Raw genomic sequence first — 72,089 nt, forward strand, 5'->3', positions numbered from 1 at the left:
CTGCCAATCGATCTGATGATGTCAGCTATCGGCAAAATGCTGCCATGTGCGATAATTTTCTTTTGATTGTGGCACCAGCCTTTTGTCTCCTGTCAAAGATGGGCCTCCAACTGTGGATAGGCACTTATTAAAGTGACATATATGAAATTCCAAAAACACTGGTTGCAGGAAATCAGTATTTAAAGTGACTATTCTTAAACCATGTTAAGTAAATCACTCATAAACATAGGAAAGGTGTATCACTGTTAATAACGAGGCCTTTGTGTGGTCGTGGGGAAAGAACCACTGAGTCACTGTTATGCTGGCTTTTCAATTCAACTGTGTTGAAAGAAGCAACGCAATAGCTGGGTAACAGGCACAAGGTTCCAGCGGACTGTTGCCTGACTTCAGTGGAGAGGACGTTACAGCTGCAGCCGAGGAACTGCACTTTGTACAGTATGGACGTTCACCCCGAGAGCCCAACGTCTACCTCAGCTCTGGTCACCATAATTCATTAATTAATCATTCATTTACTATGTATACAGGGTTCTGCCTGCACGCCAGAAGAGGGCACCAGATCTCATTGTAGATGGTTGGGAGCTGCCATGTGGCTGCTGGGAATTGAACTCAGGACCTCTGGAAGAGGAGCCAGTGCTCTTAACCTCTGAGCCATCTCCCCAGACCCTAGTCATTATACTTTATAATTCCCAGAATGCCTTTTAAAACCAGAAATTTGGGATATAAGACCCAGAAGAAAGGTGTCTAGTTTTGAAGAGCTGGTGGATAGAATGCTTTCAGTAGAAGATGAAGCTGTCTGCATGAGGGGAACATGACGGTCGACATAAATCCCTCTGTTTCCGTGATGTTGACTTTGCAGTATTCACAATGGAGTAGAATAGGATTTCAAGACTGTTATGATGAACATAGAGAACAGATCTTAGAAATTCGACTTTAGCTCACTATTAGTGCTCCTATTTTTATTTTCAGTCTCTCAAGGATGAGGGTGTGGGCTGTGTGTGTAGCTTGCATAGTCGGTCTGAAGAGTTATAGATACTGATTTTGAACAGTGGTTCTAAGCTTGTCGAATAACTCTTCTGGGAAATGGGGAGCATGTGTTGTCTAAAAGGTGGAGGTAGAAATGCTGTGTGCCGGAGACGACCCCTCCACAGGAGATGCAGCCAAAACTCCTGAAAAGCCAGCAGGGTACACGGCAAGAAACTCCGTCAGACAGATTTTCTGTGGCCCTTGTCTCCATCAGAAACACTTGGAACCAATAAGATAATGATAATGAACCTCGGCAGATAGGGCTGTGGGGGAGCCTTAGCAAAGACCATTAAATTAATTCTTACCTTGTCACAACTCTGATTAGCTAAACTTCACTTAGAGGAGTAGCAAAAACCAAAAACCTACATGACCGAACACTGTGCAGCCGTAAAACACCAAACCTTAGAATCTTTTGAGAGGGTGTGAACAAATGTCCATGACCTGGTAACTGGGAACCACCAGTGTTTGAGTATGTTAGCGCGCCCTGACACCTGTTTGGTGATTTAAGCGAGTGCAGAAATATATACACACATCCACACACATCCACAGAAATATATTTTTGTGTCAATATAGGGTCTTGCTATGACTTCTCTTCTTGCCTCAAAATAGTGAGTTCAAGTGATCATCCAGACACAGGCTCCTGACTCCTGCAGCTAAAGAGCAAACCCAAATGCCAAGCCCCAATACATTCTTAAATTATGGCGAGAATGTAGTTCTGAGTGATTTTGGTTTGGTTATTTATATATCCCAGTTCTTGGTTTTTGTTGGCTCATTTGCCTGTGTCTATACTGAACTATTGGTGTCACCGTTAACTAAATTCATTCTTATGCACACACTAGAGTTTTGCAGAATCTGTTCTTTATCAAAACCCCTTCCTCCTTCAGAGCATCATAGAATCGATTCTTGTTGATTAGGCTTCAGCTTGAAAAACACCTCTACAAGCCTGAATTCCTCACTCAGTGACCTAGTCTCTTCTTAAGGATACTTATTGTTGCTTCTTTTTAATACTATAAATAATGCGTTTGTGTCTGAATATGTTAGCTGTGTAAAATAAGTCAGGAAAATTCTAAAGACTTTTCAGGAGTTTTAAGCAGTTTAAAAATATTAGAATTCCAGAATCCTTATAAACTGTAAGTCAGCAGTAAGTCAAACACACACCAGCTGTCAACAGAGTTGGCTTATTCGGGATGTTTAGGCTTTTAAATGTCTTGTTAGTTTCTAGTCTGCTAACACAGAACTGATGACTCCTGGCTTCCAAGTCTGTTGTCATAGGTTACTCTGCCATATTGTCTTCAGTCCCTTTAATTACTCCAGTTTTTTTTTTTTTGGCTTTGTATTTTTTCCATTTGTTTAGTCCTACTTCTCTTTCAAGTTTCTAAGAGGGCTATCTAATTTGTTGGCTTCCTAAGATGATAAACTATTGGATTGATTCCTATTCTGTGCTTTATTTTCTTTGCTCTTTATTTCATTAATTTCCGCTGCTTTGCTTCATTAACTGTTTCCTGCTACTGTTCTCTTCTTTATTGACTATTTTCTCCTACGTCATCCCTAGACGCATGTGTTTCTAATTTGTAGTTGTTAAATAAGCCTTCCTAGGCTTTAAAGGACAAGATATTTTTTCTTCTCTTGCATATTTGCAACTTTATGATTTCTTAACAAAAGTTCCTTCATATCCAAGGATTAAGAAAGTAGTATTTCCGTAATATCTTAGTATTTGTAATTTCCTATGCACGTGATGAGAGTACCCTGTGAAATCCCTATGCTTTAAAATGATAATTTTAACTAGTTCCTGGAAGTATAAAATATGTAATATTTAGACTCAGATCTTGTATATGTTTTGTAGAAGTATGTAAATCCCCTGACTTACAGTTGTCCACAATCCTATCAAACTTTAGACAAGTAATAACATTCTGGTATCGGGTATTTTTCTGGTAAACAAGATTTGTTTGTTTGTTTGTGTTAAATCTTTATTTTCTCTGTATTCTATCCCGACCACAGTTTCCCCTTCTTTCTGTAGGCGCTGCTTTTAACTATTTTATTTATGTTTCTTAATCCTCTTCCTCCCTTCTTCACCCCAATCCCTTCCAACACCCCAGTACTGGGTAGGAGAGAAGGAACGTTAGTGGGGAGAGGGTTGTAGGTATCTTAGGCATTTCCTGCTGGTTAGGGTCGTCGGGTGCCTTGGGCAAGTCCAAGCCTCCTTTCAGGCTAGCTCCAGCTTCTCATCACTGCACCAACCATCACCAGGAGCAGCAGCGGGGAGCTTGGAGCGCCCCCTCCCTTTTCTCTCCGGGCTCTGGCCTTTGTTCCCTCTCCAGAGTTCTTAGACTTAAACTAACTGCAGCTGGGAAAGAGCCCCTCTCAGAGCCCAAGTGAGGCAAACAGTTTGCTGCTGTGGACTATCTGAACCAATCCCATATCCTACAGCTGGGATTAAAACAAAAACAAGTTTACATCCACAACACCTTCCGCTACCCCAAGCCTCCTTTCCTCACCCCCTTCTGCCCTTTCTCCCAGATCTACCCCCATTCCCCTAAGAAAAGAGCAGGCTTCCCAGGGACAACAACCAAACAGGGCATAACAAGCTAAACTGAGGCCAGGCAGGACAAGGCAACTCAGCAGGGGAAAAGGGTCCCACAAGTAGAAGAGGGACGCCTCATGCTCACTGTTCGTGTTTCCCAAAAACACCAAGCTGGCTCTTCAGCAGTGGTACACACCTTTAGCCTAGCACTTGGAAGGCAGACCAAGGTGGATCTCTGTAAATTCAAGGCCAGCCTGGTCTACAAAGTTCCAGGACAGCCAAGGCTGCACAGAGAAACCCTGACTCTCAACAACAAAACAAAAACCAACAAACAAAAACAAAAACCTACCAAGCTACTCAGCTCTAACATATGTGCAGGTGAACTAGGTCAAACCCCTTACAGGCTCCCTGATCTCCCTATGAGTCCCTGTCATTGGATTCTGTGGGCCAAGTTTTCTTGGTACATCCCTGACCCCTCTGGTTCCAGTATTCTTAAATGAACCTAGTTTTATCTTCTGCTGCCATTTTTGGTGTCTGCTTTCATAAACTGTGCCTTTAATTTTGCCAAACTGTTTGCCTTTACCCTTTCTGATTGTCTTTGCTGGTTATGGCCTTTTTTATTGATACAGTTATTCCTATTCGCTTTAATTTGTGAGTGCCAATCACTCCTTTGCCTGTCTCCTTCCTTTTAATTAATCTGAACTCTCTTAATTACTTACTTCGTTTTCTTGGAGAGAGCATATAAGTCAATTTTCTTGAGTTAATTATCTTTCGTTGCTGCTGCTCTTTGAGATGGGAATGTTACTGTGTAGTCCCGACTGACCTTGAACTCCTGTCTCCCTTCCTGCCTCCCAGATGCAGGGTTGCAGGCCCAGCTCAGCCTCCGCAGCTCGCAGGCCATGGTTCTGTCTGTTCCGTCAGCTTGTTGTGTATTTTTTTCATTGTCTATTTTTTCATCTAGCAAACTCTGTCTATATTCTTCCCTTCCTGTATGATGTCAGCACCTCAAATGCTGCCTTTTCCCGCCTGTGATGTTATTAGAACTGCATACTAGTTTTCCTCTCAGGCTCCTTATTTATCTTCACACTAAGTTCCCAACCAGAACATGCAGACGTAATTATATTATAACTACATTTTAAAATCCATCACTGCAAGTTGTCTGCTCTATTCATCTCCTTCACTGGTAACTAGGAAATTATTTTTGATTTGTTGTTTATTAGTTTTTAATAGTTTGGTCCACATGGACAGTGCGGGCACTTGCTGAGCACCCTCCATGCTCAAACAGCTTTTCCTTGTCCTGGCACGTAAGTGTCACCTGGGATGACTTCTTCACTCAAGTCTCTGATTCCAGGACGTGTTCCGACGGCTGGAGTTCCAGACAAGCTGCCGTTTCTGAGTTATTTTTTCCTTCTTTATTAATAAAAGTTGAAACGCTAAATGAAAATACTAAATGGATAAACTCACAGGGGGGGGGAATAAAAGTATTTGTCTTTCATTTAGTCAAATCATAACCGTAACAAGTCTTAACAAATTTCCCTCTCATTTTTTTCAGTTCACACTTGGTCTAGTGTCCCAGACTTGCTCTTCAGTACTAGATAGAGATGAGATTTAACTAAGGCTCCTCCTGGATCCAACTCCTAAGTGTTGTATTACTAGTGAGTGCTTCCAAGCCCTGTTTATGCCGTTGAGGGGAGCAAACCCAGGCCCTCACACGTTTGTTGCACAGACTTTTCCTAAATTGAAACGTTTCATATTGGAGGCACAGGATGCACGTGAAAGGGAGGCAAAGTAATAGGATGTTTTGAGACAGGGTTTTTCCAGAGGTGAAATGCCAGGATGCTCTGAGGGGCCTTGAACACTCCAACCTTCCGAGAAGCTCTTAAGACAGGGAGTAAGCAAATCAGAACATCTTCCCTAGGCTCCTCCCCCCTCAAACGTACAGAAGTTATCAGTACTGCAAAGAGCGACTGTTACACAAGCCAAGCAGCAAGGAAGACTGTGAACAAGCCTGGGAGAAGCAAAGACTCACTAACCTCTGCAGAAGAGGCCCAGAGCAGCTGGGCCGCCTGGAAAGGATGCCCTCCAACCTGCTGAGCTGCCCACAGGCTCCAGGCTTCCAGCCTGGAATTTCCCTCTCATTTAAACGCTGAGTTTAAATCGTCTATAAATATATAATTACACTATTATAATTATAAATTTAATTGTGAGAAGTATAATAAATCTCCCTCACTTTCAATTTTCTTGGATATATTCATATTTATATTGATAATTACTATAAATAGATATTTTAAAAATCCATCTTAATAAATATTAATTAAAATAAAAATATTTCTATTTATTAATAAATTGTTCTTAATTAATTTATTAATTTCATTAACACTGAAACTTACGAGGTCTTATTTGTTACTCTGAAAGGAAAACAATTCTTCCTTTTAGGAAAAATTCTTAAATTCTTAAAAAGTATTTTTCTGCTAATGGGAACCCAAAACTACCAAAGTGAGCAGAAAGGCAAATAGATTTTTTTTCATCCCACAATTATTTAAAAAAAAAAAATTTATTTCTGAAACCTAATGAGAACTTTGCAGAAGTAAAATGACACAAAATGTTACTCTAGCTATAAAAACATTAGAATGGTTTTATCTGTGCGGTAATAAGCAGAAAACTGGGAACAACCCTTTGTCACCGCTCGTACCAAGCAGTCCCCGAGAGCACGGACGAGCGGGCCGCGCTCTGGATGTGAACCTGTTCGCCAGGCGGTCGGCCCTCCCGTGCCAGCCTCACCTGCGTGGCCAGGGAAGGGACGCACACTGCCTCACCAAGACAGGGAGCGGGGCTCAGCGACAGCTGAACAACCGAAGCAGAGGCAGAACGGGAGGTTTCTGTTCTGAGAAGGGCGGACTGTTCTCCGGCAGTAGAACAAGTGACCATTGATGTGAGTGATCAATGATGCCTCACAGCAGCACGCAGCCCTCTGTCTCTGCGCGGGGACCCTGGAGTCAGCGCAGGCTCCTTCCCTGCCGTTGGCACACAGCAAAATCAACGTCCTGTTTGGGATGCGGAATGCGGTCTCGCCTTTGAGCAGGTGGCCTGTGTTAGAACCAAGGAAAGAAGAGTCTAGTTTGTTTTGTTTTGTTCTTAAACACAAGAAACCTTGAGAAATGTGCCTTACAGAGTGAAAGGGACTTTCTGGAATGAGAATTATGGGTCTGTTTTTAATTTTGAGTCAACATAGTGAGTAGAAAAGAGAATGAAGGCAATGTAAAGCCCACTTTATGGTTCAACTAGATGAAACACAGAAGCAAGTTACACAATTAAAGAACTATACAATAGGCTAAATTAGTGTCTAGCCAGCCAAAACCTCTGGATATCACATGGTGAACCTTTTTCTTTTCTTGACAGTATTTTTTTCTCAGCCACATATCCGGATTATGGTTCCCCCCCTCCCCTTCCATCTCTGTCCATCTCTCTCTGTCTCTTACTAGTAAACAAACAAGAAAAAAAGTCCAAGAAAAAGGTACAAGAAACAGATATGGATAAGAGAGACCCACATGTTTGCTCACTCAGGAAACCTATAAAAACACTAAGCTGAAAGGCAATAAATACGCAAAGGACATATGGAGCAAGATATATATAAAGATTTAAAAATCCAGATGCGGTGGTACACATCTGTAATCCCTGTAACCCCAGTGCTCAGGGAGGCAGAGGTATAGTGCGCCTGAAGCAAGGCTGTCGACAGTGTCAGACTGCAGTCCACCCCCTTCTCTCAGGTCCCCGACCTAGCAGACAAGATGGGCACAGGTCAGCTGAGAAGTCAACCTAAGTGTCAAATCCGCCAGTGTAGAAGCCCTCAGAGACCACGAGATAACCCTCTTCCTATTGGTCTTGGCAGTGACTTCTTGGAAACACTACCAAAAGCACTGGCAATAAAAACAAAAATAAGCAAGGCCATGTCAAACCAAGTAAAATGAAGAGAAAATCTATAGAAAGACCAAATATTGTAAATACCTGATAAAATAATAGCTAAAATAAGTAACACACGTTTGTGCATGTGCATACAAACAAACAACAAACAATTTATAAAAAATGGACAAAATGGTACTGGCAAGAGGGCTCAGTGGGCAAGAGCAGTTGTGTCCAGTCCTGACCACAGAACCCACATGACCTCTGCAAGTTGTCTTCTGACTTTCACATGTACAAATGCATGCAAAACACACGTGTGCGCGCGCACACACACACACACTCACACACAGCTTAAAGAAATCCAAAAGTACATACAAATATACAAACACCTAGCATCAATAACCATCACAGAACAGCAAGCGAAGCCGTAGTGATGCCCCACCATTCCAGCAATGTCGACTAGAGTAGAGACGTGTGTCAGCATGAGGGTGTTGAAAAGGGAATCCTTCCTCCCTTACAGCTGCTATGGAAATTACTACAGCCGTTGTGGAAGAGAATACAGAGGTTCCTCAAGAAGTTAAAAGTAAAATCAACACCTAAAAATCGCACTACTGGATATATCCAAAGAAAAGAAAGCAAATATTTCGAAGCATTATCTGTATCTTCCATGTTTATTACATCATTATTTATAAAAGATAAAATACTGAAACAATATTAATGTCTGTTGATAAAGAACTAGAGTGTGAAATATTAGGAAGACAACAAAGAGGAGGAAGGGGTGATGAGGAAGAGATCCGGACATTTTTATAGCACCGATAATTCTGGAGAGTGTTATGCTGAGAGGAATAAAGTAAATGCAGAGTGACCAGAGTAAGATCAGTTTTTATGCATCTGATAGCCAAGCACAGCATGCATCTCTGGGAGCTGAGCACTTCAAAATCTGAAGGTGTTCATTAATTTAAGTTTATCAACATTGCAGTTTGAGATGAACGAGAATTCATCCGATAGACAGTTGTGATGGTTTTCTATTTATATCAATATATCTAAAGCCACTGGTTGTGCACTTAAGAGCCAATTTTATGTATGATTTAGCATGACTGTTGTTGGAAGTAAAAGGTATCAGGCTAAATATTATTTATTATTAGCCCTATGATTACCATGGCTGTACTATCTAACCCACTATCATAATCAATAAGACACAGACACTTGTTAGACTTTATAATTGCCTTGTTTACCTTGGGCTGGGAAAATATTCACCTAAGCTGTTTCACCTCCTGCCATCTGCCTTATCCATTCCTATCTGGGCTACCTTCCATCCGGAACTCCAAGGCACTTGCTTGTGTTCTTCATCTAGGTCTTTCCACATCACTCTCAGAGTCCTTCCTCCTCACCCATGTGGCTCCTCCTCCTTTCCTCTCTTCCTGACTGTCTATCTCCTTCCAGTGATTCCCCAGAGCCTGGGAACCACAGCCACGCCTAACTTCTTCTGCCCTGCCCCGGTACAGGTTTTTTATTAACCAAGCAGGAATAAGGTCTTAGGCAGGTTTACACAACAAGGTTGGGCAGTAACCAGATCTTGAGGGCTAGTAGTTAGCATCAAAAAGCATCAGACCAACCCCCAACACATGACAGAAAATATCTTTGAGAGTTCTGTCAGCCGCAGAGGAGGACATTGCAGCCAGTCCTGAAGAGACCTGATAGGCTAGGGTCAGATGGAAGGGGAGGAGGACCTCCCCTATCAGTGGACTTGAAGAGGGGCCTGGGAGGAGATGAGGGAGGGAGGGGCTACAGCTGGGATACAAAGTGAATAAACTGTCATTAATATAAAAAATAAAAACTTAATTTTAAAAAAAGAGTTCTGTCAGCATGTATTAAGAAATGAACAAGACTCATTTCACTACTAGCTGGTTCATCACTAGCGGTAGAGCCAGAGTTCCTTGTTAGGATAAGGAGAGTGAACAAAGGAAGCCAGGAGGAGAGGTCACCCTAGGTCCCTGCAGTAGCCACTGGTGCCACAATGTGTTGGCTAGTTGTTTGCTTGACTGGTTTTCCTGAACGTCTGAACCTCCTGTGGCCTCCTTCTTTAAGGCGAATTTACTTCTGGCTAATGGACTCCTTCAGATCTTCAAGGACGTTTTAATGTTTCACATCATTTGTTCCTACAAGGAAATAAAAGGGTAAGGAGGAGGCAAGGACCAACTAAGGAATAAGTAGACAAGCCAGAGAACAGACAATGGTTTCTTTGATCTAAGGCATGTGTTACCCAGCGATAAAAATCAGAAACAGAAGACAGAGAATTCTGATCTTATTAGGAAAGGGCTGAGAGGGTGCACACTAGAGCAAAGGTCCCCGACCCTGCTCAGCTCATTAGTAACAGAGAAAGGGCTGCATGCATGCAGTCAGGATGTAGTCATTAGTAACAGAGAAAAGGCCACATGCCTGCAGTCAGGATGTAGTCATTAGTAACAGAGAAAAGGCTGCATGCATGCAGTCAGGATGTAGTCATTAGTAACAGAGAAAAGGCCGCATGCATGCAGTCAGGATGTAGTCATTAGTAACAGAGAAAAGGCTGCATGCATGCAGTCAGGATGTAAACCGGGACTTTCTCTTCACCTTCATCCTGCTTTTAAAAGTCTTCTCTTTTCAAGTTGTTGTGTTTTTTCCCTAGGGAGAGATCTATTCACCACAGATAGAGAACCAATCACAGATGGCAGAAATGACTACTGAAGTCCATCCAGGTGAAGCAATGGGGCTTACTTCTAACACCATGCGTGAGGAATTGTTTACAGGAGAACAGGTGACCCATAGCGTTTCCTTTACCAAACAGTCCTACTCATCATGGATGACAATTCCCCAGAAGCTGCACTGACAGAGGCCATCTTCAGTTAACTTTCTACATTCTATAGATTTTGTGCGATCCTTCAAGGGTATGTGAAATGGGACCACATAAAGGCAGATAGAGGCTACCGTGTTAGGTAGCTAACACTGTCTGTGGCTCTTTCCCTTTCCTCTATTAGTGTTTTAATGTCCCCATTATCACTACAGTATACCTGCTGTGTATTTTGCTTATTTCATTGCTATGACTACAGGACCACAATATTCTGTAAGTCAACATAGAATTCTCTGTTTCATCATGACAGAGGTCATATTGTTTCCACAGAAAATAATTATTCCCCAGCACATATCTGTGTTCTCACTGAGTTGATCTTAAAGATGACACTCAATGAGAGTATTCAGTTATGCTCCTGAACTCACATGGGTGAACTCTCTCTGTGTATTCACCTGGCCCATCTCCTTTGCTCAAACTGTGCATTTTATTAATATACTCCAAACTATGGTAGTGTTTTGTTATTCTCTTCTACAATTCTTTAGAAATTTTTTGTTTAATTCTAAATTTTGCTTATTTAGTTTACAAAGATAAGCTACTGATTTTTCATTTTCTAAGAAAGATAAAAACTAGAACTTTTGAAAGTGAGATGTCTATATTTATTGAGTGAAAAATTATATATATAGAAACTGAAGACCCAGTATTAGTACTAACATGGATGGATCATCTCTTACCAGTAGGAACTCCTTATCTCCTTCTTTTTTTCATTTTTATTTAATATTTTTCAAGCCCAATTTTATCTACAAAATGGAAGGGTTTCATCTACCCCACTGGTTATTGACAGGTTAAATGGAATTTTTTCAACTATTTAATGCAATGGCATATCATACTATTAGCTACCGTAAACTGAAGTTCACAGAGGTGGGGGCGGAAAACTCGCCATTATGCTGGAGATTCTACAATGTTGATTGATTGATTACAACTTGGTGACTTTGAGAACTGGAATGTTGTCCACCCATAGTTAAAATTGTCCTAGGGTATCCTTCGTCTCCCCAGGAACACTCATTGCTACTGCTACATCTAACTGACAGAGGATTCTCTGCTCTAGCTCATCTACCCAGTATCCCCAAATATCGTTGGAAAATGGTTTGGTTTATGAGTTTTTCTTCTACAACTGTAAAAATCTGGATAGCCACTTCCACGGTAGAAACTGTCATTCTGGAAACCTGGGCTCCAGCCCCCAGGCCATGGTTACACATAGCTGGCCTAGAATCAAGCATCAGATATTCCCCTAGAGGTCAGAGCTGTGTTTTGTGTCAGTACTAATGATTTTCACTACTGACTGTGTAGTTTCTTTTACCTTCTTTGCACACTAAGCTAATTATCTCAATCATATAGTCACACTGATATGAAAATATATTCAGAATGAAGAGTTACTAACGAAGGAAGAGCTGATGTACCAAAGACGAACATAAATACAAGTTTACCCCAAGAGACCTGTGTCCTCGGTTTCCTAGCACTTAAACTGAGAAACATTTCTGTTTGGCAGCATGGCCTCATATAATTCTTGTGAACAAAACACAACTATGTTTCTTCAGAGAAATTGACATTAAAAGTAATAAGGATGGACTCACCTAAAAATGATTTGACAAAATCCGACCTGCTCATGGCTGTGGGTGTTATGCATTGCATCAGTAATGTTAAGATGTGTTCCTTCAGGAAAATAATGAATTTTTATTTAAAAAGTACAACTGTATCTATAGTTATGACTGATAAGTAATAACCATACAGATAAAAATGAGTTTTCACCTTATTTATAGTAAACTTTAGAGGAATTTCAAAATGAAATCTAAGTGCAGGTTTTATAGAAATTTGAACTTAACTTTCCCAATTGAAAAATCTCTCAAGTAAGAATCTGTATACAGTTTTACAATTTCTTGTTATTAAAAATCCCAAATCAACAGCCACCAAATCACCCATGGGACCATTATTAAGGACAAGCAAGTAGCAATTAGTTTATTGTCAAACTCTGAATGATGGTTATAGATTTTCAAGTGTCAAATATTTGTAGTTTTAAATGCTATCCTAAAACTTCATACACTGCGTTGCATCTCACCCCTCCCATTCCATTCTGTTCTTTTCTCTCTCCCCTTTCCATCTCCCCTCTCTGCTCTCCTCCCTCCCTTATCCCTTGAAAGTCAACTGTTGAAGTAATCACGTGGCCTTGCTATAAACTGTCACCACTGGAGTTTCCATGTCGCTTTCCTCTAAGTTCCTCATACTAAGACATTAGGAAGCATCTTCACCATTCTCTCCCTAAAAGCCACCACTAAATGAAGATGAAATTCTATTTCAGTCGAGCCTGTGACTATAAGTCTGCATGTTACGCAATTCTTAATGGTTATATACAACAGATCCTTAAGCTTACTGGCCAGGGCGTTTATAAAAATGCCATATTCTGCTAATGCTCCAGCTACGGTACTGTGGGTTGCACATAATCCAAATGCAAAAAAAATCTATTCCTCTTACAATGCCTACCAGATGTTTAAAAGAGTCACTGAAATCCTTTCCCCTGCACTTAAAAAGTGGAGCCACTCAACCTCATTTGTTCCAGATTTTTCTTAAGACGTGAGTAGAGCCATTGTCCCATGTTTACAGCAGCTGTGGCTCCTGGCCTCCCTCAGATGCTCCTGTTCCCCCACAGTGCTCTCCAAATGTTTGCAGGGGCTGTGAGGAAAGGAGGGGGAGTCATCTCTAGCTTAGAGACCAAGCAATGCATTTAATAGGATGTCATTGAATATGCCACCGTAAAATAAGCCTGAACCATATGAGAAAATAAGTTTTTGCCACATACGCTTGCTCCTACAGCTTATAGGTTGAGTGTTAGGTTTAGTCTTCTTGAAAGTTATCACTTCTTTGCCGGTCAGTCTCCCACCTCACACACAGAGAAGGTAAGTTGGTATAAGTCAACCAGATAAACCTGAAGCTGAAATCATGATGATCACTAAGGTAATCAACAGTGACCTTTGTCAGAATGGAATATGCAAAGACTTCTCAAAGAATGATGCTAACAACAACAACAAAAAACAAAAACAAAAAAAAACACAAACAAACAAACAAAAAAAAACACTGTTGAATACAGAGAGAAATAGGATTTTACCAAAATAAAAATCTTTGTGCACAACAGGAAAATTCTATTAAGAAAATAAAAGGAGAAGGTGGGGAAGAGAATGCCCAGAATATGGAGTGTACATACACATGAAATTGTGAAAGAACAAATTTTGCTAATTAAAAAAAATCTTGACTTTCTACTATTAAAGAATTTTTTTTTAAATTAAACATTCATTATGATTGAAAGCTAGCTATAATTTTATCAATGAAATTGGGTTTAATCTGTTACTGATTGAGTGCAGCTACCTGGAAGGGCTTAATCGTATAATTGTATAAGCTTGCACTTAGGTTGAATGTTTAAAAGAACTTTGCTTCACTCCCCCAAATGATGGAATCAGCTTGTTTATCTGTTATTAGCAATCCCATGCCAAGCAGTAACAAAGTAAAATAGAAATCTTTTTTTTCACCTTTGGGAAGGAAAAAAGAAAAGAAAAAAAGACTTGTCTTGTACAGAGGGCGTGAGCAATATAGAAACGGGACAAAGGAATTAGTCTAAACTTACATAAGTAATCCTGTAATTCAATAATATAATTCATTTGAAAATGAGAAAGCCCAGTGAAGCTTTGGACCAGCAAGCTGCATGAATGAACAGTTGTGTGAAAACTTTTCACTTGTGTGAAAAGTTGCCCAAGCCCTTTCCATGTTAACTTAATATTAACTAAAATCAGAGCTAAATAACTCACTTCTTTAAGAATGCCTGGAAGCCCATTGGCTGCTCAGTGTCCAAGTGAGTTCCCTAGTAATGGGTACAGGGGTTGTCTCTGACATGAACTCCCTGGCTGGCAATTTGATCACCTCCCCGAGGGGGGAGCAGCCTTACCAGGCCACTGAGGAAGACAAGGCAGCCACTCCTGATGAGACCTGATAGGCGAGGGTCAGATGGAAGGGGAGGAGGACCTTCCCCTTCAGTGGACTAGGTTAAGGGCATGGGAGGAGAAGAGGGAAGGAGGGTCGGATTGGGAGGGGAAGAGGAAAGGGGCTACAGCTGGGATACAAAGTGAATAAATTGTAATAAATAAATATGTAAATAAAAATAAATTAAAGAAAAAAAAGAATGCCTTGAATTCGGCCACTGGCCCCATAGGCAGGGGTCCAGAGCTCAGATCCAATAGGGCCATAAGAGCAAGGTAAATGTGGCAGTCTTTCCGTGACCCCAGCGCTCGGGAGACTGAGCTAGGAGGAGCCCCAGGAAAAGGAGGCCAGCTAAAGCAGCCCAGGGAGCAGCTTCTGCATTCAGCAAGAGGCTCCACCGGGGGAGGAAACCGGAGGGTGAGAAGGAACACAGCTGTAGTCAGTCCCCGGAAGGATGTGTCACACTCACCTGTACACGCACAAGCCTACACACCTGTCACCATGCATGTGTGTAAACAAACTCCTGAAAAGGGCATACACCGCTCCCAGTGATGGTGCGACATTGCCACTATTTCTGAGAGAAATATCTGGAGGTTCGTTACGAAGTTAGACGTGTATTACCCAAACTATCTAGCAGTTTCACTCCTAGACATCTAAGAAAAACAAACACATGCTCAACAGCAAACCACATGCCACAGCGTCTGTATTCACTGCAGACTTCCGCAGGATTACAGCCACGTCTCAAGGTGAACGGATTTTTTTTTAACGTGGATTCATGCCCGAGAACAAAGAGACACACAGTGATGCCCTCCCAACAAGGAACACGAGCTTTCAAACATTCTGCGTTTTAAACAGTCAGTAGGGACTAGGCCGTTCCTGCAGGCAACGCCGTCCCGGGGGAGGAAATCAGGAGCAGCGTTGCTGGGGTGCCATGACCGGACACACACCTTCCACATCAGAGCTCATCCTCACAGCCCAAGCCTTTTGTTATAATAAAGAGAGATTTGAGGAAAGTATACTACAGGAGTTAACACAACCAACAGACGCCTAAAACAGATGCGATTCCCACGCACATCCCTAGCTGAAGCCCACAACTGGGAGGTTAAAGAACATGACTATGACCTTGGAAAAGTTCCTGGGGACAGCAGCACGGACAGAGCTAAAGAACCGTAAAGTCTGGGGTTTCTCTCATTCTTCATTTTCCTGACTGGAGCGAGCAACCTCGCGTGGTGCTTACCATTGGCCTATTCTGCCTTCCCTAAACCGAGCCCCGGGGTAGCGCCTAAGCCTGACTGCTGCTCATCTTCCTGTTCACTGTCCTCAGCTTAAAGAGAAAACGCTTGTTGGGAGTTTGGAGTTTTTCATTTGTTTTTTTGGCCTGTTTCTTGTTTTTATTTGCTTTCTTGTGGGCTTTTAGTTTCACCTCATCAATGTTTGGCAGAAAATAAAATAGGAAACAATGAATACCACATTTTTTGCTAGTGGACCCAGTTGCAGGAAAAAGTAAATTCTCTTGAAGAACGTGGGAGTTCTGCTAGGGGCCTTCTGGCTAACAGGAATCTCATCTTAAGTTTTAAAATCAAAACTTGACATCAGCTGACAAAACACAGACAGGGAACAAAGGCCACCTCTGCTGTTTGTTTTGGTTCTTTACTTTTTTTTTTAAGCAAAGAACTTCCAGTTTTTTATTTTTTAAAATTATTTAAAAAGGAAAACAGTCAATCAAGTTTTTAAAGGTTAGAATGGATTTACAATAAAATTTACAATAAAACAGTCAGCCTAAAATGTCAGCCTTTTCACGTGGGGGCACCGAGGCCGACGGTTCTCGTTTAAACAGCAGGATTGCACAGCTGACATTCTGACCTACATTTGACAGCATGGAAATACAGAGTCATGCAACTTCTCCCTTCTTTCCAGAGTTCAAATACTTGCAGTACTCAGACTTTCAGAAACCAGTAGTATTTTTAAAATATATATATAACTAATCTCATGAGAACACGCCATTTTGCTGATTGGTTGATTTGTAATGTGATCAGCTGTATTCTTTACTCTTTTTAAACAAATGGCAACTTTTGGTATATGAGAGAGTGAGAGAGCGTTCCCTTGTCCTAACACTGCCTATGGGGAGGCAGGATGGTGGCCAGAGAAAACAGGGAGGAGAATTCAATCAAGCCATGACTCCCCCATCTCAACCATATACCACTGTCCCGTTCTGTTGTCCTGTCGTTTTTCTTGACTGCTGCTCTCCTGCTTGTAAACTGAGGTAATTACTATACTGACTAAGCTGCTCTGATAAGAAAACCAAGCTTCTGATGGGAGCTAGCTTTCTAGCAACAGACTGTTTGCTCCTGGTCCTCCTATTACTTAATTTTTAACTTTTAACATTTTGTAATTTTTAGTTTCACTTCTAAAAGTTACAAATCATTGTGAAAATCAGCATTTCTATCATCCAGCTTAGGACTCCATGGTTTTATTTGGATAAATGCCAAGCAAAACCTGGACTCATTCATATTTGCCTAGAAAGAAAAACACTTTTATTTAAAACATTCAACTCAGGCATGGTAGCTCACGCCTATAATCCCAACACTGTAAGTCAAGGTGAGCAAGTCACCATTAGTTCAAAGCCATGCTGAGCTACAGAGTGAGTTCTGGGCCAGCCTGGGCTATGGATCAAACTCTAACTAGAACTTTATTTATTACTGTTTATTTGTTTCATGTACAAAAGTTTACATTCTGCAATGAAAACTAGGCTTCAGCTTCTGACTATTACAAATAAAGCTGCTACAAACATGGTTGAGCAAATGTCCTTGTTGTGTACTTGAGCATCTTTTGGATATATGTGTAGGAGTGCTATAGTTGGATCTTGAGGAAGAGCTATTCTTAATTGTCTGTGAAAGCACCAGATTGATTTGCAAAGTGGTTGTGCAAGTTTACATTCCCACCAGCAGTGGAGGAGGGTTCCCCTTTCTGCACATCCTCTCCAGCATGTGTTGTCACTTGAGTTTTTCATCTTAGCCATTCTGATGGGTGTAAGGTGAAATCTCAGGGTCATTTTGATTTGCATTTCTCTGATGACTAAGGACGATGAACATTTCTTAAGTGTTTCTCTATCATTCAATATTCCTCTATTGAGAATTCTCTGTTTAGCTCTGTACCCCATTTTTTAGTTGGATTACTTGATTTGTTGCTGTTTAACTTCTTGAGTTCTTTATATATACTGGATATTAGCCCTCTGTCAGATATAGGGTTGGTGAAGATCCTCTTCCAATGTGTAAGCAGTCGTTTTGATGACAGTGTTCTTTGCTTTACAGAAGCTTTTCAGTTTCATGAGGTCCCACTTATTGATTGTTGCTCTACAGCCCAGATGCACCTCAGTTGAGGAATAGATACAGAAATTGTGGTACATCTACACAATGGAACATTACTCAGCTATAAAAAAATAAGGAAATCATGAAATCTGCAGGTAAATGGTGGGAACTGGAAAAGATCATCCTGAGTGAGGTATCCCAGAAGCAGAAAGACACACAGGATATATATTCACTCATAAGTGGATATTAGACATATAACATAAGATAAACTTACTAGAATCTGTACACCTAAGGGAGCTAATCAAGAAGGAGGACTCTGGCTAAGATGCTCAATCCCCATTCAGAAAGGCAAAGAGGATGGATATCAGAAGAGGGAGAAAACAGGGAACATGACAGGAGCCTACCACAGAGGGCCTCTGAAAGGTTCTACCCTGCAGGGTATTGAGGCAGATGCAGAGACTCAGAGCCAAATTTTGGGCAGAGTGCAGGGAATCTTATGAAAGAAGTGGGAGATAGTAAGACCCGGAGAGGACAGGAGTTCCACAAGGAGAGCAACAGATCCAAAAAGTCTGGGCACAGGGGTCTTTTTCTGAGACTGATACTCCAGCCAAGGACCACTCATAGAGATGGCCTGGAACCCCTGCACAGAGGTAGCCCTTGGCAGTTCAGTGTCGAAATAGGATCCATAGTAATGGGGACAGGGACTGTCTCTGACAGGAACTGATTGGCCTGCTCTTTGATCACCTCCCCCTAAGGGGCAGTGGACTGGGAGAGGGACATGGGTGGGGAAGAGGAAGGGTGGGATTGGGAGGCAAGGAAAGAGGGAGGTACAGGGGGGATACAAAATGAATAAACTGTAATTAATAAAAAATAATTTAAAAAAAGGAACAACAATAACAGCAACAAAATTAGGCTTCAAAATATTTAATAAATATAATAAATAAGAGCCCTACAATACAAAATAAACAGCTCCTGTTTGGTGTCTAGAGAACAGAAATGATACAGGTTCAGTCCTGGGATGATTGTATTGTTTTGTTTTACTTCTGCTTTTTATTTTGCTTTACATTGCTGTGCAGTGAATAAAGACTTAAGGTAGACTCTGGGAACTTTGGAAACTGGTGTGCTTCCTGGAATGAGTGCTACAGAGCAGACTGAGTGCACAAAGCTTGCTGAGATCACAACACACACATTTCCTGGACATTTTACACAGTGAATTTCTCCAACTAAAACATAACTAGATTAGAAGGTAAGGAAACATCACAACAATATGAAAGAAACTAATATTCTCTTACAACCAATGATAATATTTCTTATATCACATAATAAAAAAGCCAGTGTGACCATGAAAAAAATAATACTGCTTAAAAAAAAATAAAACAAGAAAGCAAACTTTACAAAAATCTGAATGAAAAAGCAAAACAAAACACCTCCCTTTCCATAGAAGTCCTGCGAGCTTACCTGTAGCCATTTTCATTGAGTTTCTGTCTAAACAAATATTCAAATGACATGCTTCTAATCCAGAGCCACTCTGCCCTGGATTTCTGAGGGCTTCCTTCTGGGGCACAGAGCTCCCCAGCCATAGCTCACAGGCCTTTCTCTATTTTTGTAGTTGCTATAATATAAATTCTGACATATGGAAACTTTTAGAGTGCTTCCTATCAACAAGCCAAAGTGGTATATATTTCCCCGGATCCCTTTCTGTGATTATTCCCCTCAAGTAACACAGAGACCTCTTCATTTTCCAGTCACTCTTAAGTAAACTTTTAAAAAATAAAAATGTGCCTCTACTACCACAACAATCTAGCCAGCAATGTAAACAAAAGCCAACTCCTTCACCCTGGAGGACACATGAAGAGAATGCTAAAAAGGCTGTGCTGCTCTCCGTGAGCACGCGTGTACCAAGAACAATGAAAGCAAATCTATCTTCTCATTTATCTTCAATAGTAATGCTTTACAGTCTATGATACCAAATTTGAAAATGTTCAATAGGTACACTTAATGTAAATTTATTATATCGAATGATAGCATTTAATTTTCTTTTGATATTGCAAAAAGAAGGTTAAAGGAAATGAGGTCTGCTTTTGCTCCTGATAGTATGAGACTTTTGTGATGAGGGATAAGATCATACACAATTTAAATGAATACTTCAAGAAGGAATAAATGAAGAGATTAGGGACCAAGTTATAGTACTCCTGACACACTACAAAAACAATCACAAATGTAGTGGATGAAATATATGCATAAAAGTACTAACAATGCAAGTCTAAGAGCAAACCGAGGCATATTTTTAAAATAAAATTAGTTGGTTTATTTAGGACAACTATTTACAGAAGATTACATAGCATGCATTAAAGTTATTAAAGAAGAAAATATAACCTTTGGAACCCTAACGTTTGTGGAGTTCTTGTACAGATATCAGGGAAACTGTTACCGGTTCTACAGTATAAACTCTCCCAATAGCAACTCTTTGTAATTTGGTGACAATTTAAGCTGCTCCCTTTTACTATGATAATAAGGAAAAAGTCTATCTTTGACCAGACTCCACTGTGAAAATGAGCTACTTCAACCTAGTTTAGTTTCTTTTGGCTTTTTCCCCACCAGGTTTAGTCATAAAATGAAAAAGAAAAAAAATCCACTGTATTATTTTTTTTCTTACTGCTATAACATAATGCTGAAAAAAGCAACTTAAAAGAAAAAATGGTTTATTCCGATTTTTATGTTGAGGAAGACGCTGGGGTCTTGCCCTCGGGAAAATGTTCTTCACGTCCCAGGACAGAGCTAAAAAAGCTTTTCTCTGACGGTGTTGATCTGCTTAATAGTTACAGCTGCAATCCCTCCTGTTGTCAGAAATCTCACGCTCACAAACAAGCGGTGCAGCTCCTCACCGAACTGCACATTTTTGTCACCTTCCTGCCCCATTTGCTGCTCACTCACCATGACAGGGATGCAATAGTCCTCCTGGAAATTCTCTCCTGTCAACAAATTAGTCCACGTCTTTTTAATTCAGCCTCGCTCATGCTCTCAGGGCATGGGCGAAATATTGCCAGGTGCTGTGCCAGAGCATGACATAAAGAGTCTCTAGCCTGTGCCCCAGAGTCCTTATTCCCCTGGGAACCCCTAAGCTGACTCTCAACTCTCCCTGTTTCTCTCAGCATTCTGTTCTAGCTCCTTAAAGGTCCCATTGAGCTCTGCTTACAGCGTTCAGTATCTTTTTTGTCCCGTGCCTGCCATGTTCCTCCCACAAACCAATTCCAATGACATAAAATCACACTGTCAGATTTATCACTAAATTTCCCATTTCTTATTGCAAATCCTCTGTTTTGGTTATTTTTCTTATGGATGTGAGAAAAGCCCTAGTAAAAAGAGCTTAGAGGAGGAAGGGTTTATCTGGACTTACAGTTGAAGGACACATCACCATGAGAAGGAAGGCCTGGTGGGGGTGTGAAGCCACTGGTTAGATCACGTCTGGAGTCCAGGAGGAAAAAGATGAACGCTGGTCTCACTTTTGCCTTTTGTATTCAGTCTTCGGCTCCAGCCTACGGAATGAATAGCGGTGTCCACATTCAGAGCTGGTCAGTTGACTCTTTCTGCTAACACCCTTATAGACTTGCCCAAACGCCTCTCTGCTAGATCATTCTAAATCTAGTCAAGATGACATGACAGTGAACCATCATATCCTAACTCAGATTTTTTTCTAGAATTTGCTATGCATTCAAAGTATAAATATTTTATAGGGACAAAGCAAATGCATGTAAGAGCTACTGTTGTGACATTTAGTATAATATGATTTCCTTGGTGAAGAATCCCAGTTTAGATTATGATATCTGAAAATACTGCCACATACAAGCAAAACTTAAAATTCTCTACATTTTAATTTATTTTTTATTAAAAAATTTTCACTTAACTTTTTTTTGATCCTCCATTTCAACATAATTTAAAAATAAATCTACTTCTAAAAGTGAATATTGTGAGATTGTTTTGAAATTAAATGTAGCTGATCTTCATCACTTCAAATTTCTGATCAGTCACCCAAAATGTATATGTTGAAATCCATATTGCTAGTACATCAGAATGTAGTCATATTTGGAAACAGGATCTATGCAAGGATGCAGTTAGTTAAATGAGGTCATGCTGGAGAAGAATGGGTCTCTTAAGCCAGAGAAATTGATGTCTTGGTAGAAAGGTGAAATAAATGCAAGCATGCATGCAAAAATAATGCCAGATGAAGATGAAGGCAGAGATAACCAGAGCATGTCAGGCCAGAGAGATGCCGAAGCACATAAAGGCACTTGCTGCAAAGCCTGACGACCTATACTTAATTCTTCAGGACCTACATGGTGGAGAGAGTCAACCAAGTCCTGAAAATTGTCCTCTGACCTAGACACACACACACACACACACACACACACACACACACACACATGCACTCACGCACGCATGCACGCACGCACCAATGTGTCTGGTTTTGTAGGAGTGTGCGTATGAACGCAGGTGCCTGTGAAGGCCAGAGGTGTTGGCTCTCCTGGAGTTACAGGTGGTTGTGAGCCTCCTGAGCTGGGTGCTGAGAACAGAGCTTGGGTCTTTTGCAAGGGCAGGACGCCTGCTTATCCACTGAGACATCTCTCCAGACTCATACTGTAAAGTATAATGTTATTTTAGGTGTCTGTGTCCTTTGCCTGTGTGTTGCTCCTGGTCTGCTTGTCCCCTTGGGGTATCCAGGCAGCACTGCACACCTAGCTGCGCTGAAGCTTAGCCGGGTGAGTGCAGGAGAAACAGCCTTCTCCAGAGACAGTTTTCAGCTTTTTGTTTGTGTGTTTGTTTGGTGGGGCAAGGGTTATGCAAACCGTGGAAAATGGATAGGGGGTTTTGAGGTGAGTATATATTATTGGCTCGGACAGCGGTACTGGTGAGAGAGTCTGGTCAAACAAGCCTGACCTACCTGACAGGCTTCATTTTCTTGCTGAGCTAGAACAGGTCTGACTTTTCTATTCCTCAGAAAAAGAAATTTCAGTTGCAGGAAAGCCCACAGACATGGGCTCAGCGAGGACACGTGGCCTGGGGAGAGACAGTTGTTCGCCTACCAGGATGAGAAGCGGATAAGCCTTTTTCAGAGTCACGTGGCCTCCAGGGGCATGGGTCAAGCCCTGATCAAAGTCACTTAGCCTAAATAGGCTCCTAGCAGTTAGGGCTGATTTGATCCAGTTTACCAGCCCCTAATCAAGCCCTAACCAGTGCAAGCCAATCCTCAATGCACTCGTACCCTTGCCTTTGACCTGCAACAGTGAAAACACAGATGACCTAACTATCCCTAAAATTCCCGTAGTCGACTTTAAATAGAGCCTGTGTGCTCATTTGGGGTTGCAGGTCTGCCTGGATAGCGACCCCTGCATGCTGGACTTCTGCTTGCATGCTGCTGGAGTTTGGCCTCATTCTTTCAGCATATTCTGGACACTAACACTGGGAATGCTTGGTTTGCATAAAGAGGAATTCCAGGTGTTCTCTGAAAATGTCCTTATAAGGAGAAAGAAGGTTCAATCTGAAACCTGGCCACCAGGCTACACGACAGCTTTAAGGATAGCAGAACTTGGGGTCATAAGGCTTGTGTGCTCGGGACATGCTGGCCCAGAGCAGGGAGGAAGCGGTCCTATTCCTGCTGGTCTCAGGATGAAATTTCCAAGTTTGGACATGTCTGGACCAGTTGTTCCAAACTGGCTCCCCTGGTCACATGGCTTTCCTGGCCTCACATATGTATATATGTATGTGTGTGTGTGTGTGTGTGTGTGTGTGTGTGTGTATGTATGTATTATGTATGTACGGTGCCAGCTGAAGTCAGAGGAAGGTGTCAGATTGCTAGAACTGAAGTCTTAGCTTGTTGTGAGCCACCATATTGAGGCTGTGGTTTTTTAACATAATTTTTTATTGATTCTTTGTGAATTTCCCATCATGCACCCTAATCCCACTCATCTTTTGGTCTTTCCATACCTGCCCTCCACCCTTGTAACCTCCCCTTGAAAAGAAAATTTAAAAATAAACACAACAAACAAACAAAACACAAAAACCACCTCGCTGTTAAAGCTGTAGTGTGTCTCAGAGGACACCTTTTGCCCCACAGTTTTACTTGCAAATGTTCATTGCAGAGTCCTTGGTGTGGTTCTCGGCCTCTGGCTTCTGCTAAACCACCAATACTGGACCCTCACCAAGACTCCTCTCTGAAATCCTGGTGTTTCCCTGTGTCCTGTGGGAGAGGTCCCTTCACACGCTCCCGCAGCTCACAGACAGGTTACCTGTTGGCTGGGCCAACTCAAAGCCCTGCCTCTGGACCTGGTGGTAGCTGAGTTGTTCAGCCCACCAGCTGAACAGAGCCCAAGCCTCTGGGGCCAACTCCTGCACTGCCTGGGTGAGGGGTAAGGCCAGCTCAGTGACCTGTAATATTCTTGACTGGTGTATTCATCAAATGTTTTACATGTCTCTCTGACCAATGGCAAGTGCACTGACACTGAAGAGAAGAAAGCCCTCTGCACCAAGAATTCACTAAAAAATTGGCATGTTGCCCATGCCATGAAAGATTTACTCCTACACGTTTAGCAGGAAATGTTAACCTAGTATCTGGATATTCGTGAGCTGGAGGGAGGCAATGTCATGCGCCATCACCTACTTTGCAGCCGAAATAACCCGAGAACACACGGCTATACCTTGGTAGTTTCATCTCCTGATGGCCAAGATGCCCTACTGCAGATCAGTATCTCTGAAGCTGCAATTAGGTTCTCACCACTACATCCGAAATTAAACCATCGTGATCCTTTCCCAAATATTGTATATGCTCACCAACAAACGTCACGATAAATGGAAAAAGAAAGCCATAGGATGCCTTGACCCTGGAACATGCACAGCCTCGTGGGATGACATCAGTTGTGACCAAAACTGGGAACTCCTCCATGTGCTCATGAGAGGAACCAGAAGAAGCTTAACAACCAGTGTGCTGCCGTCTGCCTCCATCAGCCTGCCCCAGTTCTTTTCTGGGTTACACTTTGCTTTGCTAAATAAACATTCATTTAAACTATGTCTCTTGTTTAATACTTTTTCTTTGGCAAAGAGAGAGATAGAGAGAGAGAGAGAAGAAAACTTTATCTGATAACATCTTTCTCAATCCTATAATACAAATGACTAGCAAATTGCTTCTAAGTATTGAAACAACTCTTGCAAACCTAATATCCCAAACACAAATATTATTATAATTTTAACATTTTAAATATAAAATTATTACTTTTAATGAGATTATTGTATTTTTCAAATCATACACACACACCTATTTACTTTTTCTAAGTTGAAGTCTTTAAGCTTACTTGACCAAGAGACGTTTCTTGCTCAGTTTGAGATGTCATAGAAAAATATCTGAAAATAGGTATTTCACAGATAGATTTACTACAGTTCTGGGGAACAGCAGTTCAAGATCGAGGTACTAACAGTTTCAGTGTCTGATGAAGACGTCTCTGCTTCCCAGATAAACCTTCTAAAGTTATATTTTTATAGAGTAAAGGGACTTGAGGGGGAAAAAATGAAACCTAGCCAGTTCCCTATTTCGATAAAAGTAATAATGTATTTATAAGGACAGATAGCTCATTCCTAACAGCCTCTGGAACACCACATTATTGGTGAACACCACATTGTTACTGTGTTTTCTGGCTATGAAAATGTGTGCTCTTAATGGTTATTTGAAGCCAGCAATGCGTGACAAGCAGGATATGTAAATGTCACTTCCTCACCTGTCTTTAAAAATGAAGCCTGCTAACTGAGTGAGGAATGTGGCTTTTGTACAATAAAGAGCTTGCTGCTGGGAGCTGGGGCAGGAAGTACTTTTGGGATTTGCAGGCAGGCAGAGATGCAGGCAGATGCAGAAAGATGCTAAAGGAAGATGGAATGGAGACAGTGAGAACCACATGGAAAGACAATTACTGGAGAAGTCATGTTAAGTCAGTAGCTAGCCGAGAGACAGCTCCAGCAAAAGGCTAACAGCTTTATACAGATGTCTCTATGTCTTTATTAATATAACTCAAGTGAGAGCCATGTAAACCCAGCAATACCACATCATCTCTTGGACCACAGCACTACCTGAATTCCCAGAGGCCCATGACCATCAGCAAAAACCAGGTAAGACCCACCCCCCACCAACCCAGCCCACTGGTCCCCCTAAAACACTACCAACTGAGGTAAACCACACCTGCTCCCCAGTGCTTCATTTTCTAGACCTCAAATGGGCCTGCATTACCAGAAGCCTGCCAATACCAGAGACAACCAGACAGCTCAAGGCCAGCGTGAAAACACAATCAACAATAGATACAGAAACATGGCCCCACCAGAACCCAGCGATCCTTCCACGGCAAGCTCAGCACATCCAAACACTGCAGAAGCACAAGAAAACTACCTGAAATCTAACCTTACGAAGAGGATAGAGGCCTTTAAAGAAAAAATGAATAAATTCTTTAAAGAAACACAGAAAAATACAATTAGGCAGGTAAATGAAATGAATAAAATGGTTCAAGACATGAAAATGAAAATAGAAGCAATAAAGAAAACACAATCTGAAGGAAACAGAAACTACAGATGCCAGAACCACGGACAGGACACAAGAGATAGAAAAGAGACTCGGAGGCATAGAAGACACAATAGAAGAAATTGATACATTGGTCAAAGAAAATGTCAAGTCTAAAAAGCTTCTGACATAAAACATCCAGGAAATTTGTTACATTGTGAAAATACCAAACCTAAGAATAATAGAAATAAAAGAAGAATATTCCCAGCTCAAAGGCTCAGAAAATGTTTGCAACAAAATCATTGAAGAAAACTTCCCTGATCTAAAGAGAGGCCTATAAACATACAAGAAGCTTCCAGAACACCAAATAGATTAGACCAAAAAAGAAAATCCTCCCACTACATAAAAATCAAAACACTAAATGTAGAGAACCAAAAAGGAATACTAAAAGCTGCAAGGGGAAAAGGCCAAGTAAGATGTAAAGGTAGAGCTATCGGAATTACACTGACTTCTCAGCAGAGGCTCTAAAAGCGATAGGGGCCTAGCCATATGTCCCGCAGTCTCTAAGAGACCACAGATGCCAACCTAGACTATGATACCCAGAAAACTCTCAATCACCACAAAGGGAGAGAAAGATTTTCCATGATAGAACCAAGCTTAAACAATATTTTTCCACAAATTCAGCCCTATCGATGATACTAGAAGGAAAACTCCAACACAAGGAGATTAAATATACCCCAAAAAACACAGGAAATAAATAATTTCACACAAGTAAAACCAAAAGAAGGAAACTACACACATATATATGCCCACACTCACATGCGTGCCTGCATGCACACACACACACACACACACACACACACACATTAACAACATCAAAATAACCAGGAATTCACAATTATTGGTCATTAATATTCCTCAACATCTATTGTTGTATTAACGTTAATATTTACTATTGATATATCTTCTGGTAAAGCTGTTGTTAATCCTAAACAGCTGTATAACCAAATCACCACACAGAGACTATGATTTATTTAGTTAACCAAGATCACAATGCTGGGCAATAGTTACTCCATCTTAAACCTCCAAGCCCTCATAGTTTCCTAACATTTAGTTTCACCTGTTGTACTTGTTTTTTGTGAACTCAGGTCTGGTTCATTCTCCACGTCATTCCAAGACCTCGTCTCCAGCCTCTGCTCTCCCATTTCTCCTCCTCTTCCTCCCACTCCTCCTTCTTCCCTGGCTCCTTCCCTCCCCCTCCTACTCCCTCCTCTCCGTTGCTCAACGTTGTGTCTGGTTGTTTTATTTTGGCCTGTTTACACAAAGTTGCGACAGGTGATACTTAGAATAAGTATCACAATGTAATGTCTGGATTGAAACCAGAAAGTGGGGGAGAGAAATCAGCATTTGAATAAACAAGGGTAAGGTGTATACATTCCAAAACAACATTATACCAACAATATATGGACTCAAATCCCCAATAAAAAGACATAAGCTAACAGAATGGATGTGAAAACAGGATAAAACATTCTTCTACATATAAGAAATACACATTACACATCAGCAACAAAGATAGATATTACCTCAGAGTAAAGTATTATAAAAATATTTTCCAAGCAAATGAACCCAAGAAGCAAACTGGAGTAGCCATTCTAGTATCGAACAAAATAGATTTTTAGCCAAAAGTAACTAAGAGATGGGGAAAACATTTCATACTCATCAAGTGAAAGCACCACCAAGATGATGTGTCAGTGCTGAATATCTAGGCCCTAAACGCAAGGGTATGCACATTTGTAGCAGAAATAGTACTAAAGCTTATAATACACATTCGACAACACATGATAATAGTTGGAGACTTCAACACCTCACTCTCACCAAGGACAGGTCGGTGAGAGAGAAGGTAAATAGAGAAATAATGAAACTAACAGACATTAGGAATCAAGTGGACCTAACAGATATTTACAGAACATTTCACCCAAACACAAAATAACATACCTTCTCAACACATCACAGAACCCTCTCCAAAACTGACCATATAGTAAGACACAAAGCAAGCCTCAACAGATACAAGACAATCAAAATAACCCCCTGTATTTTATCAGAGCACCATTGATTAAAGCTGAACTTCAAAAACAACAGAAACCCTACAAACTGGTGGAACCTGAACAACTCTCTACTCCACGACCAATGGGTCAGGGAAGAAATAAAGAAAGAAATTGAAGACTTCCTAGAATTCAATAGAAATGAATGCACAACATCCAAACTATGGGACACAATGAAAACAGTGCTAAGAGAAAAGTTCATAGCACTAAGTGCCTTCATAAAGAACTTGGAGTGATCTCCTACTAGCAGTTTAAAAGCACACCTGCTCTAAAACAAAGGGAAGCAAACACACCCAAGAGGAGCAGACCAAAGGAAATAATCAAACTCAGGGCTGAAATCTATAAATTAGAAAGAAAGGGAACAATACAAATAACAAATAAAACCAAGAGCTCATTCTTTGAGAAAACCAACAAGACAGACAAATCCCTAGCCAAACTAATGAAAAGGCACAGAGACAGTATCCAAATTAACAAAATCAGAAAGGAAAAGGGGGAGATAACAGTGAGAAACTCTAAAGAATCATTATATCTTACTTCAAAAGCCTACACTTCACAAAATTGGAAAATCTAACTGAAATGAATTGTTTTCTTGAAGGATACCTCTTACCCAAGTTAAATCAAGATCAGATAAATAATTTAAATAGATCTATAACCCCGAAGTCAAGAGAATAAAAAGACAAAAGAAAGAAAGAAAGAAAAAAGAAAGAACTAATACCAATATTCCTCAAACTATTCCACAAAATAGAAACAGAAGAAACATTGCCAAACTTCTTCTGTAAGGCCACAGTCACCCTGATACCTAAACATCACAAAGATTCAACAAAGAAAGAGAATTTCATACCAATTTCACTCATGAACATCAATGTAAAATTACTCTAAAATACTCACAAACCAAATCCAAGAACACATGAAAAACATCATCCATAATGATCAAATAGGCTTCATCCCAGGGATACAGGAATGGTTTAATATACAAAAATAATCCATCAATGTAGCCCACTATACTAAAAAAGGAAAGGAAAAAACAAAACAAAACAAAACAAAACAAAATAAAACACATGATCGTCTCATTAGATGCTGAAAAAGCCTTTGACAAAATCCAACACCTCTTCATGTTAAAAGTTTTGGAGAGACTGGGGATACAAGGCACATACCTAAACACAATAAAAGCAATATACAAGAAATCAATAGCCAACATCAAATTAAATGGAGAAAAAGTTAAAGCAATTACACTAAAATCAGGGCAAGCAAGGCTGTCTGTTCTCTTTGTATCTATTCAGTATAGTATTTGAAGTTCTAGTTAGAGCAGTAAGACTGATAAAGAAGATCAAGGGGATACAAATTGGAAAGGAAGAAGTGAAAGTATTGCTCTTCACAGATGATATGATAGTGACACCCAAAAATCCTACCAGAGAACTCCTACAGCTGATAAAACACCTTCAGCAAAGTGTCTAGGTACAAAATTAACTCAAAAAAATCAGTAGCCCTGACTTTCTGTATGCAAGTGATAAACGGGGCTGAGAAAAAAAAATTAGATAAATGGCACTCTTCACAATGGCCATAAATAATATAAACTATCTTGGAGTAACTCTAACCAAGCAAGTGAAAGACCTGTATGACAAGAACTTCAAGACTCTGAAGAAAGAAATTGAAGATATATCAGAAGATGGAAAGATCTCCCATGTTCATGGATCAGTAGGATTAACATAGTAAAAATGGCTATCTTACTGAAAGCAATCTTCAGATTCAATTAAATTCCCATCAAAATTCCAACACAATTCTTTACAGATCTTAAAAGAGCCATTCTCAACTTCATATAGAAAAATAAATAAAAAAAACCCTCAGGATAGCTAAAATAATCCTGTATAATTAAAGAACGTTTGAAGGTATAACCATTCCTAACTTCAAGCTGTACTACAGAGTAATAGTAAGAAAAAAAATATATGGTATTGGCATAAAAGCAGACAGGTTGATCAAAGTAATTGAATTGAAAACCCAGAAAAATTAACTTCATACACCCATGGACATTCGATTTTTTACTAAGAAGTCAAAACCATACAATGGAGAAAAGAAAGCATCTTCAATAAATGGGGCTGTTCTAACTGGATATCTACAAGTAGAAAATGCAAATAGATCCATGTTTATCCTGTACAGAGGAAGATGGGTCCAGTCTTACTTGATATGCCAAGGCAGGTTGATGCCCATATCTCCCCTTCTCTGAGGAGAAAAGAAGGTGAGAAGGGGGAGGTGAGGTGAGAGGGAGGGACTGGGGGGAGAGGAGGAATGATAATTTCCTACAGGGATGTAAAGTAAGTAAATAATTCTTAGAAGTTTCAACATAAATTTCAGAGGGAATGTAAATATTCTAATGATATCTGGGAGGATATTTATTACTTCAGAGATGTTTTAAGGTGTAATTGTTTAATTTAAAACATTTGAGGTTACATACTTTGGTCTGGGATTAAGAGCGTTTCACTATCTTTGAGTTGAGGGCCTTATTTTTCCCTTAGCTACTGTTCTGTAACAGCCTTATTAAAGCTGATGACAAGGTAACTGATTTGCAAGAATCAGCTTGCCGGATGGGTAGGCACCCAACAAAATGTCTCAATGGCATCTGCCTTACTTACACACAAATTCTAAGCCTTGGGCAAGCCTAATCTGGTCCAGTGATGAGGAAAAGTCACGGGCATTATGAAATCTCAACCCTTCCTTCCCTTCCCGAGGATTCCTGTATTAATCAGATGGCTCTTGCTCTCAACTCCCAACAACGAGAAAGTACCAGAACAGGAGCAGAATACTGTGATAGACAGGAAAAGGACTTGGAAATGAGAAGTTACAGGGGCTCATAGGCTGGTGGGAAAAGTTGGCCCTGTGGCCTGAAGTCCTAGGGCTGATGTTTTTGCTCTTTTGCATTGGATTAAGCCAGGCATATAGAATGCATATGCTAAGAGATGCGGTAAGGCACGGGAGACTCCAGAACTAAGCGGTGCCGGGAGATGCACTAGGGTCAGGTCTGAGGCTGCGGAAGAGGAGGGGTGGGTTTAGGAAGAGTCCGAGGTTTGTCTGAGCTGTATTTTGTGGCGATTACGCCCTGACTTGTCGCCCTAGAAGTAGCGTTTGTCTGCAGGGTTAACCTGTCAAATCCACTTTCTGAAAGTATTTCAAGCAGCTGCTTAGAGTGTGGAAAAGCTTGATCATGGGGAGACTGGAACGGAGACTGGAACGGCAGGGACCAGGAGACCGAAGGCCAGTGTGAGGAATTCCAAGTTCGCTCTGAAGGTGGCGGCACACAGAAGATGGGCTTTCTCACATGCAGATGTCAGCTTTGATAAGACGGAAAGCAAGCACATGAAGGAGACAGTAAGAATATGCTGGGATGGTGTGCTCAGACAGTTTCTACTGTAACTCACCATAAATGGATCAAGACACCCCGCCCACCTCTGCCTTCTCATACACACATTCCTTAACCATCCCCAAACTTTAAAAGATAAAGGATGCCTTTACTATATGAAATGACCTTATAAGGTCCGGGCATGTCCCTCAAAAGTTCACGGGGGCCTGAAGGACTGGTCTCCAAAGTAACATGTCAAGAAATGAGTCCTTGAGGACATGATTTGTTTTATGGCTCTGATCTCGTCAATAGGTTGATTTATGGGTTCATAGCTCAGTATTTCAGAGAGGGACTGCCACAAAAATTTGTACCTTTCCTCCCTCTCTCTGCCCCCTCCGTGTGTGTGTGTGTGTGTCTGTGTCTGTGTCTGTCTGTCTGTCTCTCTGTGTCTGTGCCAGTGTCTGTGTCTGTGTCTGTGTGTTTATTTATGCAAAGCAGACCTGGTCTCCAGGTACACCGGCATCCTTCAGTCCCAATCTAAATTCTCCCCCCGCCCCCAGGGGCTAAGCTTCCTCTTCTCAGATGCCTTTCACTGTATAATCCAGACATTTTGGTTCTCCTCTCTCTCCCCTCTCTCTGTTTTCTCTTTCCGCTCCCCGCCCCCCATGCTGTCTCTGTCTGCCTGGCTTTTCCCTGGCCCCATTCTTTTGGGACCAGTGAACCCGCCCAAGAGCTGTCCCCAGTAAACCTGTCTTTGTATACGTTAATTTGGCTTGAACTGGCTCATTTCATTGGTGGAGAATACCTATCACCGTGAACCTTGCTGTGAATTATAAAACTAAGAATATGGACGATCTGTGCTTTTAGACATCGAGCCGCACCCACGGTCGCTCAGGACCAAAGCGCTGTTGGTGTAAGTCTTCCTGGTCTTTATTTCTGTAACAACTGCTCCTCTTACAAAGACGATAAACCAAACCATAATTTGGTTTGTTCTCCAGACGAGCCAAGAATGAGGCTCCCGGATTAAGCTTTGTCCTCGTTTTCCTTTCCCGTGGGCCTTGTGAGCTGCAAGGCTGGAGGCAGGTCACCTGGGGGCGGCGTCCAACCCCACCCCGGATCAGAAGGCTGATCCCGCCTGTGCCCGGCAGACTGGGGGCTAGGCACGCTAGTAAATCATGGGTTCTGCCTCCTAAAGTCCCAATTATTATTAAACTACACTCACAGGCCCTTTTGCAAACAGTTCAGTTGTTCTTTCCAGACCTAAAAAAGAACCTAACTATCTCCCAAGTGTCCCCATCACAAAGGGCACACGCAAGAGAGATGCAGGCACCGGAGGAGGAAAGGGTGGGGTGGGCAACATCCTCCTCTAATGCTTCAAAGCGGAGTTTCTCGGCCACTCCTACCTCAACACCCAGACAAGATTATCCTTTCGTGGGGACCACCCTGTGTTATCGCCGCTTCCTGCAGACACTAGATTACTATCTCTCATTTTATGTTTATGGTTATTAGCCAGCATCCCAAAAAAAATGCTTTCTGTTTTACCCTTCCGATTTTCTCTTCCTTTCCCGTCTTATAAAACAGCTGTATATACACTAGGCTCTGGCTCTGTCTCCATCAGGGTGGGGCATCTTGACAGCCCTTGCTTGTGGGGGAGAGAAAAAATTGTATCCTGTACTGGTTTTAATTTAACTTGGTATTTAATATTTGAAGTTCTTTTAATCAAATGTATATAAAGAAACCAAAAATATTAGTAACTCAGATCCACTAATGCTATATTTCCTGGGACAGAGCTTTAAATTATAGCCACACAAACTGATTCCAGAAAGAGAAAATAGACAATCCTATATGACTACAAGTTAACACGTGATTTTCAAGGCAAAAGAAAATGGTCTTTTTCACCTAGCTAAGTTTTCCAAAAGTTCCCCTCTCCATTTCCTAAAGGAGAAAAGTAAATACAAACCGTGGCAAAATGTCTCTGATTGATTTAACAAGCTCATAGTTAGAAAGTTTGTGTGAGGAAGCCCGTAGTTGCTTTTCCTCTTTCATGGCAGCTTTCACTCTTTCTCCATCTCTCCCTTTCTTTGAATCTCAGCTCAGGGTCATGCACTCAGTGAGGAGCAATGGGAAACTTCTGGTTCGAGTTCCAGTGGGTAGAGCTGGGTAGTATTCCCCACAAAATACACAGCTTTGCCTCTCGTTGTAATCATTTTTACACACTCCCCATTGTTACGAAATGTTTCAAAACTTGAAAGAGGCTGCTCAGTGCTGCTCAGGGCCCTGAATCCCTAAGACCTCTCCTTTCAAGTTCTTCAGAGTTTTGTTTAAAGACAGACCAAATCAGAGTAGTGACCTACAGACAGCAAACCTACTTTCAGAAGAACCTGTTTTCTAGCCAGAGGACCTGAAGAACCTCTGCAAACCAGAAAGTGGGGATGGGGAGAGAGCCCAGTATGTTCCGTTTGTGTCTCCTGACTGTGCCAGTGGTGGCAGCAGTACAGTGTAGACTCCTCATGCCCTGAGGTGGGGGATGCATATTTAAAAAGAAACGAGCGTGGTCACGGCGTAGAAGCTGTGTGGCAGGAATCCCCAATTTTATTTTCTGTGGGGTTTTTTTTTTCATTGTTGCACCTCCAGGTTGCTTCCCAAGTATGTGGAAGCCAACACTGTAGAGAAGGCTTTCTTCCTGGTCTGATATATTGTGGGGTAGGGAGGGCAGCCAGAAAGTACAAACAAACAAACAAAAACCTTAAAAGAGGAGCAATAGGCAGTTCTCAGATTCACCCCAAACTCTGCCTGGATAAAAAAAAAAAAAAAAAAAAAAAAAAACTGTGGTAAAGTGTTTGAAAATGGTCCTTAAGTCACATGCAAATCCCAGTTGCCTCCCATATACCATACGCCAAAGGCAAATGGGAATACAAGCGATTAGCCCAGCTTGTCTGGCTGAGTAGCAAACAAACCGCCAGCCTTCAGAGGACTTTCAAAAATGTACAGAGCTATACAACGTATTGCTTAAAGGTGTAAAGGCATAAAAATAACTAGGAAAACTGAACCAACATTCCAAAGAAGAATCAATAGATGTCAAACGGATGATGACACAGATTGTTGTCATAAAAATTTTAAGGTGGCTGTTATAACCATTCTTCATGGAACAAAGGACAACACCACCGAGCTAAACAGAAACAAAGTGCTTAAGAGATAAATGGAACATGCTATCTGAAAGTGAAGGAACAACTGAAAGATACAGTAACCGTAACTTTCTCTAAATAGGCCCAGTAAAATAATGGAGATGACTGGATAGTCACTGTGCTTTAAAGTAGACGGATGACAAATGCCCAGTAAACAAAAGAGGAAAAATAAAAATAAAATAAAATAAAATAAATGACCAGAGCTACTAGAACCTGGGGATAACATAAGAAAACCTTCACTTTGTGCCACTGGAGTCTATAAAACAGAAAAAAAGGAAGATGACATAGAGAACTGTTGGAAGCCTAAGGGATGAGAACCAGCCCCCAGTCTCTGAAAAACACAATTTAATATTTAAAATACAAGCGGCTGAGAAAACCACAAACAGTTTGCCCAGACAAAGGATTCAATGGAAATTATACCAGTGGAAAATTTAGAACTGTAGAACTATGGCAAAGGCATGAATAATAGCATCTGAATAAATACAGTGAGAAATTTTTTGTCTTAGTTTACTAAAATACACATGAATTTTGAACTCAACATTTAGGAGACTTTATGTGAAGACTTCCCTGTATGTACTTGTAATTAACATGAACAGATAGAAAAAGCACAAAGGACACAGAAGACCTGAGCAGCAGCCAGCCAACGTAGCTTGACTGAAATTTAGAGGACATTTCATCCAATAATACAAGAGTATGCACTTCTCCCAAGCACACATGGAACTGTCATCCAAACACGCCACAAAACTAATTTTAATAAAGCTGCAGCAATTTGGACCCTGTAAATTATGTTCTCTAAATATTAGTAGCAGAAAATACCAATAAAATATTTAAATATTAGTAGATTAAACAATACATGAGTCAAACGAGAAGTTACGTGAGGACGTGGAAAACACTTGAATTGAATGGAAATGCGAGTTAACAATAAAAGGAATGAAAGAAGAGGCTGTTCCCATAGACACCACAGAAAGAGAACAATGGGTCCCTTACTTCAACAACTCAGACGAGTATCGCTTCCTTGACAGATAAAAATGAAATATCACTTCCTTGAGAGATGAAAACGATCAAAACTCAGTGGCAACATTCTAGATTTTCATCTACTAGAAAACTGGTTTTGTACTTATAAAATTTTCATAAATGAAATCTTTAATAGAATCTAGCTTGTAGTTGTTCTGCTGTTGAGTTTTGCCAAATATTTAAGAAAAAGGAACAGTGGTAATTACATGTCATCTCTTGTAGAGACCCAAGCAGGGGTATCGCTCAACTCATATTGTGAAGTCGAGATTATGGTGGCATTAAAATCAGCCAAAAGCAGCACATGAAAACTATAGAGTACCATCCTTTATGATATAACAAAAGATTGCCAAAAAGCCTAATCAGGTAGCATTTCTTAAAAGATGTGGGAAATTAAAATCATGAGTTAACACTGCATATCTGCTATGTGTATACAAAATTGGAAAAAAAAAACTTATTTTGGGTTTAAAGTTTATTTTTTTTTTCCTTTATTAACATTGCAAGAATAGATTTGGTTGGGCTCCTACCTGTGTGTGTTTTTCCACTTCGTTGTTTTCCACTTTGCTTCATAATCATGTTTAGGTATATTTTTCATAATCAATATATAACTGGATTTTTTTAAAATCCAATTTAAAGTGACCTCCTGCCTTTTAAGAGGTAAAATTAAGTCATTAGTGTTTATTATTATCACTGTTCCATTTAGACCTGTTTTTAATAACTTATCTTTATTTTACTTCTTCTGCTTTCTTTTCCTTTTCTTACGCTTCCTTGACTTAGAGCTGCAGAGTCTTTAGCTTCTTTGTGTTTGTTTTATATCCTGTCGCTTTCCTTACAATGTTTATCCCTAAATATTTGGCATGGATTCTTGACCTGACTGAGCAAAAGTTGATTCAGAATCACTCCTGCTCCCCTTCAGAAAACGAAGATCTGGAAAAGCTTGAGCTCCGATTTTATTGTTGCTGTTTGTTTTATTAATTTATTCTTCGACGATTTTATTCATGTGTCTCTCAGCCCTTCATTGTCTTTCTCCTCCTCCTACTCTCACCAACCTTTCCTTTCATGAAACCCCCATCCCACTTCTGTGCCTTTTTGTTTTGTTTTTGCTTCATGCCTCACTGGGTATAGCAACGTCCTCACATGGGCATAGGTGTGCCGCTGTCTCCTGGACCATGAGTACCTCGTAGCCGGGTCACTGAAGGCATTGACTTCATCTCCTTCAACACCCCTCCACTGCTCCTCTGAAGGGGGGATCCTGTGAATTGTTCTCACTAGCATCTGCTGGCGCAGGTCTGTGCCGGCCCCATGCGCAGCAGCTGCTGGCTCGTGACTGTGTTCGGTTCACGTGACTGCATTTTGCCTTTCTCCCCATCATCTGGCTCTTACATTCCTTCCATCCCCGAAATACTCCTGACTGTTGGAAGAGGTGTTATGGGTGGCCGGCTGGTGCAGAGCACTCAACATTGACGTGTTTCCGCTTTGAACATTGGCTTCTCTTCGCTGAGTCCTGCCCTTTTAGATTCATTTTTATGTGTGAGAGGGTTTTACCTGTGCGCATGTGCACCATGTGTGTGCCTGGTTCCTGGGAAGGTCGGAACTGAAGCTGCAGACGGGAGTGAGTCTCCCGATGGTGATGAGAGCCAAACCTTCATCCCCTGCAAACAACCCAAGTCCTGATCATTGCTGGGCCACCTCTCTAGTCCCCAGACCCTGTCCTGAAGGCGACTCACCTCTACCGTTACGTTTGTATTGTCTTTTCACATACATTGTTCATATAAATTAGTCCACTAATTCAACATGTTAACCAATATCTTTTGAAGGTCTTTGTTCCTTGACTCTTATTCTGTTATCCATTCCTTCTTTTCTTTCACAGTGTTTTCTCTAATGTTTCCTTCAGTAAAATGTTTTGAGTAATTACCATAGTTACCATTTCAGTCTTGAAGTGTTCTGAATATGTTTTAATTTTTCTTCTCTGACAAGACTGGCCTTGAGTGCAGCACGCAGCTTCTGCACGCCATGGTTGAACTGGGAACACCACAGCTTCTAAACCTGTGTTCGTACTTTCCACTCCGCTCTGAAAAGATTACTAACGACGGTTCCTGTGAAACCAACACTAGCACATGCCTCTTAACCCAGTGAACAAGGGACAGAGAAGGGGAAGGAAGATTTTGTGGAATGTGCAATTCATGGAGAAAGACTCAGTTTCTCCCAACACAGTTCTCCATGTATAAGAAATATAGCATTCCTCCTCCTTGAAGTCAGGAAAACGTAGACACAGAAAATTCCGAAGCAAATTGGAGCTATCCAAACCAGGATTTCTCCATGAGTCAGCTAAGACTTTTTTTTAGTTATACTGAGCCTTGGCATTTATTTTTCAAGATGAACCGGATGTGACAATGAGAGGAGAAATAACTAAGACCAGTGAAACCATTAACACTTCCATGATTTGGTTTCTTTTAAGTTTTAAGCTATAAGGGAGATGAGGTAGAAAAAAAAAGATAAAAATGAATGTTTTAAATAAAGACTTCTAAATAACTGAAGATAATATTTTTGTAATGCAAATTTAGATTTTAAAATAGTTTATTTTTCTAATTGTAAATTACATAAAATTCCTGATCAAAAGATACAGTTAATTTAGTATTTTTCTAGATTTTGACATGTGTTTTAAGAAAAAGCTAGACACCAACAATTTTATGAGGACATAGCTGCAAAAATATTCATGGGTGTTACTAACATATCAAAACAAGACTGGTCCATTATCACATAAAATACACACACTAGTAAGAAGGAACATTTCCTATATATATTTATTTAACCATAATCTAAGGGAGTCCTTGTTTGTGCTGCATTAAAACTGAAACCATCCAGGGAACCTCGGAGTAACAATAGAAAGAATGGGACTCTTCCTCTAAAGATAATCTTCTCCCACCAGGAAATTAAATGTTTCTCCTGGCAGCAAGAAAAGTACACAGAGGAATGTGTGCTCACACGTATACCTCCTCAGAGCTAATCACAAGCTGGGGTTATCCAAGGTTCAGACCACAGGGAGGGGCGGCCTCAGTCGTCCATGTTACTGGAGCATATACTCCAGTTCAGAAGAATTAACTGAAAGGTGATTGTAGCATTAGGAAGGTTTTGTTAACATGCTAAGTCTAGTGAATAAACACAAAAGCGTTTACAACTTAAGAAAGAGGGAGAACAGTGTCATAGTTTAACATTTTAAATTTTTCTTTAATTTTCTTTATTAAATTTATGTATCTATTCATTTTACATCTCGATCACAGCCCCCTCCATCCTCTCCACCCAGTCCCACCCTCTTTCCCCCTTTTCCCTTCTGCTTCTCCTCAGAAAAAGGGAGCTCCTTCCCCACCGTACAAGCCCAACCTGGCACAGAGTCTCATCAGGACTAAGCGCCTCCTCTTACACTGAGGCCAGACAGGGCAGCCCCGCTGGGAAGAGAGATGTAGAGCAGGCAGCAGAGTCCAGTCAGAGACAGCCCCCGGCTCCACCTGCACAGGAGAACCAACCTGCCCACATCCCTACAGATGTGCCAGGGACTAGGTCTGTGTACATGTGGAGAGGTGTATGTGTACTTGAGCACAGGTGCCCACCAAGGCCAGAAGGGGGTGCTGGCTTCTCTGGTGCTAAAATGTTAGGTAGTTTTGAGCTGCCTGATGTGAGTGCTAGGAGCAAAATTGCAGTCCTCTGCAAAAACCGTACATGGTCTCAAATTCTGAGCCACCTTTCCAACCCCCAGAACAGATAAATCTTAAAGGTGAGGCAGAAGGAGGAAATAAGAGACTTTATGGGCCTCCAGCAGAGGTCACTTCAGTTTCCGACTGATGGACAATATTGCTGCAGCCTCCATTTCTCAAACCACAAACATAAAGACACTACATGGTTACAGGATGGCCATGTGGACGGAATGAAATAGTGCGTCATATTGCTCTACACATTTCTACTGTTGTACAAACATCTGCAGTAGAAAACAGGTGTCCTTGCAACTCAGCCACACACGCTGCGAATCTGCAGCTCGGCCATCCATGTGAGCTGAGAATCTGCAGCTCAGCCACGCGAGCTGGGAAGGAACAGGGTTCAGAACCTGTGGCTGGCCTCCGACAGGCCACGGGTAAGTGGATGGCTCCTTGCTGTGGAATCCAGTGTCTGTGAACATAGCTAGAGAGACATCTAGTGTTTGAAGCAAGAAGAGACTTGGGATTTGTTCATTTGTTTTGTTTTATAACAGAATAAATAGTCAATGCTCAAAGAATGAAGAATACAGTACAAAAAAAAAAAAAAAAGCAACAAAAAGTCAGCCCTAAATGTCCCTCTCAGACACAGCAAGTACAAGCCTTTTAACTTAAATTTGAAATCCTAAGCAGATAGTTTAAAGGAGAAGACAGAGACAATGAAGTTGCTTTCTTGTTTGTTTTTTTAAATCCCTGCAATTTCCTCTGTAAGGAATTTATCGCCCAGGAAGGAAGAGTTTGGCCAAAGCTTGGAAGAGAGGGGTCTGGGCACCATCATGGACCGACAAAGGGAAAACTGTGAAGAGAAATCCCTGAAGTGCTTCTGTGGACACCATGGGGAGCCTGGGAGGAGCTGGACAAGAATCCAGGTTCTTGCTAGCGACATATCTGCCGGAAGCTAAGCTGGGTATCCTCCTAACAGGTACTGAAATATCAAGATCAGTGTGGCGTACAGATTTCAATAGCTCGACATCAGCAGAAGCTCTGGAAGTTCTCGGATACACGTACGTTCTTAGGGCAAGCTAGGAATGGCCAAAATACTTGGAAACAAAGGCCTTGCAACTTGGAGTAAGGAAAAGTTTGGGTGTGAAATGTCCCCCGAAAACTCGCCTTTTTGAGCATTTTGGTCCCCAGCTGGGGGGGATGTTTCAGAAGGATAGGAGTCTTTGGCTAGCCCTTGAGGTTGCTAAGCCAGCCGCACCTCCTGTTCCTCCCTAGCTGGCCACCGAGCTGAGAGGAGCTGAGGAATGCCAGCACACTCTTGCTATCATGGAGTCACCTGCCGCCTTGTCTTCCCTACCACACAGACTGCGTCTCCTCAAACCACGGTCTCAGGAGACACTCCCACATCGTGTTCCTTCTCTTCCGGCGTTTGCACACAGCAACAACAAATAACTAGGACACATGGGAAATGCTGAAAATAAGTAATCCAGATGAAGACAAATAAAATGGGGATGGGCAGAGCGAAGGGAGAGAGCTATTCCACAGGGTTATCACACATTCACTCTCCCTAAGCAAGAAATGGAAAATGAGATCTCCATTCAAGGTTATCTTTACACAGATGCTAATTCCTTCTCCTCCCATCACCAAAAGAATTAGTGCACATCTTTCTGCATTTGGCAAGTTTTTACTTCGAATAAATTAAGTAGTGGAAGCAACCATATTTGTGTATAAATATAAGAAGTCTCCATATAACAAAATTCTTACTTAACATTTTCCAATCACTTTTGTTTGAATTTATGCTTTTTATCTGAATTCTCTATGGCCACAACAAAATCTTAGTTTTATTCTTTCTAGTAATAGTGTAATCATTTATCTAGAACTACTTTGTATTAGCCAGGAGATGAGTGACCTCAGAAACAACCTCAAAGATACACACTCTACTAGCCTCTGACCATGTAATAATTATATTCAAAATGTAATAGTCATATAATCAAAACTTCTTGTTTACTTCTGATTCTACTGCTAAGACTATTATCAACTATTCTGATTTTTTTCATTAACTCAGAAACACAAACATTCAAGTATACACATAAGCATATAAACAGAACCTAGCATGAGTGAGTCTCAAGTTGGGCCAATCATTGATCGGACATTCTCTCAATCTCTGCTTTATTTTGTTCCCTGCACATCTTATAGGCAGGGTAAATTTCGGGTCCAAGTTTTTGTGGGTGGGTTGGTGTTCCACTTACCAAAGTTAAATCAAGATCTGTTAAACAAGTTATATAGTCCTATAACCCCTAAGGAAATAGTCATTAAAAATCTCCCATCCCCTCAAAAAGCCCAGGTCCAGATGGCTTCAGCACAGAATTCTACCAGAGTTTCAAAGAAGAGCTAATACCAATGCTGCTCAAACTATTCCACAAAAGAGAAACAGAAGGAACATTGCTGGACTCACTTTGTAGACCAGGCAGGCCTTGAGCTCTGCCATTCTCTGACTCCCTGAGTGCTAGGATTACAGGTGTGCACCAGCACATCCCACTAAGAGGCTTACTTTCAATGCTTTTTACAAAACTTTTAATTACTGTTGAGTAGGAAAGTGACTTGTTGAATCCATATCGTATTCATAAAGCTCTGAAGAGTTATAGAAAAGAATTCATTTTCCATGACTTACCCATGTTGTCATCCAAGGCATGGAAATATACTGTAAACAGCTTGAAATATATATTTTAAAAATCGTGGAGATGAATTCACCTGGTTATTAGAAATGTGCTTTAAAGTCATCCCTGTCTTCATAACAAAATCTGCCTAAAACCTTCTTTGAAGGCTCTCTAGCTGAACTGATGCTCCTGGAATCCACTAACTCATGTAAAGACTTTCACTCTGGACAAGAGGCATCTGACCATAACATGGAAGTGATACTGAAATAGTTTTCATTTTGCTTTGTAACTCAACTTTGTATCCCAGAGGTCACCCCTTAAATAATTAGAATGGGTGTTATGTGTTTAGTAAGAGTTACGTGTTAATAATTCATATGACTACATACAGGTTTGAGGAAACTGGAATTTTTTTAAATCTAAAAGCATCTTCCTTGAAATTGTTTGTCAAAAGAAGGCACCCGAGAAACTAAAAAAATGTAGTATTGTTGCCGTTTACCTGGGTCTCTGACCAGAGTCTGATAGCAAGAGCCTGTTGTTGAAGACAGCAAACACTTTGGCTACAGGACTTGGACGGAAGGCTGGTACTGACATGGAGGACACTTCTGCGGGCTCTCCCATAGTACAAGGAGGTGCCTTTCGTCTGCTGAGGGCCTCTTAGCCAGCTGTGAGCCCTGGGAGCCACAGAACTGACTGGTCTAGCAAGATATGCCCAAGAGTGGCATGGATGTTGTGAGCGTAACAATCCGCTTTCTGATTAGGCTTAAGGCTCTCTCTACCGGGATAAACTAACATCTCAAATGCCACCATGTAAAGGGAGCAAAAAGATCGTAAGAGGCCGTGGGAGCCTGGGATGAAATAGTGTCTGTCCGACATTACAGGGCGAGTGCACTCACGATTCCCAGCATCTGGAGTCCTCTGCACAAGGCCTGTGTGGGACCTGAGAAAGATTATACAGTCCCAATGGGTGAGACAGGGGCACATCCATAATTATTAGTATCTTGAAATAGGTGATTACATATGTGTGTGTACATATATACAGACATAAACAGCTAAACTATCCAGACACCCCAAAAGCAAAACTGCCAGTCAACAAGTGATAAAAACAAGAGGTTGGTCCTGGGGTCATGAGAGCAGGAGAGGTCTTGCTCCTTGTTGGCTGCAGTGCTTGGCCTGGGTAGCACAGTGGAGCTGGTCCTGGAGGCTAGGTGTGGGTGAGCCGACCTCAGGGCATGAGAGCAGGGGAGCTGACCCTGCCTCCTGCTCATGGTGGCAGTGGGCGGCCTTGCCAGAGCAGTGGGGGAGCGCCTACAGGGTGACCCACTCAGCTACCACCCCGGCTTGGAGTTAGCCCACCCCAAAATCTACATCATACGTGAAAGAGCTGGTCCTGCTGGTCCTGCTCATCCAAAGCGGCAGGATCTCCATGACACAGGGCTACAACAGGATGGCTGGTAGGAGTCCGGATGAGGATCCGATATCGATGCCGTGACAGAAGCCAGACTTGAGCCAGAGCGACGACTGGTGATGAGGATGCGTGCACAGAGGAGCACGCTGTGGCACGCTGTGGGACACACTACAGCTCCCACAAGACGTTCTCTATGCTCTGTTTGAGTTACTTATTTTTGTTTGTGTGTTTTTTCTTTTCTTTTCAGGATGGGGGAGGTTGCAAAGGCAGAGGGCAGATACAAGGAGACAAGGAAAGGCACTTCATGACGTGAAACCCACAAAGATCCAACAAAGTTTTTACTTTGATAAAAACTTGATATTTAATTTTTCTCATATAATTTAATTTTAAAACCGCTCTAGACTGCGGCCTTTGAAAGTGACACCAAGCGCAAAGCTCAGATGGGATGACAGCCACTTCCTATCGCACGCGGAGGCAGAGACAGCTGCTGGCCGGCTCCAGGCAAGCTCAGCGTCTCCCAGGGACCTCGAGGACTCCCTCTGCACACTTTCTGTGCACGCTGCTTCTCTTTCCTGCTCTCCAACTGCAGCAGACAGAAGGCTAATCGGGTCCTATTTCCCAAAGCAGCCTTTGACTCAGTACTGACTACTGAGCTCTGCTTCCTTCTTGGTTTGTCTTTATCGTATTCTAACTATTCGTATAGAGTCCCAGATTTGCAGAGCCCTGATCTCCGTCCATGCTGCCTTCACAATATGGCGGTGGCTTCACTGATGGGGTTCTCCTGTGGCGAGGCCCTTAGAGACCTTTGGCAAGGACCTGTGGTGAATTTGGTGGCCTCTATGCTTATTACCCAGACAGGTGTGTTACCAGCTCTCTTTGTTTTTGCTGGGACGTTTAAACTCACAGCAATACAATTAAACTTTGTCAGTCAAAGGCAAGGCTGGGATCACTCAGGCTCAAAGCCCTGTGCTGATTCTCCGCTTTCCTCAGTGCTCTTTCGAGGGATGAAATCCTCTGCTCGTCCTCTCCCCCCAGATCTCCTCTTCCCCTTCTCCCCTCTTCTGCCCTCCTCTCCTCATCTGCCCTCCTTCCCTCCTCTGCCCTCCTCCCCTCCTTTGCTCTCTTGCCCTCATCTCCCTCCTTTCCTCTCCCCTCCTCCTCTCCTCCTCTTCTCTTCTTCTCCCCTTCCCCTCTCCTGTTCTCTTCCCCTCCTCTGCCTTACTCCCCTTCTCCTCTCCTCCCTTTCCCTCATCTTCCTCCCCTCTTCCTTTTCTCTTCCCTTCCTCTGCCTTACTCTCCTCCCCTCCTCCTCCCTCGTCTCCACCCCTCCTCTCCCCCTCTCCTTTCTTCCCTCCTCTCCTCCTCCCTTCCTCCCTTTCCCTCCCATCCAGCGACCTTCCAGATGTGACCATTAGTCCTGGGTGTTTTGGGACACGTAATCACGTAATCATGCCCCTAGAGAACCAGCTGCGGTCGCACTGAGTAAGCCTGTGGCAGTTGTGGGGAGCAGCGGGTCCTGCTTGCGCAACTGTTCTGGGGAAGCTGTGTCTGATCAACAGACTTAAGAGACGGGTCTCCGGAAGATGGCATCAGGAATTGATGGTGCATATCAGGAGAGGTTGCTGGGTACAGTGGGGGCTTCTCTGTCTACAGTTTAAAAGGACTGTAACGGGGCTGGAGAGATGGCTCAGTGGTTAAGAGCCCTGCCTGCTTTTCTAAAGGACCAGGGTTCAATTCCCAGCACCCATATGGCAGCTCACAACTGTCTGTAATCCCAAGGGATCTGACACCTTCACACTAATGCACATAAAATAAAGTTAAATAAAAAAAAATTTTTAAAAATTAAAAAATAAATAAAAGTACTGTGACAGAAGGTGCTGGCTGGGGGTGCTGACCGGCAGACGGACTTACACCCGCCAGTGGTTTACCAGCCTCTCACCTCTCAGGCAGCCGCGTTGGCTGCCTGCTGGATCTGCGCTGGTGTCCGCAGGACTTGCCTGAGATTGCTGAAATTGTGCTTTGAAATGCAAAATAAGGTTGGAGAGCAGGATTGTGATTGAAGACGGCTCCAGTGCTCGGGCCATTTGCTCGAGAGTCAACAGGCGGTCAGCTTCCTCATGTTCGCCAACACCACACACCTGTCCTCAGGTCCCAGACACTGCCAACTTGCAAGCCCACAACAAGGGCTTGTCTATTTCCTGCCTGACTTCTCAGGTCTTCTCTTACCTTGCTACATTTGAGCAGTTGTTGGCTCTGTTAAGCTCTGTCTTGTCTTCCATGCGTTCACACCCCCAGGCAGCTGCCGAGGCCTGACTGAAGAGCTGGAACTCATCCTCAGGTTATTTTATAATTTCACAGAGTATTTCAGTTCAAAAACCATAACATTGAACACATAGGGTGAAATAGACGGTAAATGGTAAGTCTTAGTGTTTGTGTTAAGGTCAGACACAAACCAGGAAATGAGTAATAATGATACACGAAGAGGAGGAAGACCGTATTTACAGCATGAAGATTGTACCACAGAAGGTAATTGATTTAGTGCAATTTTTTTTTTTTTCAAAATACAGTCAAAGTCCCCAGAACAGGACTTCATAAGTTACATAGGCTCAGTGAACATTTGTCAGTGAGCAAACAAGCCAAAGTGCTTCATTTCCATGTCGGTCACCCACGCACACATTTCCTCACCCACGCACACATTTCCTCACCCACGCACACATTTCCTCACCCACGCACACATTTCCTCACCCACACACACATTTCCTCACCCACACACACATTTCCATGTCGGTCACCACACACACATTCACATGTTGGTCACCACACACACATTCACATGTTGGTCACCACATACACATTCACATGTCGGTCACCCACGCACACATTTTGGGTTGGGTTGGTTACCTCTAACTTTGCTTCCTAGTCCACTGAACCAGCTTGTTATCATTATTTCAAAACATCACTGAAAGAACCTGTGAGAAACAACTTTTCTAGCTGTGAAAATATTTTTGTTTAATATTCCCAGAACCTAGATTTGCCTTAAGGATTTACGAGAGTAACATTTTTCTGGTCTGAAGAACTGTCATTAATTGTGACTAATACTGACCTTCTAACCTGTAACTTTGTAAATAGTGTAATTTCTGCAGCTTGTGTTCACTAAACTGGGGTACTCTTCATGTGTTTTCAACTAGACCGGGATAATAAATATGAATGTTGATATTTTCTCGAGTTGTTTAATTTTTGCTCAGTGAAATTTTAAAACTAGTAGCTTTACAAACCAGAAGGAAATGAACAGTGCTTGGCCACACTTTAATCCACACTTCCAGCATTAGAAACGAGGAGGAAAGTTTAAACTCTAAGTCAAGGGGCTGAGGGACCGAGTTTACCAGAACAGCTGCAGAGAACAGCAGGCCCACTGGCCAGCGCCCACCAAACAGAGGTACCGCACTTTCCCAAACAAGTCCACTTTCAGGCTCCGCTGCCCTAGCTACACTTTACCATCCTTGCTGCAGTCCACTCTGCTTCTCTCTTCTTCCTCCCCGCTAGCATGAAGCTCTTCCATGCTGCCAAGATCCAAAAAGACAGCGAAGAAGAAAGCTGGAGTCGAGAAAAAGTACTCCAGATAATGTACATTCCCCTAAATATTTTTCTCTGGTAAAGTATTCTTAACAGTTTCATGTTCTTTAAATGCAGAAATAAACTAAACAAACTTTCAACCTGGCGATTTTCTAGCTAGTCCAAAGAGAAAAAGCAATTATCCACACAATTTTAGAGAGAGCTGTGACATGGTGGGCAGGTGTGCGGAGGAGTCAGTGAGTGGGCACAGGGTTCAGTCGGAGAGGAGCTGAAAGTTCTGTGTTCCGTGAGATAACTACAGCTAATGAAGATGTTCCGCGTATATCATAAAGCTAGGAAGAACCAATTATAAACGCTTTCAATTTAAAGAAATGATAAATACGTAGAAGGCGGATATGTTCACTCTAACTCAAACAATAAACAACCAGCCTGTGCACTGAAACACCCCATACATACATACAATTTCTATTTTTATGTATAAGTTAGAACAACCTTAATTAAATCAAGCACGGCAGAGCATGAGGCCTGAGGCTATGTGCAGTGGTAATGTGCGGCCCGATTCGCTGGCTCCAGCTGCTCTTCCGGAAGAGGAAAGGCATGCTTCCTACCTATGCAAAGCTGGGCCTGCAACACTTGCTGAGTAGCTAGGTAGCTAAAGGAGGCATGGAAAATAATGTTCCTCGCACAGAGAGCCTAGAAACATTAGAGTTAAACAAAGCAAGGTCCCAAGACAGAAATGATAGAAAGTAGCAATGATAAATGAGATTCCAGATATTTAAAACTTCATGGAACAAAAACTAATTAATTAAAGCAAAGGAAAATTTTTACAATTTTTTTTTCACTCAATACTGATGGAGATAAATTATTTAACTTTTCCAGAGTACTATTTGGTTATATTCATAGAGTTATGAATCCATGTATATAATCAGAGATAAGTATTAACAATCTAGACCTAAATAAATGACACAGTTGCTTTAGAAAGGCAACTTAAGTAAGCATTGAACATTTAGACCTATTCTGAACAATGATGAAACTAATAAAAATATTACTGTAATTCTGTGTCTTTATAAACCTGCACCACGTTTTTGAAAAATTTAAACCAATATATTTAAGTTGTATCATTTTCCTAGTTAAAAGATTATATATTAGTAAGTGTAAGTAAACATGCTTACTTAGATTACTTTGGAATAAGGAATAGCAAATGTTAAAATTATATGTTATATGTTAATTTTAGCATATATGTTAAATGTTATTTAATTATATGTTAAATGTTAAAATGTTGTTATAATCACCATAATTATTATTATTATCCTTGTAAATAAGTGCTCTATATATTTCCCCGAAAACCCGATTTCTTCAAAGAAACATCACAACTTTACACTGGGGGAAGCATATACAAGCCAACCTTATAAAAAGTCTTTCCTGAATTAGGTAATTTATATATGAATATATATAGTGATCATCTTGAACATGCTATTATTCTGCAACATTTAAAATATTTGAAATAGTTTACCATTACTGCGCCAGGCGTTAATTACAACATGTCCTCATTTCAGTATCACAGTGCCTTAAGCTCACACTTACTCAAATTTAAAGATAAACAGGTGTCCTAAAATTTTTTGATATTTGAATTTCTCAATAATGCAGTGTGTTCTTCAAGTTATGTATTGTAAAACGTACCTAATTTTTTATGTTCTATGTTTTTATTTGGAAAGTCCTATAATTATTTATTCAATAAGCCATTATTTCACTAACTTCTTTTTAATTTAAAGGGGTTTTTTTAGAATTTCATATGAGTTCTATATTCATATCATTTCTATTTGTCTATATGCTATTTCAGCTCCTACTGTGATTTCTCAACTCCCTCTCAAACTCATGACTTCTTTTTAAATTATTATTGCTATATATATGAAAATGTTTATATACATATATAAACACAATTTACTGAGTGTTAGTATTTTGGAACACAACCTGCTCCTGTGTTCCCCAGCAACTTATGATGTCATCATGTGTCCCCGGCCAGGTGGCCACACCTGGAAGGCGTGGTTACCTTGCCCCTTAAAGGGCCAACCCCGACACGTGGTCTCTCTCTTGGGCCACCCCATTCCCCTTTCTCTCTCTCTCCCCACCATGTCCTGTTTCCCCCTCCCTCCGTACCCACTTAATAAACCTCTGGCACAGAAGATCGGTTGACCAGCCTCATGCTTCTTTTAATAACACTGAGTCTGTTTAGAGTTGCTCATATGTTGTGTGTTTATACTAACCACTTGGGATTGGAGGACCTCCCAGGGGTCACCTGAAGAACACTGCATCAGCAGCAGCCACTGGATACTTACACCTCTTCAGCTAGTAGCAGGGCCTTGTGAGAGGCCTCCTCGCATGGGCTGGTCTTATTTAGGTGACTGTGAGGTTGACATTTCATGGCTGTAGCCATACATACAAGACGCTATCTCTCAGCACATACCCTGATTCCTTTTTCTTGCAATCTTTCTGATGTTCCCTTGAGCTTAGGGATTCTGTTGTAGGTGTGTTCATTCAGGTTAAGCTCTCATGGTCATTCTCTATATTTTGTCCAGTTGTGGATTCCTGTGACCATCTCAGTCTGCTGAAGAGAGAAGCTTGCTTGATGAGGGGTTTGTGCTATCCTTATTGGTGGGTATAAGAATAAGTATTTAGAGTGCAGTCAGAGTTTATGCCGGTTTAGGAAAGTAGTAGTGGTAGGTTTTCCTCCAGTGTCCATAACCTTAACAGCCGCGGCTAGTTGTCACACAGGATGAAGACAGAGTAGATGAGGACACAGCCCAGGGTGTGCTTGAGTGTACTAGCTAGTTTTTGTTGTTGTCATCGTCAGTTTGACACGAGCAACATCATCTAGGAAGCGTGAACGTCGGTTTAGACAATGCCTCCACTAGATCATAAGCAAGGCCTTGAGGCATTCTTGATTGATATTTGCTGTGGGAGAGCCAAGCCCACTGTGGCCAGTACAACCTCTGGGAACATGGTCCTGGGTTTAAAAGAAAACAAAAACAAAAAAACAAAACAACAACAACAAAAAAAAAAAACCTCAAATGCTGATTTCTGTATCCCCCATATCTGGTTGCAAGCCTTGTTCTGAGAATCTCCTGTCTTAATGTTGTATAAACTCTGCTCCCCTGTGGTCTCCTGAAATGCCAATAAAGCAGCTCACAGCCAATCACTGAGCAAGAAAGAGAACACAGTTGGACTTCCTGCCAGCCAGGGAAGAGGAGTTAGAGGAGGGAGTACGGGATTCATCCTGGGGCAGAGTTCCCGTGGGCACCTGGAAAGAGAGCTCAGCAGGAAAGCTACAAAGTACAAGTATCCTGGGAGGAAACCGGATTAGCCTAGAGCGTTAAGAATACAGTAGTAACTGCTCGGTTCTTGTGTTGTGAAGCTTGTTACTAAAAGAGAATTACAGTCTATTTGAATGATAGCCATGTTAAGAGAGAAACTGAGAAACAAGCACAGTTAGATGTAAAAAATACATACATACATACATTCATACATACAAAATCTGTAACAGGCTTAGGAGCAAGCAAGTAAGCAGCATGCTTCCGTGGTCTCTGCTCTTGCCCCTGCCTCCAGGTTGCTGCTTGGACTCACTCATGCCTGGCTCCCCTCACTGATGGACTATAACTGGGATTTGTAAGCTAAATCAACCTTTTGGTCATGGTGTCTTATCAGAGCAGCAGAAACCCTAGCTAGAACACGGGGAGGCACCAGTCACCAGATAAAGGGGAAGCCTTTCCTTGGCTTCCTGGGAGGGGCCAGCTGAGGAACCAGCCTCCCACCTCTCCTTAGCCTAAAAGCCAACTTCTAGTAAAGACAAACTAGGTTCGTTACTGTTTGATTTAACCTCTGTTTCTTAAGGCTTGGGCTGTGCCTCATCTGTTTCCTTAACTCCGAATGGTTCTGTGCTGCCTGCTCCAGGAACAGCAATCATGACTGTTCCAAAACGCTGTTGGTAACCACCTCACAAGCCTACCTTTGGTTCAGAAGGTTTTATGACCATTTATGACCACCTTGGTATTACTATCTGTCCTTACAATGACCTTGTTAGCCCGCTTGCAGCCAGCCACATCTTTACTTCAGGCGGGACTCACTTGCTGTGCTGGTGTTCTGCTCCTCTAACCTTGCCTGTTTTGCCTGCCAAAACCCCCATTTGGAACCCCCCCTACACTGGGTTATAAAAGCCCGTCTTCCTCACAGTTAATGCTGACGTCTGAAATCCCACCCGGGGAAGAAGAGGCAGCTTGAGGAGTAACCGGTCCTTGCACGTGTGTGCCTTCGCGGCTGAATGGGACGTGACTTTTTTCCTCACGGGCATCCTCGGGAAACCTGTCACACACTCGTGCCTGTGCGTGGCACCGTGCCCATGTGTGTGTGTCACAGGTGCTGTGACTTACAGTTGTAAAGAAATTTTCATTTCCAAATGCTCACAGAATCCTTGTAATGACTCTGTGGTAGAAGCTGGCAGAGGCTTTCCTACCCTCTGGCCGGGAAATTGGTTGGGAGAACTCCCCTGGGCTGAGTCAGAGGCAGCCTGATCCAGTGCTTTGCCTCTTCTGGGGCCTAGCACACATTTGCAGTAATACAAATTTTAAAAATCAAGGCTATTTGTAATAGTACAGCAGTCCCGAAAACAAAAAGAAAGGAAATTGCAAGGAAAATCAACTGAATGCTTTAAAAGAAATTTTTTTTTCTAATCAGCTTCTTAGAATCAATTAATCAAGTAGGTAAAATGGTTTAAAACTTGCAAGAAATTGTTCAAAACTGGGCAATCATGGGGTTTTGTGGTGTGTGTGTGTGTGTTGGTTTTGGTTTACTTTTTTAATGGAGCATAGAGTACTCTGGCTCAAGCAAGCTGTTTCTCATCCTTAATTCAGTAGCAGACAAAAGGATACAAGTCAAGCAACAAATGGACTTTTTGAATTCACAAAGTGTTTTCACAAGTCTCCCCACCCCCTTCACCCAGAGGCTGTCTCTAGACACAAGCGCCACCTTTATCTTAAACATCCAGGACATGTGAGGAGCAGCAAAGGGCTGTTCAGCATTTCTCTCGCAGTAGGAAGCTGTAAAACCCCACAGACACACTGTACAATGCAGCCCTTATTTAGAAAAGGAAGGCAAACCAAAGGCGTGAGACAATACATTATTTGCTTTTAGTGTTTCTTACACTTAAGCTATTTGACTCGGGCTGCAAGAAGCAAAGAGAGATAACCCCACTTGAAACTCCTCTGAAACTTCAAAACTCTGTCAAGGGTTTGAACAAAGATGGAGGATGTCTGCTGGCTTCGATAAGAAAGTGTACAAGGCAGGACAGAGACTTAGGAAATGGAAAGATACACAAGGATGCTCACTACTCAACCTCTCAAAATTGTGATAAAGAGCAATTGCCTCATTGTGTGAGGATAAAATGAAAAGTCTTAATCGTGGAATATGTGTGCTGGCCACGGCAGCACTCTAGATTTTAGTATTAGGATAAATAAATATGCTTGTTTTTGCAATTTTTGTTGAATTTGAGGTTAGGTGCTTCCCTTTCATCAAATTTACTATCTATAACAATATGTGGTAAAAGTTATTTAAAATTTATTGGAGGCCTTTGTTATTTAAAAGAAAATATTTGAAAATATAGTTTAAATTCTGTTAGGACTGTGTCAGAGCATGCCTCTCTTCGGTGGCAGCAGGAGGCGAATCAAGATCCAGTTGTCGTGTTCCTGGAATCCATCCCTAAGTTTAATAATAATAATAATCCACTAAAAACAGTGAATGGCCACTGTACCCAAGGCATTGTGCTGGATGGACGAAAACGTGCAGCTGATGGTCTTTATCACTGAGGCGCCCTCCTTAAACACTGGCTATAGCTCTGAAGTGCCTGCCAGGCTTCGCTCTTCATTGACAGGAAGCAGAGACGAAGTCATAAATTAAGACACACTGAAGTAGAAAGCCATGGCAAAGCACTTAAGGCACGGTAGTTTTTTCTAAACACGTCTGAAACCTGGATGACAACCTAAAATGACGTGAAGGATTGTTATTTTCTATACTTTAATTCACACAGACAATAAACCACGCTTTCAAGATCACATTATATAACCTTAAGAATCATTCACTTTCATTGTATTAAAAGAACTGTACACGATTTCTCTTTTTACCAGAGAACAGTTTGTTTGCTGTTTAGTATTTAGGTCTACTTACTTATCTACTATTGTGGGTGTCTGTGTGTGTTTGTATGTGTCACATGCCTGTTTGATGCCTGAAGAGGTGAGAAGAGAGAGACAGACCCCTGAACCTACAGTTATGGATGGCTGTGGACCCCACAGTGATAATGGGAACTGAACCTAGATCCTTTGCAAGAACAAAGACTTTTAACCCTTCTCAGCACTGATTTTCTTTTACTGTTATTATTGTTATTTCTTTCATTTTGAGGATTATAATTACATTTTTCCTCTTTCTTTCTTCTCCCCCCCCAAAACCTTCCTTGCCCTCTGTCAAATCTACCCCTCTTTTTAAGTTAATTGTTGGCACATACATATATACATATGTAATCCTATATACATAAATACAACCTGCTCGGGCTGTATAATGGTACTTGTATGTATGTTTTTAGGGTTGGCCGTTTGGTATTGGAAAACCAGTTCCTGTGTTCTTCCTTGCGGACACTTTCTCTCCCATTCTCAGCATTCCTTATTTGCCTGTAATTCTGTGTGGGACTGAGGCCTGCGGGCTTCCCCTGTCCATCTCAGCCTGTCTGTTATTACTGTCCTTGTTTGGTTTATGTTTAGCCAGCCACGTTGATGAGACTTTCCGGCTGTAGTTTCTGCCATTTCTGGGAGACACTATCCCACAGCAAACTCCCTGATCCTCTGGCTGCTACAACCTTTCACCCCTTTTCAGCAAGGATTTCCTGTCTGTAGGGAAGGCTTGGGTGGAGGTTCCAACATCAGCAGATGGCTCCACAGAGGGGACAATGGGCCATGAATGTGAGGTTACAAGAAGGGCTTTCATATTGGGGCCTGTGTTCAAATAAGAAGTCTTTAAAATCTGTTTCACAGGAGAAAAACTCAAAATTTTCTGCCCATTTTCCCCTATGAAGCCAAGATCTATCACCTGTGCTTGTGACAAAACAGGACCTTCTGGTTTCCTGTCTTCCGTGACAAGGATAATGAACAGCTCTCCTCGTTCTCCACACTCCGGCACGTTAGCAATGGTGTGTAAATCAAGACTGCATCTATGATCATTAATTTCCATTACTTAGGAAGAGAGAGAACTATAAATCACAAAGGGCATCTGTACCATGGTTTGTATGAGCATAATCTGTCCCAGCATCCGCTTCTCCCTCCAAGGATGAGCAGAGACACCTGGAGCCACAGAGGCCTGACACACAGTCTGGGTACCAGTCAGGCACACAATGAATGTCACTGTCACGAGCCCCGACTTTCCTGAACTATGAGCTCTGCTGCTGCTTCCTGCTGAGCCATCAATGAGGAATTAAATCAGGATGAGGGACTAGGGAAGAAAGGTAACTGTCTGTTTTGTATCACAAAGTCTAATTTTTGAATACCATCATCCCTTTGAGGCTGAGCTATATAAGGAAGGCAGATATCAGTAAATAAAAATTTTATGCAAAGGCTTGGTTAATGTGCTTTTTTGTTCCAGTTACTAGATTTGTGAGTTTCTGAGGTATCTGTTAGTCGCGGCATAGATTTTTAGAAGTGTACCTGACCATTGCAGTGAAACAACTAGAAAAGCGACGATGAAATGCTGCAGATCACGTCACTTAGTGAATGCTTTAGAACAGCAAGACCATGCCCCAATTTTCATTGCCCCAACAGAGTTGTGTCTCCCTGAAGACAGTTATTCCCTGATAGACACATCTCAGATGTGTTTGTGTTCTATCAGATCAATACAAATGTCTAGATTGTCCTCTTGAAAAGACCACAGTCAGGCTTGCGTATATATTACCTTCCCCTGAGCACCTCTGTGTCAGTGCCCATGCTCAAATCTGCACTAAAACCTCCTCTAATAAGCCCCAGCTTTGCTCCGCACTCGCGCGTTCTGAATTCTTTACGTGGAAAAAAGCCCATTGTCCCTCTTCACCTGAGTGGAAGCTGAGAATCCCCTGGGATGTTGCCAGGGGCAGCTTGGAGCTATGTCTCCAGCACACGTCCTGCTGCTCGCTGCGGTCTTTCCTGGAAGTCACTGAGGGACAGTCTCTGCAGCACTGTTGCCTAAAACACATCTGAGGGATGAGGTTGGAAGACGGAGGCCAGCAGCAGCAGGTGAAGAGTGAGAGAGGGCAGTGAGTACAAACGCGGTCACAGCACATAACATACACGTGCATTGTCAGCTAAAATAGATGAATGAATAAAATTAAGCTATAAACAGCATAGTGAGAAAGGCTCTCTTTCACCTGCAGGCCATTACAAGACTTAAAAGTTCTTCAAACTTGAAAAGAAGTTATCCTAACTTCTTAAATACAAAGATATGTCCCATTTATAAATCATATGTACACATGTGTATATGTACATGAGGCAGTGCATCCTCTGTCTGCAAGATTTACACACCAAGATTCAATCTCTGTGCATTGCCTTAAATTTTAATGACTTGTCGGTATCATTACTTCAGGCATTTCATTTTTAAAAGCCTGCTGTTTTTGGTGGCAAGCTTAAGCTAACATCCACTGTGTGCTTTTTTGTTTATATAGGTTTGATGGCCCAGCTAACAACATCTGTTCTGGATTTCTATAGAATGAAGATCCTGTGATATGCAAGCTCAGACCTTCTCAAAAACTGTTGGCTCTAGACTTTGATCCTTAAATAGGCAGGGTCTACATCCCAGAGAAAAGCTTCAGAAAATGAATCTTCAGCCCTCATCTACCCATAAGAGTAAGGCATCAACGTTTCAGAGGTGGATGGTGAGATAGGATTAAGAAGCAGGGAAAATGGTTGGGATGTAAGAAAGGATTGGTGTCCCACCACTCCAGAGTCTGGGTAAAGTCTCTTACTAGCCAAAAAGAATTCCACCACAGCTGATGCTTCCTGTGAAGGTGTCTTAAACAAATCTTTCACAGAGCAAGCATGTAATAACATTAATGACCTTTGAGCACCATCTTTCTTACTCCTCTGGATATGAAAGCTCATTAACAAGACTCTAAACTTCCTTTAGGGTAAGGATTTTCCTTAGCTCTCTTGAGCACCCTTATGAGTTCCAGCTCATTCTTATCAGTTGCTACCCTAGCCAGTGAACAGCAGGAACCACCCTGTCCCCTCACTTACTGAAAAAGAGGGAGGGAGGCTCCTTAACCGCCCTCTGAGCTGTTACTCCAGAAGCCACAAAATCATATATGTGTAATCCCAACTCCCTCGTGAGAACTGCACACAGGTGGTTGGAGGCCACTACCTTTTCCCTGTGGATGTCAGGAACTCTCCCTAGGAAAAATGAAAAGTATTCCAATCCAGTCAGACAGCAAATACTTGACACTTTCCTAGTATACGATGCATCAAATACTCGGTATTGATAAGGTAGGAATAGAACGAGACGTCTAGAGATGTCGAGCCTGGAATAGGGGCCGGTCCTCACGCAAGATGTGCTCAGTCAGCACTTCATAAGCTGCTGTGTCAACACGGTCTTTTGTAGGCTGTTCAAAACTGTTCACCAAAAGGCCAGTCCCAGAAGAGGAGGAAATGGATGCCTGAGTAAAGTGTTTGGCTCACAAGCAGGAGATCCTGGGTTGGATCCCCAGGGGCCATGTAAGAGGCCAGACGTGTGGGCACATGCTTTTAGGTCCCTCTGTCATAAGATGAGAAGCTGTGACGGGCAGATCTCTGAAGCTTATTTGCCAAGCAGTCTACCCTCCTTGGTAAAGTTCTAGACCAATGAAAGATGCTGTCACAAACAGATAGTAGAGAGTGCCTGAAAAATGACACCCAAAGTTATCCTGTAACCATAGATGTACATGAGCACATACAAACACAGGTATGCACAAATGAAGCTCGTCAGAGAGGACCACAAAGTAGGTAATTTTAATTATATGAAATACCCCCTGCCAAGGGTCAACAAAGAGTTGAGAAAAAAAATCAGACAAGAGAAAGATGTACTGCCAACAACACAGGAGATGATTGCAGCAAAGATAAATGCAAAACAGCACTGTGAAGATGTGTGATTCATAACCTCGGAAAGATGGGAGCTGCTATTATTTCTGTATTGACCTGTCACCCTCAGACTTGGGCCGCTCATGATGACTCAGCATATTCACGATGACTCAGCATATCCACTTTGCCGTAAAAACCTGGCATGAACCACCATGGCCTGGTGATAGGAATTAAAGTCATCCTGACAGCAATCACCCCCACCAGATGTGATGAAAAGGGGCACTTCGCTTCCATGATATCCTTTGCAAAAACTGATGCCTTCAAACCAGAGCACTGGAAGGTTGTTGTTTTGTTTGGTTTGGTTTTGGTTTTGGTTTTGTTTTTGTTTTTTTTTTTTGTCAAAACCTTCAACCGATACACCTCAAAACTGTCAACATCAGGAAAAACAAGTCTGAGAAATATTATAAACTTGAGAAACAGAGGAGACTTAACAACTGGAAACTGTTCTAAATGGAGTTTCACAGTAGCAAATGAGTTGTGAAATTTAGTTACAGACTAGGCGTTTAGTGCTGCAGATGCATTAGAATTGCGTAAGATGTCAATGAGAGGGAACTGGCTGAAAGGTAGACTGGACACTCTACTGATATGGCAATGTCCTTTTCAATTTAAATTTAGTTTTTAAGTGCTTTCCAACCTGATCATATAAGGCTAAACTTCATCAGTGCCAAAGCTGAGCACGTGGACCACCAAGCAGAAGAGCCATGGGAACACGGGTTAAGGTTCCAACATGAGCTGAAGGCTTCTGTATAAACGTCTGGATGTTGGGTCAATTACTATAGGAATAGTGTTAACTAAACATTCTTTTACCTTAGATTGTATTGACACATAAAGTTAGACACGTAGACAGGGTAGGGTATAATGTTCAACATGTACAGACATTACATAATGTTTGAATCAAATCAAGCATCGTTATCTTCCTCAGATACTGATTATTTCCTCATAACAAAAACTTTCAAAATCTCCTAACCTTTTTTGAGTTTTATAGTGTATTTCTGGCATTTTATTAGCATATCAGAACTTTTTATTACTCTGTGTGTGCATGTGTGCGTGTTTCCGTTACTGGGGATTGAACCAAGGGCTTTATGGAGGAGAGGCAAGTGCCCTACCACTGAGCCATATTCTCATCCCTAGCCAACTGTAACTTAATACCCATAGATCAAGCTCACATTTCTGCTTGATTTACTTGAGCTTATGAAAATTAATGTTTTTATGATACCTAAAGCAAAAGCAAATATTTGAAATTCTTGACATTACACTAAACAAGATAAGTTTGAAATGATAGTAATACCTCTCACTGTCTAAGAAAAATTTCTTTATGAAATTTTGTTTAACCATGGACTTGATTTCACTTGAATTTGTTATCAAAACTTACAATACCATTACAATGACAGACCCCTAAGCCAATTGCTCAGTGATTAAACTTCATCACCAACTGATAACCCCTCCTTGACTCTTCATAAAAAAACAAAGAGAAGTTTTACCCAGAGGAAAGTATTTTAAATTCAAGGACTTCAATATTTTACAGATTAAGTACATGAATATAATGATAACTTTTTATATTCCCAATCAATCGATACAATAAGAAAGGACTAAATAGAAAAATGTGGACACTATGGACAGATATTTCACAGAAAGGTAAATTCATAGGCACATAATGTACAAGAAGACAGTTAATCACATTAGTGTTCGAATATAACTAGGAAAAATCCTCCAGATAAGTATGTTAAGCAGAAGAAAGAGACTGACTAACTTTGTGCCACTTCCCCGGCGCAAACAAAGTGACCTCCGTTACCTTTGCCAAGTTAGTGGTGTGAAAGCACGTCAGGGATGAGGACGAGACCGAGGCCCTGTGCACAGGGTCAGTGATGCCTCTACGGGGGGCCTCATGGTGCAGACAGCGAGTGCACATTACACACACTGTAGAGTCAAAGGTCCTGATTGAGCAACTGATGATGTCAGTGATGGCACACAGAAAGAGTACACAGAAAGCAAAGACCTGTTCATACCTGCTCAGCCACCAACCCTTTACTATTCAAAAGCGGAGGGCCGAGAGGAGCCGAGATGAAGGAGCAATGTATTTCTCCTGCTCAAACATCCAGTTCTTTAGCTGCACTTCCATCTAAATTTGTTACTAAAATTTTTCAGCTCCATCAAGCATTTCAAGTATAATGATAGTAGTATCAAAGCAGCATGTCTGACTGAATACCTGGAAGAATACATTGAATTCTGGTTTTGCAAACTAAACTTAAGCTATCAGTGAGATAAACGGTGTGTGTGCTAGCTAGTTTTTTAAAATTTATTTATTTATTATTTATTACAATTTATTCACCTTGTATCCTGGCTGTAGCGCTCTCCCTCATCTCCTTCCAGTCCCACCCTCCCTCCCTCTTCTCCTCCTATGCTCTTTCCCTAGTCCACGGATAGGGGAAGACCTCCTCCCCTTCTAGCTGACATTAGCCTATCAGGTCTCATCAGGACTGGCTGACTCTTCTTCCTCTGTGGCCTGACAAGGCTGTGCCCCACCCCAGGGGGAGGTGATCAAAGAGCCAGCCACTGAGTTCATGTCAGAGACAGCCCTGTTCCCCTTACTAGGGTACCCACTTGGACACTGAGCAGCCACGGGCTTCATTTGAGCAGGAGGTCTAGGTCCTCTCCATGCATGGTCCTTGGTTGGAGTATCAGTCTCTGCAGGTCCCCTGGGCCCATGCCAACTTGACACCAGCTAGAGTCATAGGAAAGGAGGGAGATTCAATTGAGAAAATGCTTCCACAGGATCAGGCTTTAGACAGGCTTCAGGGCATTTTCTTAATTAATGATTGATGGGGGAGGGCCCAGACTACTATGGGTAGGGCCACCCCGGCGGCGGTGGTGATTCTGGTTGAGCAAGCCATGGGGAGCAAGCCAGTAAGCAGCACCCCTCCACGGCCTCTGCATCAGTGCCTGCCTCCAGTTCCTGCCCTGTTTGAGTTCCTGTCCTGACCTCTTTGGTGATGAGCTGTAGGTATAGGAGCATAAGACAAATAAATCCTTTCCTCCCCAAGTAACTTTTTATTCACAGTGATAGTAACTCTAACTAGGACACAGCTTTAGTCAATTAAATTTGATGTCCATCACACAGACATGACAGGAAAAATACAAGAAAATTTTAGGAGTTCGACACTCTGCTAATCCATTGTAACAGCATCTCTGATCTTTAAACTACACAGAAAACTTCTTGATGACTATAAAAATCTTATGTGAAAAAACAAGCAAATAGGCTTCACAAACAAAGCCAGAAAATATTGTTTCACTTCCTACCTATCTATATTTTAGATCTGAAAACCAGAAACCAACTTTTTCTCCAATGTCAGTGATGCTGTCTAAGATCCTACAAGAGCTTGTTCTAACAGTTGTTTACCTGTTGTATAATGGCTACTAAGCATTAGAAAAAACTGTACTCAGTTCTCAATATTCTCCAACATTCTGGGTTTTATTTAATTGAGTACCCGGAGTCAGAGTCACAAGTGATATAAAAAATAATGATATTCCAGATTCCAATTTTGGATAGAGCCCTAGGATAGGCAAGATGATGAAAGGACATCACGTAAGCTGCAGTACTGGGCATGACCTTAGAGAAGAGTTCACCACTAACACTGCCTCTCTGAGCTCATGTCTACGCAAACATGGCTCTGCCTTGTTCCCAAGCTTGGAAACTATTTTGCCTATTTCACAAAGATAGAGACAAAATAAGTGTAAGACTTAAACCTAAGGCTGAAGTATAGTTATGCTTTATGAATTAAACATGAACTGTCTTCATTCACCTTTACTATTTCCTCATTACTAAGCAATTAGGAGCATTAGCAAAATAGTAAACAATCAGAGACTTTTGTTACTAAAACCGAATCTGATAAGAATATGAAGATGGAGCATAATATTTATTTCAATTTTGCTTTTTAAATGTCTGTATAAAACAGTCACAAAATAAGATTACTTGATAGAGGAGAAATTTCTGAATCAAAATGTAGCAATCTCAAGCAAAAAGTCCCAAAAACCACAAACTGGGATGTTTGAACTGGTGTGTGTGTGTGTGTGTGTGTGTGTGTGTGTGTGTGTGTGAATACCATATCTTAGCTGTATTTAAGTTATATTTAGAAAGAGCGTAAAATTTGCCTCTTTCTTCACCTTATGTATGTCAGACACAAGAGTTAATGTAACAAATTTCTAAAGGAATTTTAGTAAATTTTTAATGGAAGTATAACTTAAGCTTCATAACGTTCAACATCTAAAATTATCTTGACTTTTTCATTAGAATCTAATCTCAGAAGATTCAGTTTACTTAAGTCCTGACAAGATAGAAACATTCTCCTAGATTAAAAAAAAAAAAGTCTTCAAAAAGGAGTAAACCTCCAAATGTTATAAAGGAAGAGGAAAACTTTTATAAATATACTGCTCAGATGTTGAATTTAATGACCAGCTTTAATGATCTTTGAGTTATAGCTAAGACACAACACAACAATCATGGAAGCTTTTATGGACAAAAATAAATTACTCAGAACATTCATAGGTCAAAATTAAGATTAGCTGGCATCCTGAAAACACACATTAATCTTCACCATGAAGTGTTAATTAAACATCGGTCACTTAAATGTGACCGTATCCTCTGCCACAAAAGGGGATCATGCCAGTACAAACCTCTGCTGCCTAGACAGTAGAGAGCAAGCTTTCTGCAAATGGGTGTTATCGACATATCGAAAGCTCTGCTTTGCTTTTTAGCTCCAACACCTGTTAGAAATGCAAACACTGATTAACTTGGCCCTGAAGGATGCATTCACAATGCTAGAATTACATCCAACTTATCCAGTTCAGTTGAATTTTAATAATTGTGAGAAATGTGTTAGATCTGATTAACTCTTAAGCTTTAGAAAGAATCTTCCTTTCCTGTAATGCAACAAGATATTGAGTTTTGAGCTTCAAAAACACTGAAGCTGGCAGCATTGAAAGCCCAACTTCCTCTCTAAATTATTATTATAAAGTGTTTCCCAAGTTCATTTTAGCAACAGGTCAGAATTAGAAGGTTCATGTGGTGTGAGGTTAAAGGTGAGATAATTACAATAGATTGGCACACTGGAAAATAAGTGTGGCTGGAAGGGCAACAGGAGGGAGAGCTGTCGAACGCTCTTAGCAGAGCTCCCTGGGGAAATCAAGCAGCCCACAGCCTCATCTAGGATAATTGCTGCACTGAACGCTCTGCCCAGAAGAGCTGATTCCCACACTGCAAGGGTGTGCCCTCTTGGAACAAATACATGTAATGTAAGCAAAGGGCAGAAATAGCATCAGGAATCCCTTTCACGAAACTTTCTATGGTAGGAAGGAAGGCATGAAAAGATGGAAGTGTTTCTCCAGTCTCAAATTTAAGATTGCAGCCATATAAAAAAGCTATCACCCGATTATCAGTGCTGTCTCAGATGTTAACAGTTAAGCATCTCAGAGCATTGTTTGTAACGGAGACTCCACAGAGCAAACATTTCTTACACGAACAATGTATATATAAATCCTTAGATGAGGACAAGTTAACTACAGCTTTAAAAAATAATACAAAAATAGAATACTGCTGGAAAAGTTGTGTGAATGCTTTGAGTTGTTCTAGATGCAAGTGATTAAGCATAAAAACCTCAAAACAGTTCATGATATTGATGTAAATCTAAGGACTGTGACTGTTGGGCTAGTGATATGATTTAAGCACAGAAACAAGATGCTGCTCATAAAGCAAGAAAGCCAACTTTACTGGAAAGGGGAATGGAGCCAAATTCAGGCCACTTAGACTCTAACCTCAGCTGTCACTTAAAAATCTGTTCACACATCAAAACTTTCTCTCCACTTTTTCCTGCATAAAATGTGCTACATATCATACTAAAATTTTAAAGCCAAATTCATATTCAACAAACAAAATTATACTATCCTAATAAAAGCTTCTTTTGAAGCCCTGGCTAAATAACTTTGAAGCAAATGGATTTTGAGTCGGGTGATGATAGTGTTGATGAGCTCAGTGCATCCCTTCCTCTGATTTCCATGTCATCTTCTCAATCCTGCTGCACCCTGCTGAAGGTGGAGGAGAGAGCAAAAGCCGCAGAAATCCACCATGAGCCAGCAGGTCATGAACTCAGACTCCGAACAGCCTGCTGGTTTTCACAGGCTTAGCTTTAGGGAAAGAGTTTTATTTACTAGGGTTCTTCTCCCTTGTTTTCCCTGTCTTTCCCTGTCTTTCCTGTCTTATTTTTAGCCAAATAAGCTAAAAACACAAGGTGCCAACACAGAGCTCTTCCTCTCCATCACTGCCCACCCTAAGCAGTCCTGGGCAAGTTATTAGCCCCTAACTCACTGTCCTTGTCACACAAGCCTGAATCCCCGCTGTGTGGGCCCACCTGCCTTCCTGCTCTTCTCTCTCCACCTTAAACAACCAGCACAGTAATTCATCTACAACACAAAATCCAACCCCCAGAATCTCTGACTAAACTAACAGGAACAGCCCCAGCGCTGCTGACAGGTTAAATTACAACCTCTTAAATTCCTTACTCACAGGCTTAGGTAATCTAATCTCAGACCGACTCTCCATGACACATGCTGTTTTTGTTGTATTCCTTGAGGTATTCAGAGAGCCCAAAAAGGCTGCAAAACTAATGAATACCGTTTAGTATTAAATGAATCAAATAATAAAGATCACAGGAAAAGTTTTCATTGCTGACTCAGTAGATATATAGATGACAATTTCTGTCTCATTCCTGCCACTCCCTGCTCAGCAATTTGTTCTCCACTAACATCAAAAGGCTTCATCTTCCCACACAACCTCGCAGTTCCTTCCTCTGCTTCTCTGGGTGATGACAGGCTGCACTTTTTTAAATATTCACTTGAACCACAGGCTGAAAACATCCTCCAAATCTTTCTCATTGCTGGGGCCTTCCAAAAGGATTGTTAAATCCTTTAGAACTGAACTGAAGAAAACAGGAAGCTGTTTACCTTTTTAAACTATTATACATAAATGCAAACACGATATATACATAAAATCATAAAAGCTTCACAGGTGAATGGGATCCCATTTGATGTACACATTCCAATTCCATTCTCACTGACAACCGTGTCTCATGCCTGGAATACAAAAGGCAATCAATAATAGTAACTCTTCCGTAATAAAAGACTAATTCATCCAATATTATGCAATATGAGATAGTAGGTAAAATTTATAAAAGCTGCTTCTTGCACAGAGCAGAAACACAGAAATTTTTATTCAAAACCATCAAAAATATATTGGCACAATTAACATAATTTTAACATTTTATAGTGCTATGAAATAACAGTGTATTATACTATCATGGTTATTAGATATTTAGTAGACCTTTCATAGTTCATATATGTGAATATCATCTTAATTTGATTGTTTTACCTAGAATCATTTACCTAGAATCAAGCTGAAATATACACAGAATATTTCCACAGTGATTGGATCTTGGAATCCTGATGAATCCTTTTAATTTTATAGCAGTATTAAAACATGTGAAGTTTCTGTGCATGTACGTGACATGTTTGTAGTTGTATAAACACGACAGTGGCAGAAGTGAGAGCTCACAAGAGGCTTCCATGTGTGTATAAAGGAGAGCATGGTCTTTCTGGTAAACCCAAGTCTAAATCTCTTTCAGAATTAATCACCAAATATCTAAACATAATATTAATCAGAGAATTTGACCATGTATTTAATGAATTTTTTAAATAAAAAATTGAAAATTACAAATTCATTTGGCATTTTCTCTAAATACATAAGTACAGGAAGCCTAAAGGAATATTGCTTTATTTAACCAGATGAATTCCTTGGTCCAATGTCATTTAAAAGTATCACTGAGCTTATTCTATATGCAAAGTACCTAGAAATAGAAGGAATTCAAAGACTGTGTGTTTAGCAATTTTTATGGTTTGAACATAGACAAAATTCAATAGAGAAGAAGCTTGGAAATCATTATTTTAAAGAGTTTAACTAATAGATTCTCCCTGAGCTTACATCCAGTGAATATCAGAAAGAATCTAGACAAGAGTTTGAAGGGATGAAGGCAGCTATGACCCAGCATAGTAATCTAAGGATAACACCAGGTGAACCCAAGCCTGGGGGCTAAACACAGGAGGAGGTACGCTTGCTTATCTTACTAAACACAGAAGGAGGTATGCTCATCTTCTAGAGAAACTTTATTATTGAGTAAGACAAACTTTAATTTTTCATTTGAGCCATTTTCTCCTACTGAATCTTACACCCGTCTTTCTATTTTATCTGTGTCATATGGCTTACTATTTCTGTTTTAATCAGCATTACGAATCGATCTCCTCAAAGCCATTGAAAGCATGGCCTTGGTTGACACCATCTTTCAATTCTCAGAGTTGGAATTTAAAGTAAAAATGAACTTATACTTTTCTCTATAAAACTTTCTGGTCTTATACGACATAAATTTATTTTGTTTTCTAGCACTAACACAAATTCTACGTCAGAAACTCCAATTTAAAATGCAGGTCTGAGCCTTGCCTGACTTGGGTACTGTGCATCATGTTTGTGCCAGGGTACGTGCAAGGAAATATTTTACAAAGGGCGAGTCTAGTCTATCTCTGCATTTCACCAAACAATATGAGATTTTACAACTGTGCTCTATAAAAGTGTGTGTATTCTGTCAGGTAAAATAATTCTGTGTTAATAGCTCTGGGACAATGTAAAGTCAGTTCTTTTGAGTGCTTATGACGACTCAAAGTATTGAAACTCCAATAAGTGTAAACAGCACGAAGGGGAAACACAAAGACTGTGGGAAACTTTCGGAGTTCTGGGTGGGGTGGGGAAGTGCTGGTATTTCTTCAGGATTCCCAGAAGTCTGCATGGAGCAGGCTGACGTGTGTCATAGCTCAGGCATTACAAACAAAAACAAGTGCATCTTTTCAGCCAGAGTGCCCCTACAGAGTTCAGTCTGGAGGTGAAAGCTCAGGCTGCAAATCTTCAGATGAGTTAAACTAGAAGTGACCTGTAGTCACATTATAACTGAATACTTTGTACTGGCATTCTCAAAAGAAGGATCTGAATGCTACTTAGTATCTGCATCTTTGGCCCTCAATTAGAGCTTACACATTAGGCTACATTGTTAGTAACTCTTTCTTCTGCGTACTTCATCCTTGTGAGAATCTCTGATCAAGAAAACATCTCATAGTTTATGTTAAAGCTTAGAAACTTATACTGTATGAGCTGGCAAGACGGCCCAGCTGGCAAAGGTGCAGTACAGCATCAACAGCCTGTGTTCACTTCCCAGAAGCCACCTTGTGGTGAAAGGAGAGAAATAATTCAAAAATTGACCTCTGACAACACACACACACACACACACACACACACACACACCACACGCTTGAGCACAAACACACACACTCAAGAACAGATCCATTCATGCAGGTACACACCATTAAATTTTTTTTAAATGTGTTGTTTTAGAGAGATCAAGGGGCTACATGGGAAGATTGGACAGAGGAAAGAGAAGGAGCAAATGATATAATTTAAAAAAATAAAAACTATTATTAAAAAGTTTAAGACTTTTAAAAATGCATTGTAGTGTCACGTTCTCATTACACGTCTTCACACATAGAGGAAAACATACACATGACTCCTTTGATGAGGAAATTGATTTTGTGCCCCTCTCTTAAACTTCACAGCTGGGCGCAGTGGCACACGCCTGTAATCCCAGCACTCTGGTAGGCAGAGGCAGGCAAATCTCTGTGAGATTCTGTGAGACCAGGCCAGGCTGGTCTATAAAGTGAGTCCAGGACAAACAGAGAAATCCTGTCTTGAAAACCCAAATAAATAAATAAAAGAAACTTCTCAGTGGTCAAAATGTTGCACTTTGCACAGGAGATACGTTAAGCTTTTATTCCCCAACTACCTAGTGGACTGTAGAATGTCACAGAACAGAGCACTGTTGACCACACTCCAGTGTCTGCTCTTTAAAGAAAACATGGTATCACAAGGAGAAGCAGCAAGTTCTCCTCGATTACAGACACCTTAGAAGAGGGATTTCAGATTTTCTCTTTACACTGCATGTTCTGTTCTCCTGTCTCAGCCTCTGTCTCAGCCTCAGGGACCCTGTCACGCCCAGCGTTGTTGCAATGACTGAGCAGCTGAGAGCAGACTCGCTAACCTGCTGATCAGCCAGCAGTGCAAAAAGGAAGATTGAGAATTCTCAGGCATTTTGCAGAAGGACACAAAATACAAAGAGTCTAATATTTTGCATGCGCTTGGCTTTTATTATGAAAGTACGTGGTGATGTCAGTTCAACATTGGTGTCACAGAAAAGGGCTTCTAGAAGAATGGGAAAGAGAAACCAGTTGTCACACAACTTAGGAAAAGTGGGAAGGAGTGTTATCTTTGGCAGAGCTCTTACTCCCTCTTGTGACCACGAAATGAAATGTAAACATGCCCATCAACTTCAGGAGAACTTCTGAGTCCCCAAACTTGGACAATAAATCCTAAATATAATAAAGAAGATACAAAATAAGTTATACTTCTTTAAAGAAGTCACTAAATGCCAAACTACGTTTGGTGGCTACGTTAAATTTTTACTTTCTGTTCAATATGCATGTCTTTTAACGTCTACCTTTCTTCATACATAGGACAAAAGAGCACCGAACGTCTTTAGATGGGTATAAACAGCTCACTGTCTCTTGAATACAGAGGTCCCTGCCAGCCACTCAGTCACCGACTCTGTTTAGTGGATGAACTGTGATCTTGTCCCAGAGCTTGTGTTCAAATGTCTCATTTGACTTAGAGGTAAGCGTGACCCCAGGAGTCAAGACGCTGGCGATTCAGATACACTGAGAGAAGCTGTCACGTGTTTCATGTACGTAAACAGGTAGAAGTACAAGAAGGTGCACAGAGTGATGGTGAGGAGGACTACATCCTCAGAGACCGTGTTACAATGCATTATAATTGCTTTGCTGTCGATTATTATTGGCAATCCCTTCAGTTCTTCATAAGTACACTGTATAATTGGTACATATGTATAAGAAAAATTGTTTTGGTAGATGGAGTTTGGTACTATCTGTGATTTCAGATGTCCAACGAGATATATTAAAATATATCCCTTTATAGATTTTTGGAATTAGCCCTCTGCTGGATGGAGGATTGGTGAAGATCTTTTCCCAGTCTGTAGGCTGTTGTTTTGTTCTCTTGACAGTGTCCTTTGCCTTACAGAAGCTTTTCGGTTTCATGAGATCTCATTTATTGATTTTGATCTTAGTGCCTGAGCTGTTGGTGTTCTGTTCAGGAAGTTGTCTCCTGTTGCCAGTGAGTTTAAGGCTATTCCTTGCTTTCTATTCTATTAAATTTGGTGTATATGGTTTTAGGTTGAGGTCTTTTATCCACATGGATTTTAGTTTTGTGCAAGGTGATAAATATGGATATATTTGCCTTCTTTTACATTTAGATATCCAGTTAGACCAGCACCATTTGTTGAAGATGCTTTCTTTTTTCCATTGTATGGTTTTTGGATTCTTTGTCAAAAATCCACTGTCCATAGGTGTGTGGATTTATTCTGTATCCTCAATTTGATTTTGTTGATCAACCTGTTTTTTACACCAATACCACACAGTTTTTTTAATTACTATTGCTCTGTAGTATAGCTTGAAATCAGAGATGCAGATATCCCCAGAAGTTCTTTTATTATACACGATTGTTTTAGTTATTCTGAGTTTTTTGTTTTTCCATATGAAGCCTAGAATTGTTCTTTCCAGCTCTGTAAAAAATTGTGTTGATATTTTGATAAGAATTGCATTGGATCTGTAGATTGCTTTTGGTAAGATGGCCATTTCTGCTACGTTAATCCTACAAATCCATGAACATGGGAGATCTTTCTATCTTCTGATATCTTCAATTTCTTTCTTCAGACACTCGAAGTTCTTGTCATACAGGACTTTTGTATAGGACTTTTCACCCACAAAATTCGACTCAAAATTTGTCCTGCCCATAACAACTGGAGAGGAGGTCCTCTTTGACTCTGGTGCCTCCCTTTGGATCCCATTCCTCTAACGTGGCTGCCATGTCTGGCCTCAGTGGGAGAGGATGCACCTAGTTCTGCAGAGACTTAATTGCCAGGTCAGGTTGGTACCCATGGGGGGGGGCTCCCCTTTCTCTAAGGAGAAGGAGAGGGAGAATGTGGGAAGAGGTGTGTGAGGGAGACTGGAAGGAGGGGGTGCAGTCAGGATGTAAAGTGGTAAATAAGAAATCAGGGAAATGTAGCTTCCACAGACATTTGTGCTTTGACATAACTGAAAGGTGAGGTGTGATGGTACTCATACCCCAGCTGCTGCAAGATTGGAGTGGGAAGATCACAAGTTCCTGGCCAACCTGACTGCACAGTGAGCTCTAGGTTGGCAATTTACAAGACTGGTCCATAAGCCAAAAGGCAAGATTCTCAACATAAATGTTCCGTTTTTGGTCCTCAAAGACCAGCTGAAGTAATGCAGTTAAAACCATCTTATTTCAAAATTTAGATTAAAATTTAACTTAGGTGTCCTGTTCTCTGCTCCCGATCATTGCACAGAGCCTTGGTTTGCCTCTCTCAAGAACTTCAGCATTCTCTACAGAATCTCAGGACCAACACATCTGCTTATCAACGTCTTATCCCCTCTGCTATCACACCACACAATTCTCGAATGTGTCCTGTTCATGTCAATAAAATCCACCACACAATGAAAGAAGTTAAAGTGCTGAGCGGGGCTTCAGCGAGCCACGTTAGCAGCATTTCCTGCGCCGCCTCCCTTAGCCTTCAGCACCCCCGACACAGACTTAGCTTACCTTCGGTTTAGAGATGAGAACTGGAAGGCCTGGCAAGTGATTCACCCAGCGCTGTGGGTCTCTCTCAGTGGCTCCAGCTTTCACAAATGGGTTTGTTTAGCTCCCAAGGCCAACGGGACTTACAATTACCAAATAAGGACAGAATTCTGGCCCGGGGTTTCGGGTGACCTTTGGGACTCAGATAAAGATAGCTGTCCTCCATGTCTACCCCTGAAAACCTTCCTCTTCAGTGCTCAGTTATTCTCAGTCCTCAAAGTTGGAAACATTCTCAGAGTAAACATATGAACATGAGGTCATTGAACCAATTTTCACTTCTGCCCCAGAATTATCGTTATTATTATTTATAGCCTTTTACTGGGTGTTTTGTTGCATGATGAAATTCTGTAGAATTCTGACTGAATGATACCATGCATCATTAGAAGCATTTGTACACTCACTTAAACTATTCTCCAATTATTTATTGAAAGTGATTAGCCAATTCTCTGTTAGACATAGGGGGCACCATGAACCAGTCATTAGAATTTCCTGCTATGGAAGCCTAACAGCAGAGTGGAGATGAAATGGGCTAAGAATCACAATAGACATTAAAAAACAAGGAAGAAGAAAAAAGAGCAGAAATCCCACTATTCCCAGGCAGGACTAGGGGCTTGTCCCGGAAAGCATCCAGTGAAAGAGAAGATGGAAGAAGTTTCAGGCAAAGGAAACAGTACAGGGAATGGGACAAATTCAAGATAGGTTAGCAACAGAACTTTGTAGGACATTTGATATGAAAAACAGAAGAAAGAAGGATAGGTTGGAAGAGACCTTTAGGTCAAGTTGGGGACTGGTGCTTTGTTATGAGAAAAGCTGTGGCTGTAGGAAGACCAAACATCCTGTGAACTTTACCAGTAGGTCCACAGAACTGCATGGAAAGAGGCCACAATGTGGGTAGGACACCTGCAGCGCCGCCTCAGCACCTGGCATAAAAGCAGTCGGCTGGTTAAAGGCTACAAGTGCAGTGGTCCTTGAAAAATGTAACTGTTAAAAGAGATAACTGATAAGATTATATAAGGGCAGCTCAAAGGCCAACTAGATAAAATATCACCTATAAGATACAAAATAACAAAGAAGAGAGTCTAAGTAAATGAATGAAGTATAAGTACACTTGATATTTCAGGAGAAGTTGCCTTAGTCCTAATCTTAAATCCAGATACTTTGTAGTTTGAATAAAGAGGAGGCTGTTTTTAACAGCATTGTGGAGAATGGGAGACTGGAATGACTATTTTAAACCGAGTGTGGCATTCCCTAGGGATTGGAGTGCAATTAAGAATGAAGAAATGGTCTTTCCAACTTGGGCAGGGCAGAATGGCTGCCTCAAATAAGGGTGAGGAGAACAAGAAGGGGGCGTTCTGCCATCCGGGAGGGAGGGATCCAAGAACACAGCATCAACAGTCACAAGTGCATCCATGGAGTGGGCACAAGAAGTGTGCCCCTAGGACACTCAGAGGAATCTGGAAATTTGACACAAAGGAGAGATGTGTGCATTGATAGCAGACTCAATAAAGCCATCTGAGCCAAAGGAATGGGGAACATATAATATCTATATCTGTCTGTCCAGAAGACAGATGGTGAGGATTCACTAAACAAGCTCTACACCTTGATCAAGTTAACATATGAAAATCTACAGTCAGCGTGGGCGAGAACTAACAACTGAATGTCAAAGTTACAGGACCCACAGTGGCAGTAAAGAAGGAAGATGAATGGGTATGGGTGAGCACTCAGTGGACATTGTGGAAGGAGGGGAAGAAAGGATGTAAGAGCCAGTGGATGGGAGGAAGGGCTACAGAACGGCATCTCCTGGGAATAAGGTGTGGACATAGCAACTACAGCTGCCTGCACTGGGCCTGTTAACAACCGTGAACCAGTGCTCCAGGAGGTCTTCACAGGGCCCCACCATCTCCTGCTGAAGCATTGGCTACTGATGGATTCTGGGTCTGGGGTGTAGAAGCAGTCATAATTCC

The 72,089-nt window shown here is 41.4% G+C and overlaps 1 long non-coding RNA gene across 1 annotated transcript; it reads right to left on the reverse strand.

Moving 5' to 3' along the window:
* Window positions 1-6,421: 6,421 nt before the first annotated feature.
* Window positions 6,422-59,258, reverse strand: LOC132656051 (uncharacterized). Its single transcript, XR_009594000.1, has 3 exons — window positions 59,047-59,258; window positions 21,000-21,138; window positions 6,422-6,631 (listed from the first exon to the last, which is right to left on the reverse strand). It is a non-coding gene; the product is annotated as an uncharacterized LOC132656051 (long non-coding RNA).
* Between the last annotated feature and the right edge of the window lie 12,831 nt (window positions 59,259-72,089).

The sequence above is a fragment of the Meriones unguiculatus genome, chromosome 8 (assembly GCF_030254825.1).
Source record: "Meriones unguiculatus strain TT.TT164.6M chromosome 8, Bangor_MerUng_6.1, whole genome shotgun sequence".
NCBI lineage: Eukaryota > Metazoa > Chordata > Mammalia > Rodentia > Muridae > Meriones > Meriones unguiculatus.